Source organism: Theropithecus gelada, chromosome 9, assembly GCF_003255815.1.
Source record: "Theropithecus gelada isolate Dixy chromosome 9, Tgel_1.0, whole genome shotgun sequence".
NCBI lineage: Eukaryota > Metazoa > Chordata > Mammalia > Primates > Cercopithecidae > Theropithecus > Theropithecus gelada.
Window position 1 is genome coordinate 39,830,070 of NC_037677.1, and position 70,706 is coordinate 39,900,775.

General features: G+C 48.7%; 1 protein-coding gene and 1 pseudogene across 3 annotated transcripts; both read right to left on the reverse strand.

Moving 5' to 3' along the window:
- Positions 1-11,888: 11,888 nt before the first annotated feature.
- On the reverse strand, positions 11,889-26,832 carry CXCL12 (C-X-C motif chemokine ligand 12). 3 transcript variants are annotated; one of them, XM_025396948.1, is made up of 4 exons: positions 26,646-26,827; positions 22,446-22,563; positions 20,371-20,457; positions 11,889-15,078 (listed from the first exon to the last, which is right to left on the reverse strand). In XM_025396948.1, exons 1-4 carry the CDS (start codon positions 26,704-26,706, stop codon positions 15,063-15,065), a joined length of 282 nt encoding a protein of 93 aa, XP_025252733.1. In that variant the 5' UTR covers positions 26,707-26,827; the 3' UTR covers positions 11,889-15,062. The 3 variants fall into 3 exon arrangements, with proteins under 3 accessions (XP_025252733.1, XP_025252732.1, XP_025252731.1); XM_025396947.1 differs by lacking the exon at positions 11,889-15,078 and adding an exon at positions 17,620-17,785 and having other exon boundaries at positions 26,646-26,832; XM_025396946.1 differs by lacking the exon at positions 11,889-15,078 and adding an exon at positions 17,755-19,639 and having other exon boundaries at positions 26,646-26,825.
- Positions 26,833-56,553: 29,721 nt separating this feature from the next.
- LOC112631980 lies at positions 56,554-57,130 on the reverse strand (annotated as a pseudogene).
- Positions 57,131-70,706: the final 13,576 nt, after the last annotated feature.

Genomic DNA, 70,706 nt, shown 5'->3' on the forward strand with positions numbered 1-70,706 from the left:
CTGCCTTCCTTCTTGGGACAGTAAATCAGGCTTTAACTGAGGAGAAGGTAAACAAACTTGAACTTGGCTGCATGACGGGAAAAGACTTTCAGAGAGGCGAGATGTGGAACGGCCAGCTGCCCTGACAGGGCCTGGCAGCAGGCATGGCAGGGAGGAAAGTGTGGGCCTGGTGGAGCTCACATCCCATGGGGAGGATGAACCATGGGCACATGAGCAAGGAAATCAGATGATGCAGAGAGCTCAGGCTGGGAAGGTAGTGGTGTGGTGCCGAAAAGATGACCCAGGAGGTGTCGCACTCGTTATAGGGGAGGACCCAGCTGCAGCCTCAGTGGTGTCATGGGGCTGCCAGGCTGAAAAGAGGTACTGGGCAGGGGAGGATGCATTTGAAGACAGTGGGGAGGCAGAAGTGAGCCTGTGTGACCAAGGGGAAGGGAAGCTGGAGAGGGCTGATGCAGGGCATTCTTAAAGGGTTTCAAACTATATTCGCACTCCTTTAGAGTAGAAAAATCCATGCAGAGCATTTTTAGTTAGTTCCTGCAGTAAGCTTCTATAGTATCAGGCACGGGTGGGGAACCTAAAAACTGGATTTTTGCTCCAGAATCTAACACATTGCTGCCTTTAAAGCACTTTTCAGTTTCCTTAGAGGAAAGTAATTGGTTGGATCCACAATCCTAAATAGTTCAAGACAGTGATAAAGACTCTCCTCACCTCGTTTAAAATTAAATATTTAATACGATTTTATAAATTCTATTTTTCACTAATTTCAACTTCACTTACCTCCCCCACCCGCACCCTCAGACTTTCCCCAGTCTCTGCATATTTTTTAATACCACGGATGATCCCCGCTGCCATGCACAGTGAGTCGGGCAGCCTCCACGTTTCTGTTTCAGGACCCTGGGAAGTGCAAAGGTGCCTGGACTTTGGGGCGTGCCCAGAGCATCACCATCCGAGGCTTGAGCTGTCTCCAGAGCAGAGAGCTCCCTCTGGTTCACATGAGTTTCAGACTAGATTGTGGGCTTGGCACGGGGTCTCTCTTAGCTTCTTTAGTTCCTGCCTAGATTCCAAGCCCAAACTTGCCAAAGATACTTTTTTCCTGTCTTATTTTGTTTCACCTTAATGTTGAATGGTGTGAATATGTAAATGAAAATGATGAGGAAGGACATATCAGTGCTGGGAACCTAAAACATGTGCTCTGCTTTGATTCAATTTCTATAAAACAATCCATGGTGTGTGTTGAAAGGAGACGGAGATGAAAATCTTACCTCCAAGCTGCACTGGACATTTCGATTTATCCTTGTAAACAACCTCTAGGTGGGAGCCAGGTTGAGAGGTGAGCATGGGGGATCCTGGTGGACAGCTCTCGGCCCTGGCTATTTGTCTTATTTTACTTGGAAACCTTTTTTTTGGCGGTGGTGGGGGATGGGGGCGGGTGGGAGACCATCTGGCTATGATGAGAAGGGATCCGTCTTTGTTACACTGGCATGAGCTCGTGCTGGACCCCCTGGCAGGACAGCTGGTGGGGTGAATTTGCTGTGGAACCATTGGGAGTGAAAGACAAAGCTGGGAATCTGAACCCCCAAGAACATGGACATCCAAACATGTATGTGGAAATCTGTGGTTTGTGAACCATCAGCACAAGTAAGAGAGGGTAAAATCCAGAAGAAAGATTTTCTCTTCACAGGTGAAAAAGCAAAAATAATTTCAAACTCTGTCCTTGGCAGCTGAATTACAATTGGATATGCTCTTGTCTCTTACAGAGACAGGTGTCTTTAAGTAGCCACTGAGGCTACCCCATCCCATTTGAAGTTATAGGTCAGAGAGCTGCAGTGGGTGGCAATTCACATATCCTTAGGCTATTTGTTTAAATAGTCTGTTCGAAGTAATTAAAATGTCTTGCAATGAGATCATGACGGTTTAGGGTAGAATTTTAGGAACTGGAAATTTCCATGAAATTGGGAAGAGGTGATGACTCTGGCTGATAACTTGAGGAATGGAGCTTAAAGCCCTGGATGTGGGGGACATTCAGGAGGAGGCTAAGCTAGGAATTAGGTAGACCCTGGTGTACCCAAGACCAAGGCCAGGCCCTAGAGCACATGCATTTAGGATGGTTCCTGAACCCTGACTTCCTAGTAATGTCCCACCCTTGGGCATTTCAAAGAGCCCTGACTATCACAGCAAGAGTACACTGGGGAAAAGTCTAAGTAAGGCGACTGCAATCTTACATCCCTGCCTGACCTGCAGCTAAGGAATGTCTTTAACACAGACAGACGAAGAGATGTCACCAAGAGCACCTGTCACTAAGAGATGAGTGATGACAATGGACATAGAAGTACCCCAAGAATTAAGGGAAGAACATGCATGTTTGAAGGATTCCAGGGACAAAGCCAGAGAGGGGAATCTTACCTTAACACTGCATACCCTGGCCAGGCAGCATATGCAGCCTCAAGGCCCCAATGCTAGCTCAAGCCAACACAGGTAGAGATGCTGGGGAGGGACACAGGTCTGATAGGCAACCCCAGGTGGCCCTGTGCAAGTCATTCTCTTTCTCTTGCCTCCAGAGCAGCCAGCCCTGAGTGTGGCACAAATTTGGCACTTGGGAAGACTTAACTGGAGTAATTTTTATTGTTATTATCCCCCTTATTTTCTACCAGTCTCCTGGCTCCTGTGTTCATGCTAACTGGTCAAGGCAGAGTCTAACCATTCCTTTTTCCAATTCCAGAGTGCATTTCTAGCTCCTCTCTTCTGAGCTCAGGGCTGCTCAGGGCCCAGGCCAAGTGTTAGCCAACATTGTCACATTGCAAGGCCCTGCGTGTGCCGGACCCCTTGAGAGTTCAAGTAATGTTGCCCTCCACTCGGGGGCAGCTCACAGCCCAGCAGAAGTCAGAGAAGTGTCTGATGCCCTTTTGGTTCAAGGTGACCCCTCTCATCATCACAATCCATCCCTACCCACTGATACCTTCATTTATCCCTCCACGGCTGCGGCTCAGACACACAGGAAGGAGGAACTCAATGCAGACAGCTCAATAAAAAGTGTGGAGACTCAAACTTCAGCTACTTTTCTGCACATGGCTTAGGAAAGTGCTAACCTTGCCTGTTTTCTCATCTGCAAAACAGAAATATCATCTCCCTTGCAGGGAGCAGGGAGTATTAGTCAGAATGTGCTAAGCGCCTGGAATGTAGAAGGGTGCAATGAACGCTAGGTTGGTATTCTTACCTGCATTCAGGCTCCAGTTCTGCCCACCTCCAGGCAGTCCAAGGCTGTCCCTTCTCCCTGTTCAGGGTGAAATGGATGAGGAACCATAGACAAGGAGACCAGGGCTTGAAGAGCCTCAGAGACTTCCCTTCCCAGATCTCCACTGTGGTTTGTGATGGGTGAACACTGACCACATTGACTACATGACTGGCATTCCACTTCAAACCCTGTGGAACTCGAACTTTTCTCTTCCTGGGCTGGTCTCCCTGCTTGTACCTGGTTTACAGGGAGTATGAGGAACCCCAGGCCAGGCCAGGGATTCAGATGCTCCAGAAAGCAGCTCCAAGTTTGGGTGAAGAGAAGAAACATCCAGGGAGGAAGTGCAGCAAGAACCTGGGGCTTCTCCAGGCTTTCCTGGAGGAGGAGGGGAGGGTGACGGAAGAGGGCTGGAGGAACAGGCTTTGCATTTCCATCCATGAACGCAGCAGATCCCACAAACTCCCTCACTCTTTGACAGGCTGGCCATAGAATTTATCATTGAAACCAGGACATTCTGACAGAGAAGAGGACTCTGTCCTTCATTTTGCTAGAACAATAGGCAAATACTGGGACAGTCCAAGGCACATCAGGATGCGTGGTCACTTTGTTCCCCCAAGACTTTGAAAGGGGTCTGAATAGCATCTTGGAGGCCACTGATTGTCCAGGGCAATGACCCCCTCAAGTCCCCTCTTGGGAATCTTAGAATTTGAGTTTCCACCTTTCCAGGAAGCCATGCTGTGGCCCCTGTCCTTCTGGCTTCCTGAGAAGTCAGCAGGGGGCTCCATGAGCCTTGCCCTGCTGGACCAGGCTCCCTGAGAAGGTTCTGTGGTGGGGTTCAAGAGGCGCCGCACTCAGCATTGGGTTTGTGTACACAAGAGCAGTGCACTTTCTTGACCACAACCTATGATAAACACGGTATTTTACATCATCATCATGTGTTCACCCCCCCACCATACACACACACTCAAGACTTGTTCTTCCCCATAGTAGATGTGACATATGCCAAAATTTCTCATTTTATTCTCTTCTTTCTTTTCTATTTGAAAATACATTTTTCTTTCTTTTCTATTTTGTTTCTTTAAAATGCTGTTTCTACTAGTTTATGTTAATTTCACAGCCTGACTTTGTCCAACATTTCCATAAATGGATTCTCATTTAAACCCCAGAAATATCCTTGGGTCATCCAAGGCAAACCATGGACCTGAGCCTGGCAGCTCCTGTGCTGCCACCTCTGCCAGGGAGACCGCCTTGCAAACCACAAGAGAAGGTTGTTAAGTGCACTGGCTCCAAACAGCCCAAGGATGGGCTCCTACCTCCCATATCCCAGCTCTGAGACGTGGGGCTCATGGCTGCTCTGAAGCTCCATGTCTGTGTCCATTACATGGAGAGGGCTGGTAGCTCATGGGATTTTTGGGACAACTGGAGGACATGGTACCTGAAAGTCCTGTGTGGGCCTGGCAGGCACAGGCTGCCCTGGAAGGTGCATGACCTAGGTGTTGGTCTGTCCCTAGCAGGAGTTCTGTCCTGAACTAAGGAAACGTGCAGTGAATGCATTAAGCTCCAGTTCCCCTTGGCCTCCTGAGCAGGGAGAGGCCCACACAACCTGAAGGGCAGGTGCTCTCTCAGAGAAGGAACTGGAACAAGCTGGTCCCTGGCAGGCCTCCTTCCTCAGTGAAGGCACCAACAGGGCCCTGGAGGGTTCCCACAGTGGCCAGAAAGAGAGCCGCCTCCCCCAAGGCTCAGGAATGCCCAGAATGGTTGTTTCCTCACGGCCTATAAGTCCATGTGACCCAGGCTGAGGGTCCCACGTTCGGGGAAATGCCTGGGAAGGGGAAAGGACAAGGGTAGCCTGTGGCTGCATCTGGGGCCTTCCAGACTGACCAAGGCCGGTCGCTCCTCCTCCCCATCAGCTTGCCTGGCTGCAGCATAGACTTTGGCCACTGTCTGGGAAAGCTGAGCATAGCCACCGGTGCCAGCCACCATCCTGAGCTCTTGACCTTTCCCTCAGCTCCTCCCTGGAGGCTGGCCATCTTGCTCAGGTCTGGCTGGGAGCATCAGCCTTTAGGCCAAGCCAGCAGCAGCCAGAGTGGACTGAGGCCTCCACCTGGCAGGGCAATGGGGAAGGCATGGAGAACCCTAGAAGGGAGGCAGGGGTTCCTATGGTTACAGGATCAGGTTTGGAGCCAAACAGACTCACATCCAAATCCTCACTCTGTCACTTCCCAACTGTGTCCATTTTTGGAAAGACTCAGCCTCGGCTTCCAGTACTGATTTTGTGAAGAACTCCACTCGGTGGTGTCTCTTTCCTCTAGGGCCCTGGCTATGTCCTGAGGTCTGGCCAGCCACCCGCTGCCGCATGTCAGGCCTGTGCTGAAGCACCAACAGCAGAGATCTGTTCCAAGGCTCAGGAATGGGACCTGCGGCCGCTGTGGTCATCCCCTGGGGCCACCAGCTGCAAAGCCCAAACCAGCTGTGTCTGTCCCAGTGCTGGCCTGCGGTTTGCACAGGCAGCATGTGCAGGCCCCACTGGGAGCAGGGAAGCCTCGGAAGGGAATGCCTCTAGGTAAGGGATAGTTCTTTAATTCAGGCTCACAGGGAATAAACACTGTAGTGTTTCTCATGTGCTGGGACTCCAGGGGGAAGGGCCAGACACAGGGGAGTCTGCAGAAGGAGTAGGGCGGGTAACTACTGATGTACAAATATTGGAGTGAGATGGACTTGGGCACCAGTGTGACCTTGGGTGTGCAAATGAATGCACAATCCTGGAGGTAGTTTCTGTCTTCATTGCAGAGATGAGTGGAGAAAGCGTCCAACATAGTTTCCTACTTAGCTATTGTGCCATCATTCCAAAATTATTGTAGTACCTTCTATGTGCCAGTCACAGCAACTGATAGGCAAACACAACAGACCAAGTCCTCCCTTGCTGCACAGCACAGGGAAGCAGGCAAGAAATGAACAGATGTGCTGGGCAGTGTGATGGAGAGGAGCAGCAGCAGGAGGAGGCTGGGTGCGCAGCAGCAGGGGAGGAGGGGGCTTCTGCAAAGGCTTTTCTGACAAGGCCATGGTGAGCAGAGGCTGCAGGAAGGGAAAGGTGAACCACGTGATGATATGCAGGTCAAGAGACCACCTGCTGCAAAAGTCCTCTGCCAGGGGTGGGCCTGTCCTGTTGAAGTAAGAGAAGGAGGCCAGTGTGGCTGCAGCAGAGAGGACTGAGGTCAGAGACATGCCAGGCTGGTGGGGCAAACTTTTGTAGGCTGTTACGTCGCATGGGCTGGGAAGCCACTGGAAGGCTTGAGGAGGTGGGCTGCAGCCAGCCATCATCACAAGCCACTTCAGCTGCTTCTGAAAAAGCCTGAGGGTGGACAGTCAGGGGTTAGCACAGTGATTTAAGCAGGAGACCCCTGTGACTTGGACCAAGACAGTAACAGTGAGAAGTGATTGGATTCTGGAAATCTTTTTATGATAACTAACTGGTTTTGTTAATGGTTTAGCTTGGGGTTGTGTGAGAATAAAATCAATCAAAGATAAATATAAGGGCTTTGGCGTGAGCCACTGAAAGGATGAGTTGCCATTTGCAGAAATGGGGATAAACAGGTGGAAATTCAGAGTGTCATTCTGCATATGGTGCATTTCAGAGGAGCAGCTGGGTGTACAAGTTTGGGCTGGAGACAGCACTCTGGAATTCCTTCACATTTCCATGGTGTTCAAGACCAAAAGAACAAGTGAGTACAACTGGTGCTCAAGAAGAGCTAGGGGTCAGGTGCAGTGGCTCCCGCCTGTAATCCCAGCACTTTGGGAGGCTGAGGTGGGCGGATTACCTGAGGTCAGGAGTTCGAGACCAGCCTGGCCAACATGGTGAAACCTTGTCTCTACTAAAAATACAAAAATTAGCCAGGCATGGTGGTACACACCTGTAATCTCAGCTACTCAGGAGGCTGAGGCAGGAGAATCGCTTGAACACAGGTGGCAGACGTTGCAGTGAGCCAAGATCATGTCACTGTACTCCAGCTCAGGTGACAGAATGAGACTCTGTCTCCAAAAAAAAAAAAAGAAAAAAGAAAAAAGAAAAAGAAAAGAAAAACAAAAACAACAAAAAAATAAGATGAGCTAGAAGCACTGAGCCCTGAACGCTGTCACAGTGAGCTGTCTGGAGGAAAAAGAGGAAGCAGCGAAGGGGAATGAGAGGGTGCGAAGCAAAGAAACGGGCAAGAGTGGCCTCCTAAAGGCCAACCAGAAAATGTGCTTCAAGGAGGGCGATCAACAATGTCAGGCGATGCCAAGGGACCGAGGAAGCTTAGCATTGATAACTGGCCTTTGGATTTCCCAGCACGGGGCTGACTGGCCTCTTAGTGCCCGAGCAGCTGCAGCGCATGAGCCATAGGGTCAAAATGCTATTGGGCGTAGGCTCAATGAAGGGAGAAGTGGAGAGACAATGGGCATGGGGAACACAGACAACCCTTTTGAGGGCTTGTGTGTGATGAGAAGCTGGGATACTACAGAAGATGCAGTGGGATATAGCTCAGAGATCGTTTTCAATGGTGCTTTGCTTTGTTTTTGATAGGAGATATTATAACATGTTGGCAGGTTAATGTAAGCAGTGAAAAAATTATGATGTGGTGAAAGGGGAAGTCAGGAGAGGCATCCTTGTGCAGGTAAGGACTGCTTGTCTCTACGTCCCAGATGCTGCAGGCCCGGGAGGGGGGTGACAGCAGCTACAGTGCATATATATTGGATGAGTGGGTGGACAAGAGGTGAAGCTTGTGAAAACCCCCTTCTTCTTCTTCTTCTTCTTTTTTTTTTTTTAACTTTTAAGTTCAGGGATACATGTGCAGGCTTGTTGTATAGGTGAACTCGTGTCATGGGGGTTTGCTGTGCAGATTATTTCATCCACACGTATTAAGCCCAGTACCCATTCGTTATTTTTCCTGATCCTCTCCCTCCTCCTACTCTCCACCTTCTGACAGGCCCCAGTGTGTGTTGTTCCCCTCTGTGTCCATGTCTTCTCATCTTCTAGCTCCCACTTATGTGGAACATGTGGTGTTTGGGAAAACCCCCTCCGTAATGCTCCCTTTCATTCTGTGACAGAGGAAGCCAGATCATGAGCTGCAAGTTGACAAAGGAGAGGAGGAAGAACGCTTAAGGAAAGGCAAGAAAGTATGGAACAAGCCCCATACTGGGCTGAGTAGAATCAGGCAGCTGAGTATGAATTTTGAGAGTGGACAGCAGGGAAGAATTTTTTCTAAGCTCCGATCAGCTTTGGAGGTGCAGGTGCAGGTGCAGGGTGGACTGAGTGAGACTTAGCTGGGGAAGGTTAAACAGCAATTGACAGCTGGGTCCTTCATTCTAGGCCCGGGGCTCTTTCCACTCGGCTGCCAAGTCCACAAGCTCCACTTGCTACCCCAGGCCCCTCCATTCATAGCAAGAATAGGAGGGTTGGGGAGTTCAGAGGCTTCACCTATGGCTTCACTCAGCTTTGTTTCTGTTTGGTTTCATGGGCCAAGAGGTGGACACAATTCCTTATGCTCTTACATGTAGCAAGGCAATGGCCTTGAAATCCGAGAGCAGCTAAGATGGGAACCCCAGGGTTGGGGTCTGACTTGACCAGAGGCTGCCGCCCAAGGCCTGGTGCTGCCTTGCAGCCTGAAGAGTCAGCTTACTCATTAAGTCTGTGAAACAACCATGACTAGGCACTGGCAGGAAACCCTGAAAAGGCATTATGGAGCTTCCTCCTAGTGGGGGATGCCTAGGAGCGGACTCCACCTGAGGACAGCTGAGGATTTAGCTGTCTCCAGTTTGCTATGCTCAGCAGATACACAGACTGTGTGGTGGGCCCCAGCCTTCCCTGTACACACCTGTGGCTGTGCCAGAGCTCTCCTAGGCTGACAGATGTTCACCTGTCTCTCCACAGCTGATGCTGGGCAGGCAGGGTGGGTGCTGCCTGGGTCCTGTGTGCCTTATGTGGAGGCTTCAGGAATGCCTCTGGGTCTTTGATCAATCCTAATGGGTAGCAGGCACGGCTAGGGAATCTGTGTGGTCTAAATGAGGGGTACCCAGCTCCTAGGCTGTAGACCTGTAGGGGTCCATGGCCTGTTAGGAACTGGACTGCACAGCAGGACGTGAGCTGTGTGTGGGGGAGCACTACTGCCTGAACCCCGCCTGCTGTCAGATCAGCAACAGCATTGGATTCTCCTAGGACCGAGAACCCTATTGTTAACTGCGCATGCCAGGGATCTAGACTGTGCACTGCTTATGAGAATCTAACTCATGCCTGATCCTCTGAGGTGGAACAGTTTCATCCAGAAACCACACTCACCCCACCCTGCACTGTCCGTGGAAAAATTGTCTTCCAAGAAACCAATCCCTGGTGCCGAAAAGGTTGAGGACTGCTCGTGTAAATGGTCTTTCTTTGGAGCTTGCAAGTTGACCCTGGTGATGATTATTTGAGTGTAAATAGCAGAAATCCTCATTTTAGCTCCAAGAGGATTTACTTGGAACACACAGAACCCAAGGCAAGGAGTGCGGCCAGACCTCACCAGGGACCAACGCCCTCCGAGGTTCTCCAGGCCCTCCATGGGCAGCCACAGGTTGCTTCCCTCTAGGGCTTCCTGGTCTTGCATCCCCACTTCTCTGAATCTGTTTCAAGCAGTGGAGGCTCCTTCCGCTTCTGTCTCCCGGCGGCCCACACTCCAGAGTGCCCAGTCCTCAGCTGCAGGCACAGAGAAAGGGAGCAAAGCCTGATGCTGTTGAATCACAGCCGTGTACTCCTGTGACAGAAAATCAGATTGGCTTGCAATATGCATCTGGTGTCCACTTCATGCAATCAGCCGTGCTGAGGGAACCCCATCACTGTGGGGGTCCAGCTTTCTCAGCTGTGTTTGTACCTCCCACAAGTGATGGGAATGAAGAGGCTGCAACCCAGTGCCCTCTGCCCCCCGTGCCAGACTCCCTGTGTGAGCTACACCTCCGGCTTCTAGAATAAGTCCTCTTTCCAATTCACAGGAGGATACCACCTGGGCTCTCCATGCCAGCCCTCATGGGCTCAGTAGACCACTCCTCCAAAGAATTCACTTTTCTCAGGTTTCACCTTCACAAGCACTTTTTAAGCGAATCCTCACTGATGCCTAAATTAGGGGTCTTTTCTGTTTTATGCTTCCCTGATGCCTGAATACATCACAATCTATGAAAATACCCACTTCTCACACGGCAGTCGTCAGACTGCAGGCTTCGTGGAATTAGAGCGAGTGTGTCTTGCTCCCCACACTCCTGCGGTGCAGGAATGGCATTGCAGCTGTTGTTGGCCGAGTAAATGACGGGACAGTGCAAGCATGCCAGGGCTCAGGCTTTCTTTCTGATGCCAGGTCATTTTGAAGGGTTGCCCGTTGTTGATTCCCAGTGCTAGGATACCAGTGTGGTGTGCTGGAGACACAGGGGATACGACCCAGTGACTTCTCCCCATCCTTTATCTGAGGGGCAGGCTCAGCTTCCAGATCACTTCCTGCTCCCTTGGTCTCTGAGCTTTGTTAAGGGGCTCAGCAGAGGCAGATGTGGGTCTTATTCTAGCTCTGTGGACTCCAGGAAACAGGAGGTGAAGAGAGGGAACAAAATGGGGAACTTTTGGGGTGGAGGGGTGGGCTTTGTCCTGTCCCTCATAAGCTAGCTGCTTCCACACACTCTCCCAGTCTAATCCTCCTGACCCTTGGCAATAATAAGCTTCGGTGTTGCAGCTGGGAGACTGGAACTCACAGAGATCAAGGGATGCATCTCAAATCACAGAGGGAGCAGAGAGTAAATGGGACGCAAGCCCCAGTCTACTGATCTTCCACGAAGCCTGCACAGGTCCCCTGACACCATGCTGCCCTTCCTGGCCTGCTCTAACCCTTCTCCCTTTACCAGTCCATCTGCAACTTAGCGCCCACATGATGACCATCCCATTAAGTCACGGGAAAGTTTGGCACGGGATGATGTGATCACATCTGGACCAATGGGGAAGAGGGCTTGGAGGACCGGATAATCTGACTCAGACATTCGGAACTTTCGTGCTGACCTCTCCTTTCCAGCAAGGTTGACTGTGGATGACAGTGAATGTGCTAGAGAGTGTTAAGGGCTGACCTCTGTGAGGACCAGAGTCTGTTTGCCGGGCTCATCTCCTATGCCCCATGTCCAGGACAGTGCTGGCTAGTCATTGCTAGATGACAGAATAGTGTCTGGCTTCCAGCAGGGTCCCTGTGCAGAGCAGGAAACACACAGAGCATTGGTCCTCAGCAATTATCATCAGGGCCAGACCTCTGTTGCATTCTCCCAGGACTGAGAAGGGCAGTGTGGAAGTTTTCCTCCTCATAGCTGTCAGGAAATACCTGAGACCCTTGCACAAAACCATCCCTTGTGGAGTAGAGGAGATGCTGGCCTTTCAGAAGCAATTCTAGCGAAACCAAGGACACTCAGAGAAAAGGGAGCACCTTTCCCTGCTAAGGATCAGCTGTCCAGAAGAGGCAAGTATGCCTCCAGAGTTCTCAGCTGTGATTAGCATGATTACAATGCCCTGTTTTCCATGAACCACTGTAGCCAGGATTACACAACCCTCAGGTTTGGGTTTGAGGGGAAAAAACCATGTCCAGAAAATTCCAAGTAGTAACACTAATTTCAAACTGTTGGTGGCTACATTTGAGTACAGATCTTTATTAGGAAAATTATAAGTGCATATACATTTTTTCATTGGTATGACTTCAAAGTAGAAATTGTTGTTTCTCAAAGAGTTGTTTCTTATTGATTTATTTTTTAAAGCACACTGCATATAGGAATCGGCCTTCTCCTGGACCATTTTCACATTATCTGGGAGATGCAATTGAAACAATACAATATACAGTATTCATCACATTTAACACTGAATTCTTCACTGCTCAGAGACTGAGAGTTCAGCGAGGTTGCAAAATAACAAATTTTCTACATGGTTTTGTCAGTGGTCTGCTTAGGGGATTTGGAAGTTTCTAGGGAGTATTTCCCAGGAATGAGGCTCCTTCAGAATGGGTCAGGGAAGCTCTGTAGAGGGATCAGAGCACTCAAATTCTCATCCAGCTGGAAAAGGGTGTAGCACCTGGGAAAGGTGATCAACTCCCAGTCAGGGAGCCCACGGTGATAACATCAGTCAGAAGATCACACCATGGAAGGGTCCAATGAGATCCAATGGAAAGACTTAGAACGAACATCTAAGGTTGTGGGTCGTGGGGGAGTGGGGGGAACTTTCTGCTATTCAGCCCCTCTGCTCCAAGCTGAACCTTTTGTCTCAGGAAGTAATCTCTAATAACAAGCAGAGTGCCCTCTGGAGCCTCCTCGCTGGTGTCTCAGTGCCTGGACAGAGGGGGACACACAGTAGCACAAACACGTGGCACAGACTCAATCCCAACACACAGCCAGTCCACGAGCCTCTGGCCCCTTCCTCTGGGTCCTGATGCAGAGCTGGCAGTGAGGGCCTCCAAAGAGGTTACAATGAGCCCAAGGGAATGTCAGGTAGAGGCAGCACCAGGTCCCAGGACAAATGAGGGAGCCCTACTCAACAGCTCGCTGACACACTTGACTAGCAGTTTGAAAGCAAAAGGAGATTTGGATTACAAGAGACTTTTCCCTTGCAAAGGAAGACTGTATTTAAATGCATATTGCTTTAGCTGGGCAGTCTCCACCAAGGAGCTGATTGTTAGCAGAGGAATTGTTATGCAAATAATCTTCCCTGCAGTTTCTATTCTTATCTATTTTCTCCCATGAAGGAGAAATAGAAATGATTCCTCTCCTGACTGTAGTCAAGATTTAGGGTCATGTTTGTTTCCTCAACCAAGAATTCAATGGTCTAAGTTCATGGATTGGGGGCAGGTAAGTCCAAGTTCTACATGACGACAGATTTTAAAATATCTTGGATTACCTGGATAATGACTGCACCACTGAAAACTCAATTATACTGCTATAGTGAGAAGTTAATTTCAAAAGGTTTTGAAAGAGTTCTGTATCTTTATAACTAATAAAGATCCCTCAGGCTCTAGTTTTTCAATGTAACATAGCAGGATTGAGGATTTTAATTTTTGTTTAAGGAACAATTTTGGTTGATGGATTTGCCTTCTGCCATGAAGATCTAATTTGAAATACTTATGAAAATACTTAACACATGTTACTAATAACTCTACAGATTATTAAATTCAAAAACATTTACAATTCAAGATTACGCCACTATAATTTACTTCCTACTTCCTACATGTAACATATAGCTTCCTTGCTTTGACTTCCGTGTTTTCCACTTTCTTCATTAATTTTTTTTTAAACTGGGGTCTTTAATCAAGGGGGAAAAGTATTAGTAAGACTGAATGAAAAACAAAACAAAAACCCGCAAGTGCTTGCCTTTGTCAAAAGTGAACATTTTAAGTGGCTTAGTAGAGCTCTACTGACTGTCCTCAGTGGAAGGGGAACACTCCAAATGTCAGGCAGGTTGACTTACTCTTTGCACAGCACATCGCTCTCTTAGAGAAATGTCCTGTGGGAAGGGCCCGAAGCACAGGTGACACGCAGAGCAGAGAGGGCCCAGAGAGGAAGGCAGGAGATGATGGCAATGCCAAATGGTGAAGAAGATGAGGTAAGATGTGAATTGGGAAGAAATCTTCATGTCCAGGATTGATTATTTTACGGGCTGGGTTTTAAAAACCAAAAACAAGTTGTGAATGCTTGTTTTCCGCAAGCACTGCTGGGCTTGGCCCTAGTTTGAAGGTACTGACAACTGAGGGAGCACTGATGGGGCAGCAAGCCTCTGGGGTCAACCCTGGTGCACACCAAATTCCCTTGGGCTCTGCCCATGGACCCAGCATGGTTTTGTGATCAGTGGGGGAACCAAGGTAGTTCACCCCAAAGGAACACGGCTCTGATCAGGACTGCACTCTAAGGGGAATCTCCTCGCTCAGCGGCTCCATAGGGGGAACAGTGCATGCATCAAGACACTGGTCACAGAGGAGGATGCTGGCTTCGAACAAAAACACAAGATTGGACAATGGACAATATTTCAAACAAGACACAGATGTGCACAGTTTTCAGGTAACACAAGACATTTTCATTTCCTGCTTGGTGCACAGTTTTTATGAAAGCTTTGGTCCTGAGAGTCCTTTTGCGGGGCCATGGAGACAGTCGTGGACACACATGATGACGGATGAGACACAGAATGATGAGCAGAACGTGGAGGATGTGGAGGTGCTCGGGATGAGGGCTGGGTCTCACTCTGCCCTGACCTCACACTGCTGCCTCAGCTCAGGGTAGCCCTGCTGCCCTCCCAGAAGAGGCAGACTTGGCTCCCATGTGGATGGAGAAGTGGGTGAGCCTCCCGTGTGGCCCTCCACCATCCCATCCCAGAGAGAAGCCTTCACTAGGCTTTGTCCAGGTTGACTGGTCCTGGCACCCACAGGCATCCCTCCTGGTGGTTCTCCACCCTAGGGCTGACCATGGGGGCGAGGTTCCTTCAGCCCAGTCTCCCTAGCTGCACAGCTCAGAGAATACAAAACCCAGGAGCCCTGAGTCAGAGGAGCGGCTCCATGGAAAGACACTCTAATAAGGCAAGTACAATAATGGCCTTAGTCTAAGCTCCTATGTGTCACCAGTGACACTGAATAATCAAACTAAATGAAAAATAAATGTCATGTATTTTGCTACATAATCAAATGGTGAAAATATGGCAAAGTGTGCAAAACAAAGCCCTTGGCGATGCCTGGGACCCTGCCCTGGCAGGGGAGGCTGTGGCAGGCCCTTCCCTAACACTGGTTTCAGAGCTGGGCTCCTACTGTAAGGGTTCCTCAGGCGTCTGACCCTCTCACATCTTGAACCTCCTGTTGACAAGAACAGAGGGAAACACCATTAAGGGAGGTTCCCCCCACACCCAGCTGGCTCCTGCAGGGTGACTGCCTGCGCGGAGGCCCTGGGGCCACTCCCTACTTCCAAGTTGCCACCTTGGCCATGCATCTCCCTTCAGAGGCCCTGGGACAGCAGAGGGGAGGGGAGTGCGAGACGCAGCCAGGCTGAAGCGGAAGGACCCATGGAAGGCAGAAAGCAGAGAACAGACACGTGGCAGACGTATGAAGGCACAGAGAGGCCCATCAGAGTGGTCATACGACGGGGACAGGGCACACTGCTTACCCGGCACTGGCGTGGGACTGAGGCTCAGGATGCTGCTGCCCTGCATCCTGGCCTCGGCTCTCCCAAGAGACACTTTCATGGCTTCCAGTAACCCCTCGCCCTCGGAGCCTCTCAGCCAGGGGCCACGCCACTGCAGGTGGCCCCAGGTGGGGCTGCTGGAGGTGGCACAGGGGTGGGTGCACAGGCGGCCAGGACCTCCCAGGAGGAATGCATGCTGGACAGAGTAGTGACCATGGCGCACCCCTCATCTGGCTCCGACTGGTGTGAGCACTTCCTAGTTTCAACCCACCAGGAATCCCGGTCAGGCTCTTCGCTCTTCCATGGCGACCCTGTCTTCAGCAGTGGGTGTACCACCTGCTCCCAGGAGCTTCATAAGCCACTTGGAAGCCACAGTGAGCCCCCAGGGCATGTGCAGTCACATCAAGACATCAAGACAGGACAGACCTTGCAAGCGTTCTCAAGGTGGGACCCACTCTCAGTCCCTGCAGACCCTGCTCCCCAGGAGTGGGACGGGAGGGAGGCAGCATTGCTTGTCACTGCAGCAAGCAGTTTGTATCCTCAGGCAGCCTTAGCTGGGCCCTCTGTCCCTAGGGAGCCAACAGCTTTTCATGTTGACCTGGACAGACTGGCCACCCCTTCCCAGGCACAGAGCCCTGCTGCATGTGGAGTCCGAAGAACACAGCCAAGTAGGGGGGCACAGGTTGGCCCTCTTGGGGTGCTTTTGTCAGAGTCCCATGGACCACAACGGCTACTGGCTTCCACGGGAAAGATGGCAGCCCCAGGCAGCCCACCCAACAGCCCTGTGCCTTAAGATGTGGGGAGGGCAGAAGACTAGGGCACCCCTGTATCCAGGGCTCAGGCCTGTTACCCCCAGTGCTGGCAAGAGGAACGTAGGCCTGGAGAGTTGTCCAGATAAAAGGGATAGTGGCTGGAAACAAAGGCCTTTGGCTGAAGCATCCTAGGATGCCTCCACAAGGAGGAGAAGGCATGGCTCTGATCACAGGGAGCTCATTAAAGCTCAAGGGGAGACGGCGCTCCGGGTCGGGGTGTGTCTGACATGCAGGGGTCTTGGTGGGTTTTCTCCTGAATTCCATGTGCTCCATCCTCCAACCACTTCCTCTTTTTGCATTTATTAAAATTATGACCCAGGTTCGGGGTGCAGGGTGGGCAGGTGTTTATGTGAGGTGGAGAAGGGCTGAGAAATTCAATGCATCCTTTTTCAGAGCACTACTGAAACGGGGGCCTTGCTCTTCCATCCTCCCAGTCCAGATTAGAGAAACTTGGCAAAAAAATCTCACATATACATCTACATGGGCAGGGACGGAGGGTGCAGGAAAGTTCTAGAGCTTAAGTGGTATTTGCTTTAGGCAGATAAGGTATTTCCCATGAATGAGGACCGAGGCGGCTGCGCCGTGCAGCCGGAGCACACGCCATCACACAGGAGGCGGGAGGGGACAGGCTGGGATCCCCAGGGATTCAGGACCCTTGCAATGTTCCATAGCACATCTGTCCTCCACGTGGAGGACCTGTTTAAAGACTCTAAAGAGAATTGCCCAAAAAGGAGCTCCCTGAGAAGTGTTTCCACATCTGCTCTCTGAGAACGCAGCATTCCCTCCGGCTCACCCCACACAGTTTGCAGAAACCCACCCGGGCTTGGCGATCAAGCCACTCCCACAACCCAGGAAGGAGAGGCTGAAGAAGCCCCTTCCCAGGTGGCAGAGTGGTGGAGGGAAAGGCAATGGGTATTTGGAAAAAGCTAGGGCCCAGCCCTGAGGCTCAGTCAGTTTTCACCTTTCCTGAGGGCCACAGAGGGGTGGCACACCCCCTTCCTGGCAAGGCCACCTCTACTGGGCTAGCAGGTTGCCCTGCACACTGGCCAAGTGGTTACAGCCTGGTCTCCACAGGAATGCAGACTGTAAGTGTGTGGAGCTGGTGAGCTCCCCAGTGAGCATGGGCCTTCTAAGAGAGGAAGTGGAGGGTGGGCTGAGGGGCTCAGCAAACCTGGGCATTCCTGGAGCTCCCAGCCTATTCTGGACAGAGTCCTGAGCACACAGGCTCCACGTCACAGACCCCTGCCCCAGTCTCTGCACAACTACTTTCTTCATAACTTAGCAGACCAATAAGGGCCTTTAAAAGCACATAAATACAGAAGCCGGTGTGGCTGGCAGGGCAGCAAAGCACTGCTCCCCCACGGAAGTCTGAGACCCTGCCCGGTCTGCATGGGGGTCTGTCCTGGAGGAGGATTGAGCAAATTTACAAAGCGCCGAGAGCAAGTGCACTGTGGTCCATCTCGAGGTGGCAGATAACTAGTTTTTCCTTTTCTGGGCAGCCTTTCTCTTCTTCTGTCGCTTCTTTTTTCCTATCTTTTCTTTTTTCCCCACTTTTTCTTCTCTGCGCCCCCTTAGATAAAATTAGTAGAACCATTAATAATGTGGAAATAAACAAAACTTCGTCTCAGTCTGCATACGATTTAACACTGGCCCATGTACCAGTTAAACTGTGCTTTCAGTCTCAGACCTGGAGGCCCCTGGTCAAAGCACTGTTTATCAGTGATTTACTAAGATAAATTGGACATTTCCTTCCATTCAAACAAATGTTCCATGGGCTCCTAAAACACCTTTGTGAATGGGTTACAGTGACTGCCAATCTGCCAACCTGAATCTGGTTCCCACTGGGGACAAGGAATCCACATCTCAGGGTACACCCAGGGCCAGGCTGGCCATCGTGGTCCTTGTCACCTTGCCCTGCCCTGCTCTCATGGGACTTTTTCTCCTCAATGCAGGGCTGAACTCTTAGCTTTCTCTAAGAAATGCCTGCATTTGGACATTTGGAGGCTGCGGGCCCCAGGTTCAGACTGCCATTTGGAAGAGGAGAAAAAAGGCAGTGGTCCCACCTTCCCCTTTCTAGATGCCTGTGAACCCTCCTGGGAATGAATGCAATTGTTCTGGAGAGCAAGGGAGAGAGCTGGTTAGCAGATTTTTATTAGAGCAACTGGCTCGTGACTGTCACATTAAAATGATTCAAGCTGAATGGTATTTAATGATTTATGGGGTGAGGCCACCTGTCCCTGTGAAAGCTTGATATTAACCATGGCCTGGAGTCATGGGAGTTTTACATGGGAAAATGTGAAAGGTTGATATTACTAGGGTTGAGTCTCTGGGGATTACATGGGGATGTTAGGAGAACCGAGGAGGAGGAGGGAGGGAAGAGGAATTAGTGAGTCAAATATTATTCTTCAGAAAACCAGCACTACTATTTCAATTGGGTTAAAAAAAAAAAAAGATTCAAAAACTTGAGCTGCAGATCTAATCTGCTCGTGAGAAAAAGCCCATACACTGTCACACATGGGCTGTGAGAAGGGGTCTCAGGCACCTGACCACAGGCAGGCTTAACTGTATAAACCAGAAACGTCTATGAGCTCCATCACTAACAACTAATGAATTTTATTTCAGGTAAATAAATTCCCACATACAGTAGGAGGTTTATACCATGAAACAATTAGCATTTTATTGCTAGTGCATATAATGTCACATTTGATACAATTTTAGTACAAGTGAAAAAATACACTGTGGCTAACATTGAAAAGCTGCAATCACATTTATATATCATATATATTTCTTTACAAATTGCCAGTAGTTTGAGATAATAGAGAAGTATAAACTACTGACATTCATATGGCTCCACTTCAAATATATGAATTGTTCGACTATAAATATATTCTGAAATACATTTGTTTTCTAAAGAAACGTAAAAAAAATGTGCACAAAAATATATATAAAAATGCCTTGCAAAAAGTTACAAATAACACCAGGACCATCTGTGGATCGCATTTATGCATGGAAATGTCATCTTGCCAACAGTTCTGATTGGAACCTGAAACCCTGCTGTGGCTTCAGGGGCGGGCAGTGGCAAGATGCTGGTTTATTCATTGATTTTTTCACTTCTGATTTCAGAAACCTCAGAGTTTGTAGTGCCTCCATGGCATACATAGGCTTCAGAGGCAATCACAAAACCAAATCGCTCAAAGCGAGCTCTCAGATTTAAAATTGCGTTTGATTCTGTAAAGACTTGTCTTTTGTGGGTAAGCAGGGGGACCATCACACATCCCCAGGACAGGGCCAGCTCCATTTGGGAGGAGGCCAAAGATAGATCTCACAGAGGGCCCGAGCTGGGGGGCAGGCCCTGGGAGGAGAGGGATGCAGGGCACGAGCCCCAGCGATCACCCTCTTCCCGGCTGGTGCGGCGCTGATCAGGCTACAGAAATGAGAAGCAGAAGCAGGATTAAGCATGCTCTCGGAGTCGGGGAGAGGGTGGGAATAGCTGGGAGAGGGGTCTCTGAGCACAGTCCCAGTGACAGTGGCTTCTACATGGAGCCCACAGAGCCAATCATTGAGGTTGAAAGAGGAGGTGAAGGCGGTGGCAGTACCCAGCCCCAGTTGGTATCTGAGAGCCACAGAGGCTTTCCTCCTGGGAGGGGCGCTGCTGCAGGAGCCTCAGCGTCTGGAGGAAGGATACTTTTTGTAACTCCCTGTTGAGCCACCACCTGACTGTGCCCAGACTCCCCAGGGGAGCAGAGGAGATGCTCCAAACAAGCCAAATTCAGATCTTAAAGTAATCGCTGGTTTAAAAAATGAGAATGAGAATGATGATGATTGTGATGATCATGAAGGAACTAACTGCTTGGAAATGCTGTTGATAATACAATTTCTTTCTTAGAAAAACCCCAGTAATAAAAGCTCCAACGTGCACGGGTACAGGGCATGGATGAATACAAGCTGCAATATCATACCGTACGCTATAAATGCGGTGTCTAAATGCTGGCAAACCTCAGGCCCGATCCCAGATCAATGTGCCCACCCCACACACACACCCGGTCCTCATGATTAAGGCCCCCTCCCCCACATCTTTGCCCTTTCATCTCTCACAAAGTTTTAGTTTTCCTCAAGTGGGTCTAGCGGAAAGTCCTTTATGGCTGTTGTGCTTACTTGTTTAAAGCTTTCTCCAGGTACTCCTGAATCCACTTTAGCTTCGGGTCAATGCACACTTGTCTGTTGTTGTTCTTCAGCCGAGCTCTGTGAAAACAGAATGGCAACAGTGTGCGGCTGCACAGGAGGAAGGCGCTGCTGCCACGTGTGCATCCGCTACCCCAACACCCATCTAGGGCCCTTGCTGGCACCCCGTGCTCCACTTGGCATGCTCAGGCTCCAGAGGTGCTCGCGATGTGCTGGGGAAAGCTCAGCGCTGGCAGTGCAGGAAGTTCCATTACAGAGACATGGAAATGTGAACAGAAGTCTTTCCGTGGCAGTGCAGGGGGAATTCATTTAAGGGAGCATTTGAGCTGTCTTTGAAGGGTAAGTAGGAGCTTGGAGAGTAAATAAAGGGGAAAGGAAAATCAGAAGCAAATACGCCAGGGGGGTTACAAAGCATGCAGAGGACACTGAGGAAGGGGAGGATAGGATGCTTTAGGCGCCTGTGGAGGGGAGAATGGAGAGCAACCGATGAGAGGTTTATTTGGATGGGTCATCTTGATAGACATAGGGCTGACTTAAGGATGGGCGTGAGGAAGCCTGGAGGCAGGAGGCCTCCAGAAGTCACTGCAGTCTGACTGGGAAGGTGACTAGCCAGGGAGGGGAGGGGCAGTGCAGGTGGCTTACCAGAAAATAGTTTCTAGAAAGATTTTACAAGTTCACTGAATGTTTCTTGGTCTCATTTGTTTTTAAGTTCACACTCTCAAGAGCTTCCCTACAGGCAAACTCCTGGGGAAGGCCTGATTCATCTCTCTGGATCTCTTGCCAGAAAGCCCGAGGTGCCAGGGAATGTCACACAGCCCAAGTACTTAAGGGTCTTGAGGACAGCTAAGCCCCAGCACAGTGGCTCAGGGGCACCCAGGGAGTCTTCAAGTCCATTAGGTGAAGAGGGTTGCAGAGGTGGGTGTGGCTCGGAGCAACCCACATTGGGGTGCAAATCTAGGCCCTGCCATTTGTTAATTTAGTGTCTGTTTAGACCTGAGAATTGTATTTGGCATCTTCAACTTCAAGCAGGTCCATGCTAGCTAAATTCAGTATCTTTAAAATACTCTTCACAAGAGATAAAGTATCATGTTGTAGACAAAGTACTGAAAATATATTCATCTTCTAGGGCCCTAAAATATACTGTAAATAACAAACACATTCAAGGCAGTAAAGGGTGAACTCAAAACTAAAAACAGTTTTCTAAAATCAAAACTAAAAACTGTTGGTGTCGGGTGGAAAAGTCTTTGGGAATTTGTAGCTTTGGTTCCAACTGCTGTCCCCACTCCATTTTTTGCACTAGGACTTCTGAGCAATCAAATCCTCTCCAAGAGACTCCCCGAGCCCTTGCTTCCCCATGTTCAGACACAGGACCTCGTGAGCATGAGAGGGCCAAGCTATAGGCTTTCAAGCACATGGCGTTCTTCCTGCACTTCTTGCGGTTTTCTGCACCCAGCTGAGATTCTCCTGTCTTGTGAATGTGTGATTTTGGTCTTTGTTTCCCAAATGAATAAAATCAAATGTTAGCGGCTGCCATCCACACCAAATAACACCAAAACCTCATATGCTGTACTTGAGAAAATACAGGTAAGTGAGCTGAAAATGTTGAAGTTTCACCCAATGGTTAAAGAGGACTTAAACTGAATTTAGGTCTTGTAAGTTAATGTAGGGCATCGGATCCCCGAAACTGGCAGGCCATTTATCACTGTTATTAGCTAAGGGTTGGCTAATTTAGTAGGCTTCAGTCAAAACCTTGGCAAAGCCCATAGTTTCTCCAACAACTAGCTGTGCTGTGCTGAAGAAAGGAGGTTTGGAAAGAAGAGAGAACTACTACAAGCACAGCAGGGTGTGCAGGCCAAGAACAGCTTTTAAAATTCATGGCTGGTGGCACACTAAAGGTCCTCATGGTAAAAAAAGCTGCCACTAATTATGCCAAGTTCAAGGTTGGACACTTGGCTTATGTTACTTCTACACCTTTAACAAGACTTGGGTTAGATGTTACTATGTTCGTTAGATGCAACTTTGTTCGTTAGATGATGTTCAAGACTTACACAATCTGAAGGGCACAGTTCGGAGTGTTGAGAATTTTGAGATGCTTGACGTTGGCTCTGGCAACATGGCTTTCGAAGAATCGGCATGGGCATCTGTAGCTCAGGCTGACGGGCTTCCCTAGAAGAGGTAAGGAGAACAAGGCACTTGAGTACCCTACCAGATTTTGGTAATGTGTGCCTGGGTCTGCAGCAGTTGGTGCAGCCATTAAGGATCAAGAGATGGCATCACCGGGGTGAGTTCCAGGTTACTGGTGCATTTTGGGAAAGGCCATCTCCTCAGGCAGCACAGTGAGTTCTGGCTAAGCTCAGACTCAGCTTCTACAGGGCAAGGAGACCAACAGGCCTGGGGAGAGCTGGACCCTAGATGAGGGGGGAGATTAAATTAGAAGCCACCTGCTCAGTGTCTTAAGGTAAAGGTAGTAATTATAGGAGATAACGGTTTCAGTCCAAGGTACTGAGATTCCCAGTTACTCTTTGTAAAATAAATTCCTCAAGGGACAGCTGAGAAAGATCTCTTGACTCAGGGAAAAGGAAGGGGGACAAGAGGCTCCAGGCTCTCTGGCCTCTCTCCTCTGGCCCAGGCCTCTAGCCAGGAAGCACAGTAGTGCTTAGGAATGCTGCCCTCCCCAACCCACAGCCCCCTCCTCACATTCACCTAAAGCTCTGGAAGGCACAAAAGAATCCTGGCTGGCTTCCTACCTGTGAGTCCCCTGAGAGCAGGCCAAGGGCCCACCTTCTGCCCAGCACTTCCCCCAAGGCTTGGAGATTAGTGGAGCTGGAGTCAAATGTGGTTTTCATTGCCTAGGCAGGGATTCTGTAGCCTCAGGAATTGTATTAAGATCTTTACAAAATCACCAATTTACAAAATGCCATAATTGACACTCATTAGTGTAAATTAGCAAGGGGCTCCTGCAGAACCCACTGCTCAACCTTTAAATATAGAATTGCAAGCCCTGGAGGGCTGGGATTTGTGTGTGCTTTTTGTTTTTTTGTTTTTTTCCTTGCAGATTGTATCCAAGCCCCACTTAATACCCCAAATTATTTGAACTTGTGGATCCTTTCATCAGAGGTTAAATGTATGTCCAAGAATATTTAGTCCAGAGTTTTTTTTTTTCTTTTTTCTTTTCTTTTTTTAAGCTTGCCTGTTTACAAAGTTCTGAGAGGCCTCTGTCTGAAGTTCTGCACCTTTGGGAAAGAATGCTGGGGAAGCAGGAAGAAATCTTGAGTAAGGGGCTCATTTTATTTTATTTTTTTTCTACAGGCTGCAGTCAATTGAGGGATGATGTGGACTAAGAACAGCAGTGTGTATTTAGCCACCAAGTTGCAGGAAAAGGGGACCACTTGTCTCCCCACTTCCTTGTCCCCGGGACCAAATGCAACTCCCTGAAACCCAGGAGAAAGCCGAACATCAGGTTGCTGGTGACTCACGGCACTGGAGAGACCCAACGCAGCCTTCACTTTTGTACCTGATCTAACTCCAGAAAGGCACCTCTGGGGCTCGTTTCCAGCTGCTGCACTGGGACCCTGCAGGGGAGGTCAGCACTGCACTGTAACCAGATCGCCTGGGAAAGCCACCACCAGGGCCCCGGCCTGCAGCCTGGGTAACTGAGGAGCTAAACGCTCCTCTCTGAGTGTTGTGCCTCCAGGTTTCCCTGGATTTCTTTTGGGCCCTTCCAAGCTGAGGCAGGGGGTGGGTTGGGGGTGGACAGGAGAATAGGAGCCCAGTAGTGAGGCACAAGCCCCCCTCCACCTCGCCCCCAAGCAACAGTGAGCTTGAAGGTATGCATCCAAGGGCAAATGCCGCAGCCGCCCCCGCTGGGGTGGGTGGGGCTGTGACTCTCCAGCGCCCAGAGAAGAGAAGCTCCTCTGGCTCCCCTAATCAAGCAGCGGTGATCAGGCCAGAAATCAGAACCTATTCAGAGCTCAACACACAGGCGCTCTCTCCTCTCCCCCTACACCCCCTGGGATTATCCGTTTCCTTCAAAAGCAATTCTTGTTTCTACTCTCAGGACCTAAGGCCCGCCTGTCAAGCAGCGAATTTCAACAGGTCTTTTTAAAGTGACAGAGCCCCCAGGTGTGCTTACCAAAAGAACAGGGTTTCGTGTGCACCTCATGTGCTCTTTCCTCCAGCTTTTTGTCAGTAAGACTAACTTTCCCAACCGTTCTGGATGTAAATCCGTGTACTGGCAAGAATCCTGACTGGCTCTGATGGTACCCCGGATTTGGGACCCAGTGAGCTTGGCTCCAGGAGTTTTCAAAAAGCCTTCCAGTCTAATGCAGAGACAGGAGCCCAGCTGACCCCTCCAAGCAGGCTTGGGAAGGGGGCCCACCCTGAGTTTAACCCCGGGAAGCCCAGGAGCCCAGCTGCCTGACGGAAGTCAGCCAGTGGGGGAGGGGGCAGGACCCCTGGCCGAGCTCTCTCTGTAGTTCAGCTTTAGGACTAAGTGTGGGGCCAGGGGGAACATAGGCACAGCGAGGTGAGGTGGGTGGGTGGGGGGGAACAAGCATTCTGGCGATGTGTACAAGGAGAAGCAGACCTGCCTGGAGCCTGGCCCCTGCCCTGGTTACTTGGCTGCCAGTGGGGCAACTCTGAGGGCCATGTCACCCTTCCCAGGCCAAGAGGAGTCTGGGACGGACCCCACGTCTCTGTGCTTCCCCCAGGTCAGCTGCACCCATAACTCAAGGACTGGGGTGCCTCATTCCAATCCTCTCTCTAGCCCTCTAGGGGAGGGGGCAGCACCGTTTCCCAGAGCGGTGCACTGTGACACCTCCACCCTCATCCCACCTCTCAGTCAATAACCGCCCAAACCAGAGCCCTTATAGGAACAGAAGAATATCCAGCAATAAAATCTAGAAACATGCCCCATGACTTGGGGGGGTCAGTGTGGAGACACTGCCTCAGGGACTTTTCAACAACGACAAACATTCCCAATTGCCTTCAGTCTGTGTCCTGAACACTTCTCAGGCAGTCCGCCACGACCCCGGGCGGCCCAACCTCTCCTGCGCGGCTAAGCTGCGCTGGCCCTGCTCACATCAGCGCTTAGTCCACGGCCAGCGAGGACGCCGGGGCCGCGTCTGCACGAACCCAGTCGAGGGCCTGAGGCGCGCTGGGCCCGCACAGCCCGCGGCTGCAAGAGCACTCAGGGTGTCCTTCAACTCTTTGCAGGAAACTTCGCAGCCAAGGAAGCGCAGCGGCCTGAGCCACAGGGTTTCGTCTCGTGTGTTCAGAGGCAATAGTTTATTTTGGTTTGCAGCGGTGTCCTATGACAGGGCAGCGAGTTTCTCTTCAGCGAAAGAAAAGAAAAGAGCCCTCTCCCAGTGAAACGGGACACCAAGGTTCCCAGTGGCTTAGGGCCTTGGAGATTGAACTTTGCTGCAGCTCTCATTCCGGGGCAAAGCGCTTGGCCGGCTGGTGACAAAAGCGCCTGTCTGCAGGTGTGTTTGGGGATCTGGGGAGGGGGCGTGGGAGGCCCGGAGGGTCCCTAGGCTTCTCTCGGGTGAACCCGAGAAGAGGCAGGGAGGTAGAGGCTGGACGCGCGCCCAGATCCGCGTCGCTGCGGACCGCGGAGCTGTGCAGAAGCGCGGCCTGGCGGGTGGCACAAGCCCGACAGCTGCGCCGCGCAGCCCGCCTGCGCCTGGCCCAGAGCCCCGCGAGGGTGTGGGGAGAGGATAGGCTACGCAGGGAGCCGAGGCTGCGCGGCTGCATCGGACCTCACAGCCTCGAGTCGCAGCATGAGGCGAACTTTGCAAAGCGCGCTCTCACCATGCACCGCCCGACCTCCAGCACTGTGCTCAGCTGGACCTCGGAGCGCATTCGCCGCTGGAAACCGAGCCCCGCGCGGGAATGCAATGGCTGGGGGTGTGGGCGGGCAGAGGTCTGGGATCCGCGACTCCCCACCTCCGCGCCTTCCCGCGCCAGCCCCGAACGCTCCCTCGGGGCATTCCTGCCCAGTGGTCCCGCCTGACCTCGCTCTGCAGCCAGTCTGAGGTCGGGCGGTCGCTCTCTGCAGGTCACAAAGCCTCGGCGCAAAAGTAGCTTTGGACTCGACACCGCCGGAGCTCCCAGCGAAGCGAGTTGCCTCCACCCCCACTGTGCCGGGCGGCTCAAACTGCGGGCGCAAGCAGAGGAGTTGCGGCTCTGCGCCGGACTGGAGCCGGAGCCCAGAGCCTTGCCAGGGCCTCCCCGCTGAGGGCACTCACCGTCGCTGAGGCACAGCGTGGTCAGCACGAGGGCCAGCACGACCACGACCTTGGCGTTCATGGCGCTGGCTGGCGGGCTGACTAGCGCGGGTCGCGGGCCGGACGCAGAGCGGGCACTTCGGCTAACAGAGAGTGAAAGTGCGGCGGTGGGAGGCGCGCGCCGGACGCTTTACATGCGAGAGCCAGGCGGGGCGGGGCCGGGCGCACGGCGAGGGGCGGGCCCGGAGCCGAGTGCTGGCCGTGGCCGGGGTCTCTGACGCTCTACTCCCTCGGCGGCGCCCCCCACCCCTCCCCCTCGCCCCTCCTCCGCGCCCGCTGTGCTCCGGGGCCGCAGTGCGCTTCGGCCTTTGACCTCAGGCTCCGCTGGGCCACGCACCGCAGGCCCGGTCTGCAGTGAGGTCCGCAGCCTGGGTGACGCCGGCTTGTTGTCCCTGTGACAGGGCCCCGCTGGAGAGACTGAGGACCTTAGGAGGAAAGTGGGGCGCGCGTGGAAAGCTGCAGGATGGGGCCTTTCAATGGCAGGAACTGAATGAGAACCAATGAAAAGCAAACGAGTTGCTCCCGGGGCTGAGGGACTGCTGGCGGCGGCGGTCCAAGGCAGCCGAGGGGGTCCTGCTTTCTGTGCGTGGGGGCTCAAGCTTGCAACCTGCCCGGCTAGCGGTGCTTGGTCCGCGGGAATGAGACCGGTCTTTGCAGTCAGCGTGGCTCGGACTCCAAGCCCATGGCGCCACCAGCCGAGCCTCAGTTTCCTCACTTGTACAAAGCAGAAGGCGCCGGCGGCCGTCAGTAAACGGGAATATAGCTTTTGTAGCTCCGACCTCTCAACTGTGAAATGAGCTAATCACAGGCCCACCCCGCGTTGTGGGACTGGGGAGATTCAATGAGACCCGCCCCACGCCGCGAAGTCCTCTGCATCGTGTCTGACAGGCAGACAGTACTCAATAAATGGAAGCTGTAAGTCCTTTAAACCTAAGTATTTCCTGCCTTACCCAAGAAAAGCTCCACGCGACCCAAATTGCTGAGACAAGAACTCCTCCACCCGGACCTCCACCTCCTAGGACAATACTACTGGCATCTGCCATTTGGGTCCAGAAAACTCTTCCCATGGAGCCGTCCCTCGGCGTTGCTTAGCTCTCCGGATACCACCGGGACACCTCAGATGGCCCCAGCCCGGCGGCGAAGGGAGGGTGCGGGCCGGCACCCAGGAGGCGCGGGGGTGAGGAGAGCGCCCCTTTGGGCCTCTCTTTGTGGCCGCGGGCTGCCCCGGCCACCTCTCTGTGTCCTTCCCCGCACAGCGTCCAGCGGAGTGGGGTCAGTCGCCGCGTGCATCCAGGGGCCTGCCCTGGGCACACGTCCCTGTCCCTGGGGAGTCCTGGCCATCGGGGAGTGGGCTGGCCCGCCAGGCCTGCGGTCAGAGGCTCCATTAGGCGGGGGAGGTCAAACAGGAGGCCGCGAGGGCTCCGGAGCTCCGCTGGTGGGAATGGGTGTTTTCTGCGTGTTTTTTTTCCAAAACCACTTTGGTCGTTAGATGGCTGTGTGCCGGCACTCCATCCATCCATCCATCCATCCAACCATCCATCCACCCACCCACCCACCCACCCACTCTGGGCACTGGGCTTGGAGTTGGGAACCCCACTGACTTGGCCCTTGCCCTTAAAGAACTGAAGGCAGTGAGGTCCAGTGAAGAAGGCAGCTGTCGGGCGTCCGCAGGTCTTTTCTGGGCTGGACGGGTGATCCTGGCCGCGTACTAGCAGCAGCGCTGGGGCTCTGGCGCCCCCTGGTGGCAGCGCCTCCCTCCCGGCTCCCAGAGCTCTGGCGAGCTCCATTCCTGCGCAGCTGGTGAAACCCGGGAGGGCGAAGGGGTCCACGGGAAATCTACACCCCGGCGGAGGGCCGCCCTGGAGTTCGGAGACCCGACCCCGCGGGAGCCGGGCGGCTTCGCTTGCCCTTAAATCTAGCCAAAGCAAAAGCCACCGCCTCTCGCTGCGTCGTCTTCTTTTTTTTTTTTATTTGCCACAAAATCAGGTGGGCAGCTGGACCTAGGATCTGTTCCAGAAGCCTGAAAGGCCCGCGTGGGCTGAGTCGAGAGCGTACCAGTGCTTCAGGCCTGGCCGCCGCCCCTCCTGCAGGCGCCCTGCGGCCCCAGAGCAGCAGCTAGTGTGGCACCCATCGGGGCCATCCCTTCCGCTAGTCGTTCGTTGAATACTTACTGAGCGGCACCCATCGGGGCCATCCTTTCCCCTAGTCGTTCGTTAAATACTTACTGAGCACCCACTATGTGCTAGACCTGGGCTACATGTTTGAAGTACTTTAAAAAAGGCACTAAACGTTTAGAAGCACATGGCACTAAGCCTAAGTACGCACAAAATACTTAGAAGGTCATTAAATGCTAGAGAAAGATGCAGCACAGGAAAGTGGGGTGGGAGTTAGGATTTTAAATAGGATAGCCAAGGATCCATATTTTAGGTACAAGCCTAACAATTTTATAATTTGGCGATTGAAATTTAAAACCCTGTACATTCTGGGGGCCTCTGCACCGCCTGCACAGCAGGCGGCCATCAGACCAGGCCATTTTAACATGGCTCCAGCTCACTGGGCCACAGGGGCACCTCTCAAATTTGGGTCAGCGAAGCTCCCCACCCTTTTCTCTGTGTCCTGTGCTTATGCTTATGCTCAAAAGGTTCTACCTTTCTTTCTCTGCCTGGGGACTCTTATTTCCCATAGAGCCCTACAGCAACCCACCTTCTCCCTGAGGTCTTCAGACTCTGTGCCGCTCTGCCAGGTAATGCAGGGCACTGTGGCTCCTCAGGGATGCCTTGTTAAGCACAGTAACTTTGGTACTTTCAAAGACCAAGCTTGCAGAATAAGTCCCACTGTCTCAGCTTTGAAGACATGGAGCCTTCAAGTTGGGAGGCGGGATCTGGCTGCTGAGTTAAAGGCAGGACATCTCCTGGGCTGGCATGTGTGTTATGTCTCTAGACCCTTGGGCAGCATCTGCCCACGCCCCTCTGCCTGGCCTGGGCCGTTCACTCCTCCAGAGCCCAATGACTGGGCCTGCAAGAGGGTCCCCAGTAGGGATTGAAGGTTTACACTAAATCCGTGTTGTACAGTGTGTAATTGACAAGGTGACTTCAGGTAGTACTCTGAAATTTGTAAAATATAGATTTATGTATTTATTTTTTAAAGTAATAAGAAAAAATATAACTAACAGTAAAGGCAGATATTTCAGATATTGCTCATTTTTTTTTAAATATATGGTTCAAGTTTTAAAAAGTAAGTCATAGCAAAAATTTTGACAGCAATACAAATAGATCTGAAATTTGAAAACCTTTTCTACATGAAGAATATTTTTTGTATTTTTTGATACCCTCCCACCCCAATCCCCCTTTTGAAATAAATATTTGGCCCCAAAGTGCTGAAACATAAAACCATACAAGGGAAGCACAATGTCTTCCTCACTTGCCTGCCAGGTGAGGCTGGAGAACGCTGGTCCAGGAGCGCTCAGGTTGTAGGAAGACTGTGAGGCCCTATGGGATCCCTGGACACCCTCGGCCCTGCCACCCCTCCAGGAGTGCTGCTCTCCCAGCTCCCATGCAGTCCTGGAGGGACCCACGGGAGAAGGTTGCAGGTGCTCACCCCTCCCAGCCACCCACATCTGCCCTCACCCCTTTGACACCTGGCCCTGGGGTTCAAGAGCAGGTGGCCTATTCCAGGAACCAGGAAGCCTGGTGTGGAAGACAAATCCTCACCGCCTTGCTGATGTCATCTGTGCAGCAGGTACACTAGCTGGCATGGTGGGTTTAGTCAGTGTGAAACCACTTGGCCCAGAGAAGGCCCTTAGGAAGATACTGAACAGTGTACTTACATAGGACTTTAGTTTGCCTTCTTTGAATTTGTCACATTTGGTACTTTCAAAGACCAAGCTTGCAGAATAAGTCCCACTGTCTCAGCTTTGAAGACATGGAGTCCAAGTCTCCATGGGCTCTGAGCCCAAGGCTCAGAGCTGAGGGCCTTGGCCAACGTAACAGAGCCAGGCAGGAGCAAGGGTGCATCTCTCTGGGGCCAACATCTCTGGATCCTGGAAAATCAGCCAGGCCCTGGAAGCACGCTTGGGGACATAAGTCACTCCCATGGCAGTCGTCCAGGAAGCCTTTTGGAATCCCGTACCCAGGGCCAGGACTTGGCATTTGACCAGCTGGCCATATTTTTCCCATCTAGATCCCCACTGGCCTCAAGAGCCAGTTGCAAACAGCCCCAGGTTGCCCTAGAGGGAAGGACCCCTGGGAGACAGAGCTGGTCCCCACTGGCTCTGGGCACATGTGTAGGCAAGCAAGGCACACGGTCAGGGTATGTGCATGTACAGCAGGCCAGGACTTCTGTCTGAGCAGGTCCTGCCCAAAGACTCCCTTGCTTGGCAGTGCTGAGGCAGGGGGATCTGAGAATGTAAGAATGACAAACTCAGTTTCTCCTTACTCTCATAACACAAAATACTTCTGTTACTTCAGATGTGTGTGTGTGGTGGGGTGGGGTTTCCCCACATACAAAGCCAGTAGTCCTTCAGCTGCAGACACCAGCTGGCTGTCCTCTAATTCAATTCAACTCTGAAACTCTACCTGGAGGTAGGCTCAGGCCCCACAGGTTGAGGCCCCAGTGCCACAAGGCTGCCGCTACTTCAGATACCAGTTGCAAGCCCTGGGTTGTTTACCCCGTGCTTCTGACCAAATGACCATAAATTAGGGTTTCTATGACCCCATCCTTGGGTTTCATTAATTTGCTACCACAGCTCACGGAGCTCAGGGAAGCACTTATGTTTACTGGTTTATTAAAAAGAGTATTATGGGCTGGGCGCGGTGGCTCACAGCTGCAATCCCAGCACTTTGGGAGGCTGATGTGGGTGGATCACTCGAGGTCAGGAGTTCGAGACCAGCCTGGCCAACATGGTGAAACCTCGTCTCTACTAAAAATACAAAAATCAACTGGGCTTGGTGGCAGGCACCTGTAATCCCAGCTACTCGGGAGGCTGAGGCAGGAGAATCGCTTGAACCCAGGAGGCGGAGGTTGCAGTGAGCCAAGATCACACCACTGCACTCCAGCCTGGGTGAAAAAAGCGAAACTCTGTCTCAAAAGAAAAAAATAAGGGGGGTGTTACGAAGGCTACAGAGGAAGAGATGCACAGGGTGAGGTTTGGGGGAAGGGGACATGTAGCCTCCATGCCCTCTCCGGGCACCATCCTCCAGGAACCTCCACTGTCCTGAAGCCCTCGGAACCAAGATTTGCTGTGTTTGTATAGAAGCTTCATTACATAAACATGATTGATTACATCACTGGCCATCAGTAACAGCCTTCAGCACTGTTTTCTTCCTCAGAGGCTGATGGGGTGGGGCTATAAGTTCCCACCCTCTAATCCTGCTTGGTCTTTCTGGTGACTAGTCCCCACCCCGAAGCTACCCAGGGTTGCCAGCCATCAGTCAAGTAAACCAAAGATCTTAGGAGTTGCATGTCAGGAAGCTGGGACAAAGACCAAATATATATTTCACAATAGCGCAATTTGTATTTCCTGGGACATTCCCAGGGACCGTCGGACTACCAGGGCTCATGTTCTAGGGCAAATCAGACCCAAGGCCCCAAGGGTTCAGATCTGTGCCCTCAGTCTCCACACCAGTTCCCAGGAACCAAGTAGTGAACCCCTCCTGTGCTCAGTCACCACAATCAGGCCTGGATGCCTTCTGCCTCCCTCTCCTAGCTCCACCGCTCTCTCCTATTCCCCTTGCCTCTGGGCAGACTGGACTCAGCAGCCAGGGCTCCACTGAAGGTTCTAATACTGGAGTATACATCAACCCCTACCTATCAGAAACCCTAGAGTGTGCACACTGAGAGTGTGAACAGCATTGACACTAGAGTCACCCTGTGCTGGGCGCCTTCTGTTGCCTCCTTGCATCTAGCTGATGAGGTGGGTTCAATGGCAAGGCCATTTCCTGAACTAAGAAACAGGGATCACAAAACTATTATTTGTCAGGGCTGGAGTTTAAATCCACTCTGAAGTAGGGCTGTTCCTGGTGAAGAAGAAAGAACTGGCTTGCCACATAAAACACAGCACGCCCAGTTATGTTTGAATTTCACAGAAAAGCGAGGGGTTTTTTTGTTTGTTTTTGTTTGTTTGTTTTTGTTTTTAAGTATCAATGTATCCCAAACATTGCATGGGGCATGGGGCATACTTATTAAAATAATCATCATGTTTGTCTGAAATTCAGGTTTAAGGGAGCATCCTGTATTTTCATTTGCTGAGTCTATGCTCGTCACATTGCCATAGCCCCCTGCCTTGTGGTCTTCTGCCTGGCCCTTCAGAACATGTGGTTGAGGTTGAGAAGGGAGGTTATGGAGTCACTCATTTTTTTCACTGAGAGGATTTCTCGAGTTTTATTAACACAGAGATGCTAGAAAGCGGTGCATGAAAGCAATATAGGAATGATCTTTTCTTGTTCTCTTTTCTGGGATGAGCAGTGTAACACAGCACCTGCCCCAATCCTGCCCTTCCAGAAATAGTCCTGGCCATGCCTGAAGCAGGGGTAGGCAGGTCTCTTATCCCCAGTATCACCAGCCCTGCTCTTCCTCTGGTCCCAGCAGATGTGTGTGATGCCCAGCTACTGATACTTTTTCCATCCCTTTCAGATGGGTGAGCTGTGTGTAGAGAAGGAGGGGAGAAATATCCCAGTAAAGAGGGCCACATGAGCAATATCCTGGGCTGGTGGGATTCTGCACGCGAGGAAAGAGCTCAAGAGCTGCTGTGGGTTGTGAAGGGGGAGCTGGGTCTGCTGCCTGCACAGATGGTCCCTTCCAATTAGAGAAGCCAGGATTCCAGCTCCACTGGCCCTCCTTGTTTGGAAGAGGAATTTGTACTTCTTTCTTCACCCTACATCCCTGTGGCTGGGTGTCTGTAGTCTTACTGCATGGATGATCTGGACTGGGCTGTACACAGAGGCTGCTGAGAGAGGCTTTCAAGGGTGAGTGCAAATGTAGGCTTCACCAGCAGCCTGGCCTAGGGCATGTAAGTGGGAGATGGACTCAGGTGGGGATACCTCTGAGGTATCCATCCATTCATCTACTCACCTACCCATATATTAATCCATTCATCTATTTACCCACTGAAACATTGAGTCACCCATCCATACATCCAACACCATGTACCCATCCATCCATCCATCCATTCATCCATTCATCCATTCATCCACTCACCTACCCCTACCCACACATTAATCCATTCATCATTCACTCGCCGAAACACCCAATCATCCATCTATATATCCATCCAACACCATCTACCCATCTATCCATCCATCCATCCATTCATTCATCCATGCATCCATTCATCCATGCACCCCTCCATCTATCCAACCAATTATCCATCTGCTCATCCATCCACTCATCCGTCACTCCATCCATCCTACACCATCCATCCAGCCAGCCAGCCAGCCATCTCTCCATCCATCTGTCCAGCCAATTATCCATCCACCCATCCATCTGGCTCTCCCCTTCACCCCCTCCACACCAGTCCTCTCCAACTGCTTTAGTCCTGAGCGATATTTTCCATAAGGAACGGAAAGACATACCTCCTGCTTCCTGGACCACAGGAAAAAAGAAGCAAGCACCAAAAGCTCAAAACCTGGAGATTACTCAGGAAACTTTAGCCTTGAAATACATCAAAACCTTCACCTTTCTCTGCTGAAGGAATGGCCCTCTCTTATAGGCAGGGAGGGTTTCTTAGGGAAAGCCCACCCAGGGAGGAGATGAGGAGAGCAGCATCTGAGCACATTTCACCCCACAGTGCCCATCCCATGAGTATCCTCCATAAATTACAAAGAAAGAAAAAAAATCGGGAAAAAACAAACCTTTATTTCTCTGTTTACTCCTCTGCATTTAATGAGCAGTTGTTAACATGACTGAAACCATCTGATGATTTTTACCAAATGGAAAAATCTCCCTATAGGGGCAATAAAACAAATATTCAGGATAGAGAGAGGCAGTCATAAAAGACATTACCCGGTTGTAAACGGAGGCGGGTGGTGGTGATCTATTACCCCTGCCTCGGCAGCTTTCAACAGAGTTCTGGGATTCCAGGAGGGGCCCTGACCCAAGGCAATATTTACTTCTGCGGCTTCTTCAGCAGGTCAGCATGGGTATAATTCTGTCTACCAGTTGACTAGAGCTGAGGTTTTGAGCAGGAAGTGCAAACCCTAAGCACTTATAACTCAGGAGGAGTGAGGCACCCCTTCCCAGAGTATGCCAAGAAAAGCACATTGTACTGTCCTGGCTGCAGGGGTGAGGCTCCTGCACACCCAGGCATTATCAGCTTTGTGCCCTGGCCAACAGTGCCTCTGGTTGGTGCATTTGTCAGCCGTATTTTACCCCAGAGCTCTGGGAGGCTCATCCTTTTTTGGTATACCACCACGTGGAGAGAGCAGAGTTTTAGTAGTGCGGCTGCTTCATGCACCTTGGTAGAGATAATTAGACCCAGAAAAGATCTTGCAGTCTGAACGGAAATTTAAAATCAAAGCTTAAACTTGCAAAGACAGGCATTCCTTCCCCAGGGACCAAACACAAAACTGCCTCTGGAGGTGGCCACAGTTGTGCCAGCCCCTATAACAACCTCAGCGTGCCCAGATGTAAGATAGACCCAAAGGATCACATAGGCAGGCCACACCAGCAGCTCACGTGAACTTAGCAGCGGCATTACAGAGCAAGCATGCTTTTCCCATTTTCAGATCAGAGAGGGAGGTAACTTCCCAACACCACAGGAACCAGCAGTGCAGCTGAGGCTCTGACCAGGGCTCATGCTATGGCCCTGCATGTTCCCCTCATGCTTCCTGGTCTGGCTGTAGAAGTGTTTAGTTTTTGGTTGCTTTGGATGCAGAAGTGCAGACTCCCCCCGACCCTCTTGCCTACTTCAGGGTGCATTCACGGGTATGCAGTAGGGATCTGTTGCATCACAGCTAGGCCCTGCCTGAGAGCTTGGAAGAGTTTGATAAACTTGCAGAACAGCTGACCACAAAGACCAGAATAAGGCTTGGATCCGTTTGGTGTGTGCCCAGAGCCAGTCATGGGGTCTGCACAGCCTCAGAGACCCAGGCTGGCTGAAGGCTGCAGCATGGGATGGGCTGGTCACCCAGGTGTGCCACAGCACTTGCTCCCACTTTTACATGCCAGCCAGCACCTTCCTGGGGGGGCACCAGGCATGGCTCTCAGTGCTCCTGAAGAGGGGCTCTTTCAGCCTTACTCTTGACGACCTGAAATGCTCATGGATTCTTAGAATACCAGTTCTTAGAATGGAATGATTCAAACAGTCTTTGGGTGGTTAGAGGACCTGGAGGAGGGGGTGAGGGTCTGCTCTTTTTTTTTTTTTTTTTTTTGTGGAGGCACCAGAATCTCTGAGGATGACATTTTTCTGTCCTGCAGAAGTGCAGGGAATTACAGCATTTTTAAATTATTCATCTTTACTTCTTCTTCATGGAGCGCTCTAGTTGGTTTGTGAAGGAACTGTCCTGTGCATTTTTCTTTCCCATGGAGCTACCAGGTTCCCATCCTCATTTCGCCAGTGAGGACTCTGGAACTACAGACCTGAAGGAGGTTACTCAGGTGGTGGTGGGGCACCAGGGCACCTGGAGGGGTCACACCCTGGGTTCTGTGGTCTCTAAAGGTGGGTGCAGAACTGAGAGGGCTGGGAGCTCTGTCAGGTTTTACAAAGAGTAGCTTGTTGGATGCTTCTGCAGGATCCCTGTTAGATGCGACCTTAGCAAGACACAAGACAAACAATCTCCTCCCAACAGTCACTGCCTCACTCCTACAGGTTCCCTGGGTTTCTGAAGACAACTTAGTCTTAACACAAGGGGGGTTTCAGGCAGGTGTCTGCACACAGCCAGGCCTGGGGCACTCCTGAGTGTCAAGGAAAACAGGTTTGAAGCCCCCATGCCGTTGCTGCTTTCAGCTTGGCCCCCTGAACAGGTCCTTAAATGGGAGTTTGTTTTCTGTAATCACCATCTCCTGGAATCTGGGCAATCACGGTTTCTGTGGGAACCAGTCTGTCTGCAGGCCCAGGAACCATGGAAGATGAGAAGCAAAGATAAATTGGTCTCTTTACCCAGGGGCCAGCCCCCTGTGAGTGTTGAAGAAGGGAATGGAGCGGGGCTTAGGGAAGGAAGAGGAGAGGACTACACAGAGGTCCAGAGAGAGAATACATTTTCCAGGAGCAGCCCTGTGGTAGGAGGCAGAGGGTGCATGTGTGTGTCTGTGTCCATCCTCACTGTTGGACAAGCCTCTGCCTCAAGAGCGCAGCAGGAGCAGCTGAGGGCGGAGTCAGGCCAGGATGTGCTCGCCACCTTTTTCTCCCTCCCTCCCAGGTCATAGAAATGAGGCCCTCCTCTTCCCTTCCCCCTGTCCCCAGAGCCCAGGTGTGTGCTGGTGCCTGCCCCAGAGGACATCTGGGGCCAGGAGGTACTTAGGTGGTGAACAGCTGGACTGATTCCGGGAATGACAGAGGACAAAGAAACAAAAAAAAAGGAACTTGTTTATTCAGGTGGAAATGCTTCACGTGTGCAAAATTTGACCTCCATCTCCCTAGGTTGCCAGATGGTGGATATATTTAGTTTATATGTAAGAAAGAGGAAGAAACTGGATGGAGAGCCAGTAGTCAGGGCTTACAATGGCCCACTCCCCACTTTGGGCTCAGAGGGACACTGTCCATGCCAAGAGAAGTGGGGTGCCACTGGGTGCCCCTGGGAAGAGCCTTTGCCTCCCAGCCTGGCCTGGCCTCCCAGTGTCCTCTGCAGGATTGAGGGAGCTGCTTGGCAGATGCCAAGTTTAGTTCAGATCCTAACCACGGAGGGGAGAGGTGCACTGGGCGTCTCCACCCCACACCCAGGCCTCTAGGGCAGAACTCATTTGACCTTTATGGTTGTGGATTTGGGGGCCTTCAGAGGCCACATTTCCACCTCCAGCACATCAGCCTGGGGAGAGAGGGTCAGTGGTGAGCCAGGCCAGTAGGCAGCCACAGCTCAGGGCTGCACTCCTGTCCAGTAAGCCCTTGCTTCCCGGGATCAGTTTGTGGAAAGAACCTAAAAAGTCAGGACACTGCTGTCCTGGAACACTCAACAGCTTCTCTGCCCCTCCCCATACTCACTTTTCCTGAGTTTGCTTTTCCCGAGTGACCTGATTGGCACCCCAGTGCCTACATGTTGTTGGAGACAAGGAAAGCGAGTCTCAGGGAGTTTGTCACCAGTGAGTGGGAAAGACGGGATCTGAACTCACAGTCAGCAACAAATCCCAGCTTTCCTGGTCATGCTGCACAAGCCGTCTCAGAGCAGGAGGGAGGAGGCCTCTCACCATGACTGGCTGCTTCTCAGCTGGGCCTGGAGTCTTAGGCTAGAACTAGAATTTGCAAGAGTCCCAGGACAAGAGCTGGGGAGAGGGTGGCAGAGCTGAAAGGGTTACCTCTGGGGCAATTTGAAAGGTTTCATGAAGGAGAGTACCTGAGCTAAATGTTGAAGGAGGCAAAGATTAAAAAGTAGAGATGTGGTAGATAGAGCAAGAGGGTTTGGGGAACAAAGAATGAGGGTGAGGCCACAGGGCTCATGCTGGGAGCAGCAAGGAGAATAGTTTGGTGAGTAGCAGGTGCCTGAGGGGTCATCATCAGACTCCACGGGGAAGGCATGTGGTGACAGGTCACTGAGGCCCTACATGTCAGTCAGACCAAGGAGCGGAGAGTTGCCCTTCAAGCCTCCGTGTCCACTTGTCCTCATCTGCGGGACATTGTAACTACCTTCCTTTTCGCTGGAGCCCCCACTTCCCAGTGCCCTGCTCTGGAGGGTGTCTGTGGAGTGCCTGGGGTGTCTGGCTCATGACTGCTCTTTCATATCTGGCACGCACTGCCATTTGAGAACATGATAGTGGTCACACTGCTGGGGCCAAAGCCACTGTCAGACCCTGACTGAGCCCAGGCCCCTCAAGCTGCCTGCTCTCTAGCTGCCGGATCAGGAGCCATGCCCCTTTCTGTGCAGTGTGAAGAGGGCCCCTCCTTCTCACCCATGCCTTGCTCATGCCCTGAAGAGCTTCCATCTGCCTGCAGCTTCCCTTTGGCCATCTCAGGTTCATGAAAAAGGGGCTGGCCAGGAACTAGCATGCCTCCCACAGTCATCCCATCCTCCTAACTGCAGCTTAATGCCACCATACCCTTCTCTCCAGACATCCTATCTGCCACTCCATATCACCAGTTAAGCCTGGCAGGACATGTCCAGGATGACCTGAAAACCCCCAGGCAGCCAAGGTAGCCCACAGCTAGGATACTGCCGAGTTTGGGGAGCAAGCGGCAGGCCCTAGCAAGCCTTGAGCACAAGACAGCCATGGTCACAGACTATTTGTCTGTATATTTACTTTTTTAACAAGCAGCAAATTTATTTGGGGAGGGAGGGAAGTGAGCAGGATGGTCAGGGGTGTCATCAGGTTGAGATGTCGCCTGAGAAAGGCCCCAGTCCACCCCAGGGGAGCTCCAGCCCTGCAGAAGTGGCTCTCATGCACTGCCCTGATGGGGTGTTGGATGTCACTGTCCCGGGAAGAGGCAGGACTGTAGGCAAGGCTGCTTCCTTCAGTGGAGGGCAGCTTCCGATGGGTGGCCAGCAGAAGGGCTGGCTGGTGGCTGTCAGCCAGGAGCTCTCCCAGCACTGGGGGAAGCTCGTCCTTCAGGCCTGGTGGTCCCTGGTGGGGAATCCCAGCATCCACAGTCTACCCCTTGCTCTGCCAAACCCTGGCTTGGGAGGGTTTTGTGTTAGAAGGGGAGCCCAGTCAGGGAAGGCACAGGATGTGGACTTTGAGGAGTCCCTGCACGCAGGAGGCCCCTGTGTGTGGGCAGCCAGCTTGGACAGGCAGGTTGATGAGATCTCTGTGAAGTCTCTGGGAATTCGGTGGAGTTTCATGGTCCAGGTTTAAGATGAAATGTATTTTAAAGAACTTTTTATGATGGAAATAGCAGGAATATAAAAATTCCACTGGCTTGTTGGAACAGAGTGTCTACAAACCTTTTGCGAGGGCTTTTGTATTAGTCAAACAGTTTTACAGTCACAAGTGACTAAAATCCAACAGAATTAACTTAGGCCAAGGTGGAGGAATGGGCCAGGATGGGATGGTACAGGAAGGGAAGGGAAAGAGGGGAAGGGAGGAGAGGGGAGACAAAATTAAATCTGCCTCTCTCCCCTGTCTCTGCCTACTCTCACATACTTGAAATGGAGGAGAGCCCTGCAGCCTGGCCCCAGACTCTGAGGAGGGATTGTGCACTGAGCTCAGCCAGGGGGTCAGTAGAGCTGGGTCATGTGGCCGCTGCTGCCTGGTCCTGGTGGAGGGTCCCGGCACTTAGCTTCCCCCACTCTCCTTCTCCCATCCAGCTGCTAAGATGAATGCAGATGAGGCCTGGGGCAGGGAATGGGGAAGGGCAGTAGCTGGGGGTTAGCAAAGTTTGAAGTCTGACCTAGGCTCTCACAGCTGGCCAGGGGCTGCCACAGGGCTCCAGAACAAGCACTGGTCCCCAGTCCTTACTACCAGCTTTTTTCAAAACCTAGTAGGATACTTGGGACATCGGGGCATAGGCAATCATGCCCTTCTTCTGAGTCATCAGCCTGGCAAGGCCCAGCATGGGTAAAGAGGGGTGTCAGGGGTTCACATGGCTACCTTGTAAGTTCCAGAACTCTAGGTCCACAGGAGCCCCTCAGTCCTGAGCCCACAGCAGGCAGCTCCAGACACAGGTGGCACAGGTGACATCAGTCACCTAGTCCGAGCACCACAGGCTTGCAGGCAGATGTGCTACGAAGCCCATGGTTGACCATTCTGTTTCTCAGCACCGTCTTTTTATTTATTTATTTATTTATTTATTTATTTATTTATTTATTTATTTTCCTTTTTTGAGACGGAGTCTCACTCTGTCCCCCAGGCTGGAGTACAGTGGCGCGATCTCAGCTCACTGCAAGCTCCGCCTCCTGGGTTCACACCATTCTCCTGCCTCAGCCTCCCAAGTAGCTGGGACTACAGGCGCCCGCGACCACGCCCGGCTAATTTTTTATATTTTTAGTAGAGACGGGGTTTCACCGTGTTAGCCAGGATGGTCTCGATCTCCTGACCTGGTGATCTGCCCACCTCGGCCTCCCAAAGTGTCTCAGCACTGTCTTTAAAGGTCAGCGCAATACTTTCAGCACGCAAACACTACGCAGGAAAGAAGCTGGCATTGAACTTAGGCTTCCGGAGCATCTCTTATGGTCTGCACCCTCCTGGGAAACAGGCATATGTTATCTATGGTAATTGACACAAAGATACTACGAAACAGGTGATTTTATAACCATTTGTTAAATTAAGAAAGAAATCGGCTTAAGCAACATCAGTAACTCACCCAGTTCACCCAGTGAGTGGCCGGGATGAATCTGGGCTGTCTGGTTGGAGCCTGTGAGAGCTACACCACCTGCCTCTGTCAGGTGGCAGCTCCTCCTGCTGTGTTCTGGGGAAAGTGCTGGGGAAAGTCAATTAACAGCACTAGACCTGGCCTGCAAGCCAGCATCCTCACTTGCAAATAGGGCTGAGTGGAGTCTTTTCATGCAAAGATTAAGTATATGTGAAGGTGCCTTGTAAACTGTGAAGTGGCATGCACATGGCACACAGAGGTGTCAGGATACTTACCCTCTCAGCTGATCACTACACAGGACTATGAAGATGACAAGGGTAAGCCCCGCTTGCTTTACATTTATTTTAAAAGCCCCTCTAGCATGAGAGAATAAGGTGAACCGACGGCTCCTCATCCCACTCTCTGAATGCGGCTCATTTTTCATCTGCAGGCAGGCAGTTTTGCAAACAAGGTTCTGAACCTGAAGCTCAGAGGGTGAGCGAGACCTCATGCCCCCTGGGGCCTCTGCTTGCTCCATGTTGGTGCCCCAACATCCAGGGATGCAAAGTATAGAGGACCTTTAGAGGCCACACCTTGAAGTGCTCATTCAATGGACCGAGGGATGAAAGTGAGGAGAGAGTTAGGGGAGCTGCGCGAAGTAAGTGCAGGCTGAAAATGGGATGTGACCCAGGACATCCAGGATGGTCAGATTTGGCCAGGAGAACTGTGAAAATGAGGAAGCTGATCCCCAAACCCCACGCCCTTTTGAAAAATCAACCCTGGTGGGCGCAGTGGCAGAAGGACCTGAGTTTCTTACAAAGACCTCAGCAATCCTCTCACTCTCCTCACCTGTAAACACCAAGAGCGGGAGACAATGCAAGTGTCAGACGCTTCTCCACCCCCAATGAGGCCTGGGAAGCCCAAGTTGATTGGCTTTCTTTCCAGGAAGGCAGAGCCCAGACACACTTCAAGGTGGATATTTCTGTTTGTTTCCTCCTCAAGGAAAGCACAGCTGAAGAGCTCACATATTCCACACCCCCTTTTCAAGGCTCATTAATAGGGAGCCCAGGGCAAAATCATAAACATGGCAAACTCCACAACCCACCAAGGCCGGCAGAGCAGTGAGAGCTGCATTAATGGGGAATTTCAGTGAAATGCCGCCCAGCTCCTAAATTCATACCAGATGAGTTCCAGAAGATTAAAGTTATTACAATAAAGCCCTGGGGAATCAATCACGCTCTGCTTTGTAACCTTCTTGGTTTTCCGCATCATTCACACAGACCACTTTCTACAGGGCACTGGGGTTTTCCGTAGCTGGGCTGGACCCACAGGCCCCAAGAAAGCACTTCAGGTTAGAAAACCCAGCGAGAGGACAGGCTTGGTTCAGGCCAGTGGCTGGGGTCTGGCAAGTGGCTTGTTTAGTGACCAGTAACAATGGGGTGTGAGAGTCTGGGGTGAGGGGTGGGCTCCCTAATCCCAGAGCTGCCTGAGGCATGCCCCTGGGGGTGGTCACTGTTGGAATCTTGATAAAAAGCAGCCTGAAAGCTGAAAAGTGGCTTGGTAAAGAGTGGAACCGGCACAGTTCTCTTTGATACTGTTTTGATGTTTTCATTTTTTATCCTTTTTTTTTTTCTCAAAGCGCCTCCCAGCCATTGAGGATCAATCTCAAGTCCTGTGTGCTCAACCAGGCTCCTGGTGAGCCAGTGATCCTGTGCCGTTCTCCCCCTGAGACCCCAGTGGCCACTCGCACTGTCCCTGAACTCCTGTCCCCAAGTGTGAACACGGTCCTCATTCTGCATTGCACTCCTGGGAGCAGACATCAACTCTCTCCGCCTCCACTTTCTATGAGAGTTCCAGATGACAGAGGTGCAGAATAATCCACTAAAGAGTCTGCAACCTCTAAGGCCCAGACCTGCCCTGAGGTCTCTGCCCCGGCCTTCTGCTATGTCCCTCCAAACTCCAAGCTCTACAAAAGTCCCAAGTTTGTCCACATTTTGGTGTTCAAGCCCCAAAACCCTCTGCCCCATCCTGAATGCTCCTTCCTGCTTCGCGATATTGAGTGGGACGACCATCCATTCCCTTCAGAGAAGTCCCACGCTTAGCTTCAGAAATGTAGCTTGGTCCAGGGACCAAGCAAGATATTCACAAAGCTGACCAACACAGGTGCATTTCACACTTCTTACTTGTTTATTCTTACTTTTGATAATATTTAACTTAGGATCAATTCTCAGCATTTGTGAGAGCTATCTGGAGTTTCTTTTTCTGTGCAACTTATTTTTGGGTTTTGATGGCAGAATTCTATTAGCTTTCCAAAGAATTATCTACAGACTCTCCCCTCCCCCAACATTCTTGCTCTTGGTCAGTTTAAACAGAATTCAGCATTTGAAAAACCCTATCCAGAAAACACCGGAGCCAGTGCCTTTGAGGGCTGTAGTTCTTTTACAACTGTTTGATTTGCCATTTAGGCATTGCTATCTCTTCTTGAGTCCATTTCGATCATTTGCATGTTCCTAGAAAATGGCATTTTATTCAGGTTTTCAGAGTTATTAATGTGTTTAAGTAATTCTGTTTTCTTCTTTTTCGGACTCTGGTCATTTGTGCTTTCTCATACTCTGTTTCTTTGCCCCCTGCCTCCTTTCCTCCCTCCCTTTCTCTCTCCTTGCTTTCTTTTTCTTTTACTAGTTTTTGTTTTCCTTGACTGGGCTAATTAATATTTTGTTGTACTCCATTCTGTTTCATTCTGTTCCATTCTCTTCCCTCACCAAAAACATACCTTTCACATCATGGTCAATTGTACGAGGCTTTTCTGTTGTTACTGTGATTCTATTTTTAACATTCTTTTTAGTGACCTTAATCAAAAGAATTATCATGTAAAATTAGTTCATTTGTTTTTTATTGATTAATATTTTTCCTGAAAATATTAATGGCTATATATTTTTCTATGAGCACAGCTTTAATAGCATTCCAAATTATCTGAAAAGGAATATTGATTTTAAGGAAATTCCATGAGGGACTTTTAGTTTTTCTTTCACTAAAGTATTGTTTAGGGAAGAGCTTTTAAAATTTCAGAATTGTTCTGTGTTATTATTGCCGTGAGTAAACTTTTATTATGTATTCTTACTTTTCCTTTATTGATGATAAGAAGGTGGTTTTTGTTGTTTTTCTTTCTTCTTTTGAGTTTGAGGTTTTCTTTGTGAACAATAGAAAAGGATACACATTTTCTGTTCACAAGGCATGGGGGACATATGTAAAATGTCATACATATTTATATGACTATATATGTGTGTGTGATATATATGATCAATCTATTAATGGACTCATTTGGATTCTCTATGTTTCACTCTTCCTTAATTTCTTGACATACAGGATTGAGTTAGAGAGCTACACTAAAGTCTTCCAATGATTTTGTGCTTTGTCAAATTTATCCTTTTATTTATTCCAGGTTTTGCTACACTTATTAATGCTATAATGCTATGTAGTAAATAAAGGTTCTTGACAGCTGTATCTTTAAATCAGTTGAGCAATAAACATTACAAAATATTTTATATTTTATGTTGAACACTTATATCAAATACAATATTTTTTATATTGAACACAATTTCAATATTTTTTTGGTCATGAATGTACCTGTGTATAATATTGACACCCAGCTTTCTATTTGTTTACATTTAATTGGAATATTTTTGCTCTTCATTCTGCTTTCAGTCTTTCTAAGTTCCTTTATTTTAATTTCATATTTTGTAGAATACAAGTAACCTGGAATTAGGTTATTTTGTTTGGGTCCTGACTGATGACCCTTCTCCTTTGGGTTAGGCTTATACACTCATATTTATTGCATAAAATATACACTGTAAGACCTAACTTTGGCGTTTCCATTTGAAAGCTTCCTTGGTTTTTAATTTTTTTCTATCTGTTGAACTAGAGTCTGTGTTCTGCCTCCTAAAAAAATCACCAGTAATTTAGAAGCAAGAAACCACAATGTTGATTATATTTGCTTATACAATGTTGCATAACATTTGGCACCTTGGTGAGAATTCAGATTGGAAAATTGCCCATGGCTCTGAACTTCCTGTGATTTGACTTCAGTGTATTTTTTCCAATAGAGTCGCCTGTTGCCTATTACAATGAAGTTAGATGTCTCCTGACCTCAGCCCGTCTGTCAAGTTAAAAACCCTGTTGGATAAAAAGTTTCTGCTTCAGTCTTGCTGCCCATGTCCGTGGGAGAAGCTACAACAGGGGATTTACTCTCCTGGCCCAAATCAGGTCCAGCTTCTGGACCTCCCTGCTCCATGCTGCGGGATACTGGACATTCAGGGTGCCTATCTGTCAGCCCCACAACACAGCCCCACTGGGGTGGCTGACTTTGTGCTGACCTTGTGTCTCTGAGCTCAGTTTCAACTGGGGTGTATCTGAGGGTTAGTCTTCAGAGACCTTGGAATGAGGTAAGGCTTTCCTAGTTTCATGTAGGTGATTATTTTTCCTTTTGTCTATACTGAGTTATTTTGGTTCATTTGAGAAGTAACTGGGCAGGAGGCTTGTTGACATTTACTTGAAATGCCATCCTTTGTCACCTCTAAATCAATCTGTTCTCTTCTCCAGGATGGGATCTCTTTGAAACAAGAGTAGTTTCATTTTCAAGGTGGGGGCTCTAGCACCTAGCCCAGTGTGCGGCAGGCAGGGAGTGCTCAGGGCATGTTTGTGGGCACTTTTCTCAACAGTGTGCTGGGCTAAATGAGGGAGTGGAAGCCTCCGCTCTGCAGTGAAGACAAGACAATTACCATCAGCCTCTGAATTCCCATCACCATTGCCACCAGCTGGGCCATAGGCGCTTGTGCAGCCACATGGAATACCTCCTTTGTTAGAAGTACCCAGTTTGGACACTGTGACCCTTTGGCTAGCTTTCATTTTCATTGTATCTCTTCACGAATTTTTAGATTAAAAAAAGCTTTATTTAATAAAAATAAAAATGTATTTCTTTAAAGCAAGCATTTAAAACATTTAGTGTGTATTTCTTCTGATATTGATTTTATTATTAAAAAAGACCAGAAATTCCTTGGAAAACATAATTAATGGCCAATGTTGAGGATGGAAAGTTTAACTTTCACTGAAGAAGAACCATTTTCAAGTTCATATAGACAGTAAATTAGCCTCTGGAGCAATGACTCAAGAGCCCCAGCCATCTGGAGAAGTGGTTTCCATGTGAAAATTTACAGTTGCATGGTTGTATTTTAGTGCTTTCAGTTTGGTTTCTCTTGAGAAATTTCCTTCTTTTGGTGAAGTTATTTAAATTTGGACATGGCTTACATGGCCACCAGAATTCCAAATTCTCATTATAAGGGAGTCAATGCCTTGGCCATATGTTCATGATTCCTCCTGTTGATAAAGTCTCCTGAGGAATAAATATTCATTTTTTTTCTAAAGGAAATTGCTATTCCAAATTTGGTAAGAGTACTTAGAGTTTCTATTTCAATAATTCTGACAACCCTGATGGACGAATCACTTTATTTTCTCCCTCCCTCTTTTTCTTCATTGTCATGAGTGATCAATGAATGAATGAGTTTAAAGAAGTGAATGTTGCATCAGTAAGAAGATAATTATGTACATGTCTGTTTCTCTATTTGGTAATTTTTTATTGTTTAGAAGCAGAAGATGGATTAAAAAGATAAAAGCCATCAGTGTAATAGACAATATAAGGTATATTGTAGCTTGTCATTAATAAACATCCCACATCATGTAGGTTTTGCTTTGGTCAACAAACTTTTACCAAATATGCCTAGTGTTTTTGATGAAACTGCTTGACCACTATTGACTTGGAGGATTAGTGATGAAACTGAAAGATCAAGGAAATTATTTGGAGAATTCATTCTATGAGTGGACTTTTCTAGTAACAAAAGGAAGAACTGATTTTTGCACACGCTATGGACAAATTAGGTAGTTGTGGACACTGATTCCACACAATACACTGGAATTTAACCCAGTGGTTCTGCCCACTCTTTGCAGTGCTCATCCTTACCTAGCCTGCTTAGATTAAGTTGAAATAAATCTTTGCCTAGTCTGTTTCATCTGTTCTATTGACTTGTTACAGACACACACAAACACACAGACACATACATATGTGTGTGGATGTGTGTATATATATGTATATATATTTAGTGATTGCCCTAGGGTTTGAAATATACATTTTCAAATAATCTGAGTTTACCTTCAAATACTATTAAATCACTTCACGTCTAGTGCAAACAGCTTTCTTCCCAATTGTTGCTCCTATCTTTTGTGCCACTGTTGTCAATTATTTTACTTCTACATAAGTTATGAATATACAATCTATTGTTACCACTACTGTTTTAAATTTTTGGCTATCTTTTAGAGCAATTTAAAATAAGAAAAAAAGAGAATTTTACCTTCATTTTTTCAATTTCCAACACTCTTCATTTCTTTGTGTAGATACAATTTTCTAGCCAATACCATATTCCTTCTTCCTGAATAAGTCCCTTTAAAGATTTCTGTGGAGGGAATCAGCTAGGATGAATTATGTCTGTTTTCGTTTGCCTGTGAAAGTCTTTTTTTTTTTTTTTTGAGGATATTTTCACTGGCTATAGAATTCTGGACCAAGGGTTTTTTTCTTTCAACATTTTAAATTGTTATTTTTTTCTGGCAAGAAAGTCTCTTGTAATTCTTACCCTTGTTTCTCCTTAGGTAATGTGTCATTTTTCTCTGCCTTCAAAATTTTTCTCTTGGCTTTTAGTTTTCAGAGATTTGAATGTATGTCAAAGTGTATTTTGTTTGTTTCTTTTATGTTGTTTCCATATTTATCCTACTTTTGTCTTGTGAGTTTCTTGGATTTGTGGTCTGGTGTCTGTCATTAATTTTGGAAAATTTTTAGATGCTATTTCTTCAACTATTTCTTCTACTCCACTATCTTTCTCTTCTCCTAGGATTTTAACTACACGTGTCTTAGAATATTTGATATTATCCACAGCTCTTGGATGTACTTTTAAAATTATTATTATTACACTTTAAGTTCTGGGTTACAGGTGCAGAACGTGCAATTTTGCTACATAGGTATACATGTGCCATGGTGGTTTGCTGCACCCATCAACCCATCACCTACGTTAGGTTTGTCTCCTAATGTTATCCCTACCCTATTGTCCCACACCCTAACAGGCTCTAGTGTGTGATGTTCCCCTCCCTGTGTCTATGTGTTCTCATTGTTCAACTCCCACTTATGAGTGAGAACATGCGGTGTTTGGTTTTCTGATCTTGTGATAGTTTGCTGAGAATGATGGTTTCCAGCTTCATCCATGTCCCTGCAAAGGACATAAACTCATCCTTTCTTATGGCTGCATACTATTCCATGGTGTATATGTGCCACATTTTCTTAATCCAGTCTATCATTGATGGACATTTGGGTAGTTTCCAAGTCTTTGCTATTGTGAATAGTGCCACAATAAACATACATGGTACGTGTGTCTTTATCAGGGAATGATTTATAATCTTTTGTGTATATGCCCATTAATGGGATTGCTGGGTCAAATGGTATTCCTGGTTCTAGATCCTTGAGGAATCGCCACACTGTCTTCCACAATGGTTGAACTAGTTTACACTCCCACCAACAGTGTAAAAGCGTTCTTATTTTTCCACAACCTCTCCAGCATCTGTTGTTTCCTTTTTAATGATTACCATTCTAACTGGCATGAGATGGTATCTCATTGTGGTTTTGATTTGAATATCTCTAATGATCAGTGATGATGAGCATTTTTTCATATGTATGTTGGCTACATAAATATCTTCTTTTGAGAAGTGTCTGTTCGTATCCTTTACTCATTTTTTTTGATGGGGTTGTTTGCTTTTTTCTTATAAGTTCTTTGTAGATTCTGGATATTAGCCTTTTGTCAGATGGATAGATTGCAACAATTTTCTCCCATTCTGTAGGTTGCCTGTTCACTCGGATGATAGTTTCTTTTGCTGCGCAGACATTCTTTAGTTGAATTAGATCCCATTTGTCAATTTTGGCTTTTGTTGCCATTGCTTTTGGTATTTGAGACATGAAGTCCTTGCCCAAGCCTATGTCCTGAATGGTATTGCTGAGGTTTTCTTCCAGGATTTTTATGATTTTAGGTCTTATTAAGGCTTTGATCCATCTTGAGTTAATTTTTGTATAAGGTGTAAGAAAGGGGTCCAGTTTCAGTTTTTTGCGTATGGCTAGCCAGTTTTCCCAACGCCATTTATTGAATAGGGGATCTTTTCCCCATTGCTTGTGTGTGTCATATTTGTAAAAGATCAGATGGTGGTAGATGTGTGGTGTTATTTCTGAGGCCTCCATTCTGTTCCATTGGTCTATATATCTGTTTTGGTACCAGTACCATGCTGTTTTCATTATTGTAGCCTTGTAGTATAGATTGAAGTCAGGTAGGGTGATGCCTTCAGCTTTGTTCTTCTTGCCCAGGATTGTCTTGGCTCTGCAGACTGTTTTTTGGTTCTATATGAAGTTTAAAGTACTTTTTTTCAATTCTGTGAAGAAAGTCAGTAGTATTTTGATGGGGATAGCATTGAATCTATGAATTACTTCAGACAGTAAGGCCATTTTCACAATATTGATTCTGCCTATCCATGAGCATGGAATGCTTTTCCATTTGTTTGTGTCCTCTCTTATTTCCTTGAGCAGTGGTTTGTAGTTCTCCTTGAAGCGGTCCTTCACATCTTTTGTAAGTTGTATTCCTAGGTATTTTATTCTTCTTATAGCAATTGTGAATGGGAATTCACTCATGATTTGGCTCTCTGTTTTTGTGTATAGCAATGCTTGTGATTTTTGCACATCAATTTTGTATCCTGAGACTTTGCTGAAGTTGCTTATCAGCTTAAGGAGATTTTGGGCTGAGATGATGGCATTTTGTAAATATACAATCATGTCATCTGCAAACAGAGACAACTTGACTTCCTCTCTTCCTATCTGAGTACCCTTTATTGCTTTCTCTTGCCTGATTGCCCTGGCCAGAACTTCCAATATTATATTGAATAGAAGTGGTGAGAGAGGGCATCCTTGTCTTGTGCTGGTTTTCAAAAAGAATGCTTCCAATTTGTGCCCATTCAGTATAATATTGGCTGTGGGTTTGTCATAAATAACTCTTATTATTTTGAGATACATTCCATCAATACCTAGTTTGTTGTGAGTTTTTAGCATGAAAGGTTGTTTAATTTTGTCAAAGGCCTTTTCTGCATCTATTGAGATAATCATGTGGTTTTTGTCATTGGATCTGTTTATGTGATGGATTACATTTATTGATTTGTGTATGTTGAACCAGCCTTGCATCCCAGGGATGAAGCCAACTTGATCATGATGGATAAGTTTTTGATGTGCTGATGGATTCAGTTTGCCAGTATTTAATTGAGGATCAGGGACATTGGCCTAAAATTGTCTTTTTCTGTTATGTCTTTGCCAGGTTTTGGTATCAGGATGATGCTGGCCTCATAAAACGAGTTAGGGAGGATTCCCTCTTTTTCTATTGATTGGAATAGTTTCAGAAGGAATGGTACCAGCTCCTTTTTGTACATCTGGTAGAATTCTGCTGTGAATCAATCTGGCCCTGGACTTTTTTTGGTTTGTAGGTACTAATTATTGCCTCAATTTCGGAGGCTGTTATTGGCCTATTCAGAGATTCAACTTCTTCCTGGTTTAGTTTTGGGAGGGTGTATGTGTCCAGGAATTTATCCATTCCTTCTAGATTTTCTAGTTTATTTGCATAGAGGTGTTTATAGTATTCTCTGATGGTAGTTTATATTTCTGTGGGATCAGCAGTGATATCCCATTTATCATTTTTTATTGCATCAATTTGATTCTTCCCTCTTTTCTTCTTTATTAGTCTTGCAAGTGGTCTATCAATTTTGTTGATCTTTTCAAAAAACCAACTCCTGGATTCACCGATTTTTTGAAGGGTTTTCTTGTGTCTCTATCTCCTTCAGTTCTGCTCTGATCTTAGTTATTTCTTGTCTTCTGCTAGCTTTTGAATTTGTTTGCTCTTGCTTCTCTAGTTGTTTTAATTGTGATGTTAAGGTGTCAATTTTAGATCTTTCCTGCTTTCTCTTGTGGGTATTTAGTGCTATAAATTTCCCTCTACACACTGCTTTAATTGTGTCCCAGAGATTCTGGTACATTGTGTCTTTGTTCTCACTGGTTTCAAAGAACAACTTTATTTCTACCTTCATTTTGTTATTTACCCAGTAGTCATTCAGGAGCATGTTGTTCAGTTTCCATGTAGTTGTGCAGTTTTGATTTTCTTAATCCTGAGTTCTAATTTGATTGCACTGTGGTATGAGAGACAGTTTGTTGTGATTTCTGTTCTTTTACATTTGCTGAAGAGTGTTTTACTTCCAACTATGTGGTGAATTTTGGAATAAGTGCGATGTGGTGTTGAGAAGAATGCATATTCTGTTGATCTGGGGTGTAGAGTTCTGTAAATGTCAATTAGGTCTACTTGGTCCAGAGCTGAGTTCAAGTCCTGGATATCCTTGTTAAGTTTCTGTCTCTTTGATCTGTCTAATATTGACAGTGGGGCGTTAAAATCTCCCATTAGTATTGTGTGGGAGTCTAAGTCTCTTTTTAGGTCTCTAAGGACTTGCTTTATGAATCTAGGTGCTCCTGTTTTGGTGCATATATATTTAGGATGGTTAGCTCTTCTTGCTGCATTGATCCCTTTACCATGATGTAATAGCCTTTTTGTCTCTTTTGATCTCTGTTGGTTTAAAGTCTGTTTTATCAGAGACCAGGATTGCAACCCCTGCTTTTTGTTTTGCTTTATATTTGCTTGGTAGATCTTCCTCCATCCCTTTATTTTGAGTCTATGTGTGTCTTTACACGTGAGATGGGTCTCCTGAATACAGCACACTGATGGGTCTTGACTCTTTATCCAATTTGCCAGTCTGCTTCTTTTAATTAGAACATTTAGCCCATTTACATTTAAGGTTAATATTGTTATGTGTGAACTTGATCCTGTCATTATGATGTTAGCTGGTTATTTTGCTCGTTAGTTGATGCAGTTGCTTCCTAGCATCGATGTTCTTTACATTTTGGCATGCTTTTGTAGTGGTTGGTACTGGTTGTTCCTTTCCATGTTTAGGACTTCCTTCAGGAGCTTTTGTGGGGAAGGCCTGGTGGTGACAAAATTTCTCAACATTTGCTTCTCTGTAAAGGATTTTATTTCTCCTTCACTTATGAAACTTTGTTTGGCTGGATATGAAATTCTGGGTTGAAAATTCTTTTCTTTAAGATTGTTGAATATTGGCCCCCACTCTCTTCTGGCTTGTAGAGTTTCTACCTAGAGATCCTCTGTTAGTCTGATGGGCTTCCCTTTGTGAGTAATCTGACCTTTTTCTCTGGGTACCCTTGACATTTTTTCCTTCATTTCAACTTTGGTGAATCTGACAATTATGTGTCTTGGAGTTGCTCTTCCTGAGGAGTATCTTTGTGGCATTCTCTGTATTTCCTGAATTTGAATGTTGGCCTGCCTTGCTAGGTTGGGGAAGTTTTCTAGTATAATATCCTGCAGAGTGTTTTCCAACTTGGTTCCATTCTCCCCATCACTTTCAGGTACACAAATCAGACATAGATTTGGTCTTTTCACATAGTCCCATATTTCTTGGAGGCTTTGTTCATTTCTTTTTACTCTTTTTTCTCTAAACTTCTCTTCTCACTTCATTTCATTCATTTGATCTTCGATCACTGATAAGCTTTCTTCCAGTTGATTGAGTCGGAGATGTTTGATTGTCTGAAGTCTTCTTCTCTCAACTTGTCAAAGCCATTCTCCGTCCAACTTTGTTCCATTGCTGGCGAGGAGCTGTGTTCCTTTGGATGGGGAGAGGCGCTCTGATTTTTAGAATTTCCAGCTTTTCTGTACTGCTTTTTCCCCATCTTTGTGGTTTTATCTACCTTTGGTCTTTGATGATGTTGACATACAGATGGGGTTTTGGTGTGGATGTCCTTTCTGTTTGTTATTTTTTCCTTCTAACAGTCAGGACTCTCAGCTGCAGGTCTGTTAGAGTTTGCTCAAGGTCCACTCCAGACCCTGTTTGCCTGGGTATCAGCAGTGGAGGCTGCAGAAGAGTGAATATTGCTAAACAGCAAATGTCGCTGTCTGATCGTTCCTCTGGAAGCTTTGGCTCAGAGGTGCACCTGGCTGTATGAGGTGTAAGGTGTCAGTCTGCCCCTAGTGGTGGATGTCTCCCAGGTAGGCTACTCGGGGGTCAGGGACCCACTTGAGCAGACAGTCTGTCCATTCTCAGATCTCAAACTCCGGGCTGGGAAAACCACTACTCTCTTCAAAGCTGTCAAACAGGGACATTTACATCTGCAGAGGTTTCTGCTGCCTTTTGTTTGGCTATGCCCTGTCCCCAGAGGTGGAGTCTACAGAGGCAGGCAGGCCTCCGTGAGCTATGGTGGGCTCCACCCAGTTCAAGCTTCCTGTCTGCTTTGTTTACCTACTGCAGCCTCAGCAATGGTGGGCGCCCCTCCCCCAGCCTCGCTGCTGCCCTGCGGTTAGATCTGACTGCTGTACTAGCAATGAGGGAGGCTTCGTGGGTGTGGAACCCTCTGAGCCAGGCATGGGATATAATCTCCTGGTGTGCCATTTGCTAAGACCCTTGGTAAAGCGCAGTATTAGGGTGGGAGTGACCCAATTTTCCAGGTGTTGTGTGTCACGGTTTCCCTTGGCTGGGAAAGGGAATTCCCTTCCCCCTTGCACTTCCTGGGTGAGATAATGCCTCACCCTGCTTTGGCTCTTACTTGTTGGGCTGCATCCACTGTCCTGCACCCACTGTCTGACACACCCCAGTGAGATGAACCTGGTACCTCAGTTGGAAATGCAGAATTCACCCATTTTCTGTGTCACTCATGTTGGGAGCTGGAGGCTTGAGCTGTTCCTATTCGGCCATCTTGGCATGGATCTCTTAGCTAATTTCTGTTGCTGTATTTTCAGATTCACTGATTCTTTTCTCAGCTGTGTCATATCCACTGAAGAGCATGTTGAGACATTCTTCATCTATGTTGCTGTATTTTTTGTCTTTTCTGTTTCTATTTGATTGTAGGATGTCTGCCTCTCTTCAGAAATTACCCATCTGCTTCTGCATGTTGAACCTTTCACAGGAGAACCTCTAAGGTATTGATCACAATCATTTCCCATCTCCTGTCTGACAGTTCCAACCTTGGTGCCATGTCAGATTCTGGTTAGGATGCCTGCCTTGTCTCCTGGACTGAGCTGTGAGTTCTTCTTGTGTTTCACATGCCTCCTGTTTTTGTTATTGTAGCGTTGTTGGAAGTTGAACATCTTATGGGGGTGGTGGGTATGGAAGTAATTTTTTTTTACACTGAACATGAGCATGCCTTTCCTTCAGCATGAAGGGTTGTGTTAATGCTGTCACCACTTTGGTTGAATTTGAAATTTGTTGTGCTCTGGTTACCCTCAGAGCCAGAGAGTTCCAATTCCTCTGGTTATACCTTGTGTTTAGGGTGTGAACTACTTTTCCAGAGGGTTTTCCCCACTTCCTGTATTCTGCCTGGCTTAGGAGTCTGGCTGGGTGGTTTTGGGTTTTCTCTTTGTGTTGCTGCCTATGAAGAATCAGTTGTTGCAGTTCTTCCAGCTAGGCGCCACTGCCACATGTGCCTGATGTCTGTTAGCATGGTATTGGGGGAAGGGAGAAGGGTACCTCAGACGTTCTGAGTAGGCCTGGACTCAGGCAGGCTCAGTGCAGCAGATACTTTCCTAAGTGCCCTGTACCTGTTCCAGCTCTGGTGAGGGGTCTCACATGTTTCCCTGCCTTCCCCAGGCATGCACACTTCCTTTAATATTCCCTTGCCCCAGCTGCGGTGGGTTTCCACCCATGCCCCCAGGAAGCAGGGTGCATTGCTCTTCCTCTGAAGATTAAGGCTGCTGTTCCCTTCTCTAAGCAGGATGGGGAGGGAGCTGTCTCAACATTCTCAGTGATCTTCCCTGGAAGTGGATTTTGGGCTTCATGGAGGAAAATCTTGCAAGAGGTGCTAATGCCCCCGAATCTCCATCCCCTTCAGGTGTCCTCCTTCTCATGTTAGTCATGCAAAAGTTGTGAGATTCAAAATAGAGTCACTTGTGTCAAATCCTGACCTAAACTGTGGGTGCAGTGAAGAGGATGAGGGGAGATAGCCTGAAGTGAGGTTGGAGAAAGGGCCAGAAGCTGGGTCGTGCAAGGCCATGGGGGCCAAAGGAAGGAACTGGTGCCATGCTAAGGGAGCCAGTGGAGGAACTGGAATTTGGCACTTCCTTGCTCTTATTTACTTTTAAAGGAGGCTAGTCTGAAAGTTTGGGAGAGGGTGAGTGGGCAACATGGTTTATAAGGTCCCTACTCAACCCCAAATCCCATGACCCTGTCCCATGTCTATATCTAGTGCAGGGTAATGAGTTTCTGCTTCCATCTCTCTCAGAATACTACTTATCCTTTACAACAGAGCTGGGGAAGGCCATGAAGGGAGGACTCTCGCCTGTAATTTAACTGATAACAGTAGCTATCACAAAAAGTTATTGCAAACCACAGCTTACTATGTGAGTCACACAGGGACAGAGAGCTGCAGATACAAAACTCCTGCCTGACACACTGTCTTATAAGCCCAACCCCAAACTGCAAGGGCTTAAACCGAACTCCAAGAGCACAAATCCTATCTAACAACCACTGACAACAATCAGAACTCTCCGGCTCTTGTAAAAAGCCAATAAACTTTCTTCTTTTTGGCATCCACAAGAAACCATTTTGTTTTTCCTTCCAACTTTTAGGTTCAAGGGATTCACGTGCAGGCTTATTACATGGGTAAATTGCGTGATGCTGGGGTTTGGTGTACAAATTATTTCATTGCCCAGGTAGTGAGAATAGTACCTGACTAGTAGTTTTAGATCCTCATTCTTTTCCCATCTTCCACGATCCAGTAGGCCCCAGTGTGTACTGTTCTCTTCTTTATGTCCACGTGTACTCAATATTTAACTCCTACATGAGAACATGTGGTGTTTGATTTTCTTTTCCTGCATTAATTCTCTCAGGATATTGATCTTTAGTTGCATCTATGTTGCTGCAATAAACATGATCTCATTCTTTTTTTTAAGGCTATGTAGTATTTCATGGCGTATATGTACCACATTTTCTTTATCCAGTTCACCACTGATGGACACCTAAGTTGATTCCATGTCTTTGTTATTGTGAGTAGTGCTGTGACGAACATATGCTTATGTGTCTTTATGGTACAATGACTTATATTCTTTTGGGTATATACTCAGTAATATACCCAGAGGATTCCTTATATTCCAAGGACTATAAGTTGTTCTACCATAAAGACACACATGCATATATTAAAATGGGTCAAATGGTAGTTCTGTTGTTGTTGTTTTTTTCCCCAAATCAATAGGTCCTTTATTGCACCATTTGAATATCACAAGTAGGTCTTAGGAGTCATCCGGCATCTTGTTTCTGTAGCTGGACAACTCTTAGGTCTTATTCATCAGCATGCTGAACAGTTCCTTTTTCAGAGACATAGATACCATCCAAAAATGTCCTGATATGCTTGTATTTCACTGTTGTGGCTTGCTGAATCAAAGCCGCTGAATTTGAAATAAGCTCAATGTCATTTCCTTCAAGGATTAATTCATCTTTCTGAGTTTGACATACTGAACAAGCAACACCTGGTCTCATCCGAACCCTGTGGATGTATTTTTCACCCAAGAAATTTCGGATTTCAACAAAAGACCCATTCTCCTGGATAACGACATTGATGGGGAAGTGAGCATACACAGACCTCATCTTGTAATGGAAGCCCAGTATAACACCTTTGATCATATTCTGTACATGACTACAAATAGTCCCAACCATAGCCAGTTCCTTTCTGTTACCTCACCGTTTGTCAACCTAGAGCCTCTTTTTTTTCCTTTCCAAGAAGACTGAGTTCTACATTGATGTGATTGAAGTCCCTCTGCAGGGTTCCTCTGGGGCCCTTCACAATAACTGTTCGTCACTTCAGAGTAATTACATTTTCTGGAATGTCGACAGTCTGATTGCTGAGAATGGTCTTCATTCTTGCAGTAGACATGGCAACTAAAGAGGTAGTTCTGTTTTAAGTTCTTAGAGAAATCTCCAAACTGATTTCCACAGTGACTGAACTAATTTACATTCCCACCAGCAGTGTGTAAGCATTCCCTTTTCTCTGTAACCTTGCCAGCATTTGTTATTTTTTGGCTCTTTAATAACAACCACTCTGACTGGCATGAGATGGTATTTTATTGTGGTTTTGACTGCATTTCTCTAATGATTAGTGATGTTGAGCATTTTTTTCATATGCTTATTGGCCACGTGTATATCTAATCTTCTTTTGAAAAGTGCCTGTTCATGTCTTTTGCCCACTGTTTAATGAGGTTGTTTTTGCTTGTTGATTTGTTTAAGTTCCTTTTAGATTTTGGCTATTAGACCTTTGTCAGATGCTTAGTTTGCAAATATTTTCTCCCATTCTGTAGGCTGTCTGTTTACTCTGTTGATAGTTTAGTTTGCTGTGCAGTTTCTCTTTAGTTTAATTAGGTTCCACTTGTCAATTTTTGTTTTTGTTGCAATTGCTTTTGGAGTCTTCATGAAATCTTTGCCAGGGTCTATGTCCAGAATGGTATTTCCTAGGTTTTCTTCCAGGGTTTTTATAGTCTTAGATTTCACGTTTAATTTTTTAAGCCATCTTGAACTTTTTTTTTCAAAACAACTTGTATAATCACCTCTTTCCCTAGTAACACCCTAACATTTTCCTTTGTTCTTCAGACATACCAGAGGCCACCCTGGTCTGTGTGTATGTCCTGAATTGCAATCCCACTTCTTGTTTATTATTCCCAAATAAAACCTTTCAACTTAGAGATTTATCTCTTTATATTTTTTATGTTGACAATTAATTCATTTAAAAATTTTAGCTGAATCTTCTTACCAGTTTATACGGCACCTGGTGGTGTCTGCCTAGGTAAACAAACACTCAAATCCTGTTTCTTTTGGCATGACGCTGTGTCTGCCTGGATTTGGGGTTAGTTGGTTGACCTGTGACCTCAGTACTCTGATGGGTTCAAGAAAAGTCATGATTGTGCAATTTGTCTAGCTTTTTTTTCTGGTTGTAAGAGGGATACATTGTTCTAACCCTTTACATTTTCTGAGCTGACACAGGAAGCCCTTTCCTCAGGTCTAAACACATAGAAAGCAAGATTTTCTCAGATATTTGTGCCAGAACTACTGCTTCCCTCTTTTTCCTGGAGAGAAGACATATGCAAACAGGTTTGCAAGGCTCTGCTCTTGTTTTGAAAAACACATCTGCACATGTCCGTGCTTGCCAGAAACCTCAAATTATTCAGCCAGTCTCCTGAGCACTGTAGCTTTCCCATTTTGGAAAAGCCTTTGGAAAATAGGAGTGAAGATTGAGTTGTGTTTCAACCAGGGTTTCTGTACTCCAACCAGAGGCGTGCCGACTGGAAGAATCATTATGGAAAGGATGGGGCTGAGGCAGAAACTGAGCCGGCCATTGGGATGTCAGGGCTGGCCATGGAGGATTGTGTGAGGCCTGGGGCTGCGGCCGGGCTCCCGGCTCGCCAGCAAGGTTCTGGTAATAGTGGCTTGAGAAAGGAAGTGAAAGCTTCCTTTTTTAAGCTACGTTGTAAACTCCCTTAGCAAAGTTGTTTATAGGAAGTGGTAGAACAAATATTATTTAAGGAACAGTGTAGGGAGATTAGGACTCTGTCTAGCCAAGGCATTTAATCTCACCTGAGGGAAGTGAATATGTCCAGCTGCTGAAGAATGTTAAATAGGCCAGCTCAGAAAGGGCCCCCAGGCTGTTTGCCTAATGCTGTCCTCAAGAGAAGGGTGGAAAATGCCCTCCTTCTAGGACCAGGGAGAGCAGAAAGTGGGGAGCACAGGAGGGTAGTTTGGGGATCATCTCACACACTCCTCCTGTGAGTTTGCTAAAGCTTTGTTAATAAACCACCACAAATGGGATGGCTTAAACAACAGAAAATTATCATTGCCCAGTGCTGGAGGCGGGAAGTTTGAAAATGAGGTGTTGGCAGGGTTGGTTCCTTCTGAGAGCTATGAGCAGGGATCCGCTCCAGGTCTCCTCCCTTGGCTTGTAGACGGCTATTTCCTCTCTGTGTCTTTTCACAGGGTCTTCTCTCTGTGAGTGTTTTTCTCTGTACCCCAATTTCCCCTTTTCAAAAGGACTCTAGCCATATTGGCATACTGGCTTTGTGGCCCACCCTACTCCAGTAAGGCTTCATGTTAACTCATTAATTTACAAAGATCCTTCTTCCAAATAAGGCCAAATGCTGAGGGCTGGGGGTTAAGACTTCAATACGTGGATTTGGGAGGGACAGAGTTCATCCCACATGATTCCTTATTTTAAAGAAGGCATGTTGAGACTCAGGAGGAAAGAGAAGTGGAATGGAGCATTTAACAGCAGATATTTATGAAGGGTAACCATGTGACACTGTCTGGTGCTAAGGCCATCATCAAGTCTAAGCTGCCTCCTGCTTTCCCAGAGTCACATCTTAGTGAGGAGATGAAGACCATCCATGGAAAGGGAAGGCAACTCCAGGGAGAGACAGGTATTTTGAAAATCATAAAAGAGGCCAACGACCTCAAGCTTGAGGTCACCTGCACGTGTGTTGCAGAGGAGGTCCTTGAACCAGGCTTGCTGGGATTCAGTAAATCCTCGATTGTGGGAAGGAGATAGCCACAGAGCCACCTGGCAGGAAAGTGCTCCAGAGACGGGGGCATCTTGTGCGAAGGCCCTGAGGTAGGAACATGCTTGGTGAGTATGAGAAAAGGAAGAAGGCCAGTGTGGCTGCAGTGATGTGATCAAGGGAACATGGATTGAGGTGAGGTTGGAGAAAGGGCCCAGAACCAGGTCACACAGGCCTGTAGGGCCTGAGGGAAGGGGACAGTGGAGGGACTGGAATTTGGTACTCACTTACCTTTGTTTACTTTTAAAGAAGGCCACTCTGAAGGTTGGGGGAAGGATGGGTGGACAGAGTGTTCCATAAGGTCCCTTCTAGACCCCAAACCACCTGACTTTATCCCATCTCTATATCCAATGCAGTGTAATGGGCATTTAGCCTCTTCTGCTTCCATTTCTCAACATACTACCTCTCCTTAGGTCTCCTTTAGGCCCAGGATAAATGCCACAGTGCTGCTGAGCTGACTCGGAGACCCAGTTGGAGACTGGGTCCTTTCTCCACTGTCTCTGAGCACTCAGCTGGTTTCGGGGTTCTGTGCAGGCTCCTCTTCCCCAGAAGCAGACACCTTAGGGCAGAGCTCAGTCTACCACCAGACCTTGCTGGGCGCTTCACTGGTAAAGGGCGGGGACAGTGTTTGAGGAGAAGAGGAAAGGAGAAAGGAGGGATGGAAGCAAAAAGAAGAAAGGAAGGAAGGAAGGTAATAAGGAAGGAAGTAGAGTACTTATTAATCCAATACTTTGGTCATATTGCAAGCTTAAGTTAGCACAGCAAGCATCTGTGAATGTGTGTGTGTGTGTGTGTATGCATGCACACACACACACAAAGTTTGTGGTGGTGTCCTGCCTTGCCAGGCAGTACACTTGGTGTTTCAGTGACTCTCAGGTGGGATACAGAGACAGGGCAGGACAGAGATGAAGAACCAGCCTGGATCCCAGCTCCACCAAGCACCAACTACACGATCCTGGACAGGTGACAGGGTGCTTACATCCACCATGGGGACGATACCCTTGCTTGCCTTCTTGGGTTGCTGTGGCAATAGATACAGGTGCTCAGGAAGGATCAGCTCCTATTGGCTGCGTCCCATCAAACAACTTGCATGCTAGGGTGAGTATCATCTTGAGCCTCTTTTCTTGATTCTACTTTAAAGAGCAGACATTACCATGTTTTCCCATGATGTCCCAGAGGCCTAAAGGCTGAGTATGAACACAAGCCCTTGAAGATCTTTCTTCTTTCCCAGCAAACCTCGTGTGGACTGCTTTCTCTTGGTTGGATGAATGCAACAAGTCAATTCTCTCCATTGTCCTTTTTTCCCACAGCCTGGAAGGGAGGAGCTCAGAGCTGCATCTTTGTGCTGTAGCTTAAGAATGGTGTTGCACAGAGCTGGCACTCTGGAACCAGCCTGCTCTGAGGGGGAATCCTGGCTCTGTTGCTTGCTGGAAAGCTATTGAACCTCTCAGAGCCCTGGTCTCCTCTCCATGATGCCTCCCTCATGGGAGTATTAAGTGAGATAATGAAAGGGGTTCAAAGAGGAGCACTTCAGCCTTTTGTCCTCCTCCCATCCCACTTGCAAATTATCCCCACAGTGAGCCATGTGATGCTGGGGGTGTCAGAGCCCTCGGGAATTCTGGGAGGAGAAACAAGTTGGGACTCACTGAGGTATTGCTGGCATACAGAGTCATTCTTTTTTTTTTTTTTTTTTTTTTTTTCGAGACGGAGTCTCGCTGTCGCCCAGGCTGGAGTGCAGTGGCCGGATCTCAGCTCACTGCAAGCTCCGCCTCCCGGGTTTCTGCCATTCTCCTGCCTCAGCCTCCCGAGTAGCTGGGACTACAGGCAGAGTCATTCTTGGTAGCACCGCGGGCGGGTATCAGTTCCTTGCCCCACTGAAGGGCGTGGCACATAGCACAGAAGGGAGAGAGGTGTGTTCTCTTCTTGTCTAAATTCTGTGTTCCTCCCCGGGGAATTCTCAGGAGATGGTCTCCTGCCAGCCTCCTGTTTTTGACGCTGGTGCAATTCTGCCCTCCAATGGTGAGCCTGGGATCACTGATTGTGATACTGGACCTCCAGCCTGGACTTCTAGCTGGCTTCCCCAAGGATGTGCCTCTGGGAACTGTTCCAGCCACGATGAACTGTATTTGGGCTGCTGGTCTCATGGAAGTCGTGTCCTCATGGAGAGATGCGAAGGATCGTCTGTTTATATCTCTAAGCCTGGGCTGCAGACTGTTGGGTTGCTGTGGTAGGAATTCTCCATGGGTGTGGAGAAGGCCATTTTTTCCATAGCTGGGAAAAATGCATCTGGGCAAATTTGTTCTGGAGTTCCAGGCATGGGCAGGTGTGCCAAGGCAGTAAGCCAGGGCAGCATGTTCTCTGCAGAGGAGGAGAGGAAGGCTAAGAGGGGGGCACCTGTGGGAAACATGCACGGGAGAGGCCCCTGCCACTCCCAGCCTTGACATGTGGTGAAGGGAGGCAATAGATTGGGCCTGGCTGGAGGCTTCCTGAAAGCTGGCAGGGAGGAGCTTACAAGCCTATATGTCTACACTTAATCTTAGCAAAAGGCAAAGAAGCAACACAAGCTCATGTGCCTGAAGAGCCGGAAGAATTAGGCTTCACCAAGACAGCAGAGCAGGAAGTCCTGCCTGTGTCTAACTTGCCTGTGCAACGGAGCAGAGTGGGCTGCAGTGGGGGTTGCAGGAACAACCCCAGGGGTTTACACAGAAGCTCATGCATGACAGACTTTAACACTCGGCTTATTCAAGGAAGTGAATAAACTTTGCAGATTGAAGTTGAGGTCAAGTCTACACACTTAACACTTGCTGTTGTATTATACAGCAGTTTCCGCTGAGGAAACTTCTTCATGTAGCTTTGCAGGAAATGTCTTTATCCCGGCAGATATTCTGAGAACTACTGGAGAGGTGGTGATTATATTCCATTTTGGAATATTGTCTAAAGTAGTTATCACAGAGGAAGTTAATAAAACTTACATTGGCTTCTGTGTTACACACAGTGCCCTGCATGTGGAAGGCAGGCCCATGATACACAACACTTCCTTTCAGTATGATAGTTTCCATTGCTTTTATTCATCAAAACTCTTTTGGAAACCCAGTTTCTCCCGCAGGTCTTCTCAGACTTATTAAAGCAATCATTTCCCATCAGCATGTGCACCATGAGGGACTTTGTGACAATTCATATGACTACCAGCTCCTGAGAACCACTGCATGGTCAACACTCAGCTATGGGGTTCACCTTTGGCATGCCTTCTTGTTTAATTCTTATAACTCCTACCTCTCATACCTTACCTGATCCTCAGGGCAATTTTGAATTTAGGCAGTGCTATTACCCATGTATTACAGATGAGGAATCTGAGGCCCAGAGAGGCCAAGGTTCCTGAGACCACACAGCTACTAATTAAGGACCAGGGCTTGTACTCAAGCATGGTCTGGTCTGCCCTAGCTCCCAGAAAACCATGGAACTATAGCTCAGCACTGCAGAGGGATGCTGACTGGGCTGGGGTAAACACACACTGACAAACATCCTGGGCATCTCAACTTTAAAGGAAGGGATTATTAATCACGGACTCCAAGGGAGGTGGCTGAGAGTACAAAGTGCTACCATATGACAAAACCAGATAACATCAGTGGCCAGGCATTCTGCATGGCAGGTAGGTAGAGGTTCAGGGATCCAGTGACCTAAATGCACAGATCAGTGTTCAAAAGATGCCCCTCCAGGCGGTGGGGAGAGATGCATGGGGAGGGGACAGGCGTATTTCCGAGCTCTGTGTTTTTGATACCACGTTTTTCTTCCCTCTATTCTGGTCCTCCGGGGATCTGTAGCCATGCACACCTGCCTGTCACCTCCTTCCATGGGCAAAACCAGCAGCATGTTCTTCTTGGAGTCATGTCTGGCTCCCCATCCTGGCCAGGGTCCACTCCTCTCTGAATGTTTACCGTGTCTAGGTTACAGGTGGAAAACTGTAAAAGCAAAAGCAAAACATGATTGTTGTTTTTGCACATAAAACTGAATTTGACATTGTAATTGTACAGGTCAGGCAACTGGAAGAGAAACACAGGGCTCAAGGCCACTGTCAGAGGCAGCTGACTTGGGCTGTTACGGCCTGGGTGTCAGCACTGTTGAGTTTCTCTTGCTCAGTTCATGAGCATCCCATCAGTCCCAGTCATGGGAGAGGGGGACCAGAACAGGGAGGGACTGAGGGCCTCTCTTCCACCCCCGTGCCACATGTAAACAGTGCCTACATTTTAGGGGCCTCAGTCATTAGACTTTCCAGAGTGAGAGGCATGTGAACTCTACATTGACTTTGCATGGATTGGTTTACCTGAGTGCTTGCTCTGGTAGGAACATTGTTGTCTATAGCAAAACTATTTTTTAAGAAAATCATTAATGTGTTTTATGTGTACACATCTTGTCTGTGTGATTAAATTGGTTTGGTATGAGAGATAAAGCAACATAGATGTGTGATTATTAGTGAGAAGTTCTTCATTGATTTTGGACAGAGGAAAGGACCAGTGTCTGGAATAGCTGACCCAGCAGGATAGTCAGGAAAGGAAGGGTTCTGCCTCAGCCAAGCTGGCTTTAGTTAGAAGAAGAGACTCAAATGTTTTCAGATGCGGTGATCAGGGCCTGTGTCTGAGCTGCTGTGTCCACCAGCTGCTACCCACCCATGGGCAAGCTCAGGGCCCTACAGGTCCAGCTAGGCTGGCCTCAGGTCTAGGGCCAGGGTGTCTTCCCAGAGCCCAGTCTTGTCTCCCTACCCAGGTGACCTCTGTGCCTCAGGCCTGTCTCCTCTCTTTGCATGTCATTTGTTCATGCATCTCTCTCTCTCTGAACCTTCTCCACTGGGGCTGAGTTATGCAGCTTTTTCTCACTGAACACATGGAGTGCCTTCATCTTCCAGCTTTGACAGAGATTTGGACAGCTCCCTGGGATCTTCTGCTTCAGGATTTCCCTGCCAGCTCTCTGCACTCATGGGTAAATGGGCCCTTCCCTTCCAAACCAAATCACCCAATCCCTGAGGCTCCTGGCCCCTCTTCTTCCTGTTGAGAATTCCCTGGACAGAGTAGCGGGATGATCCTGCCCCACTCATTGTTCCTTGCTCACAGGCACACAAGTATCTGCATCTGTGCAAGTCACCACAGACTCAGCCCAGCCAAGAAAGGTGAGACCCAGTGAACAAAATCAACCTGCAAACACGGGAGGTGGCCAAAGGCAGTGAGAGATGGATACAGTTTAGCGGCAGCTATTGGATGTTTCCCGGGTATATAAGGCATAAAAGCACTTAGCTTTCAGAGTCCCAGTTTTTAGGGCCTTCCCACCCTCTGATTCTGCAAAATCTCATGTGTGTATGGGATGGGAGTGGTTGGGGGATATCTGGGCCCTGGGCCAAGACTTCAGTCAAGAGCATCTGTGCCGTTAACCCCCACAGCAAATCCCAATCGTGTGTCTCCAAACAGTCGTTGAAATTTCATGTTCTCGAGTTAAGTAGTTCTTGTCCCAGTTTCAAAACCAAAGTCACTATCAAGTTTAAGTAAAGGAATGTTTTCCCTTCCTAATGAGCAACCTTCCAGCCTCTCCTGTATCTTCATATCTGTGAGTCACAGTGAGAATTCCTACGGAAGGATTTGTGTTAGAAAACTAGCATCAAACTAGGGTTAGGGTCAGGGTACCCTAACTGGTAACAGGGGGAATGAAGAGAGCCCTTTAGTTAGGACAAAGCCAGCCTGTGAGTCAGATCCAAGGGCACACTGGATGCCTACTGTGTGTGCCCCACTGACTTCTCTACACTTTCTGCAGGAGACACTGAGCCTGCTCTCAAGTCCTAGGTGTTTATTCAACCAGTTAAAAAAGGAGTTCAGGCTGGACACGGTAGCTCACACCTGTGATCCCAGCACTTTGGGAGACCGAGGTGGGCAGATCATTTGAGGTCACGAGTTCTAGACCAGCCTGGACAACATGGTGAAACCCTGTCTCTACTAAAACTACAAAAAATTAGCTGGGCATGGTAGCACACACTTATAATCTCAGCTACTTGGGAGGCTGAGGCACGAGAATCACTTGAACCCAGGAGGCGGAGGTTGCAGTGAGCCGAGATCACGCCACTACACTCCAGCATAAGTGACACAGTGAGACCCTGTCTCAATAAATAAATAAATAAATAAATAAACAAATAAATAAAAATAAAAGAAGGAGTTTACACCCGGCCTGGAAGTCCATTTTCATTTTCACTTGTAAGTTCTTGTAAGTTTATAATCACACTTTGGAGATGTGGCACAGGCATTCAGGGAAGCAAGTTATGTAAGTCAAAGCCCAGTCTCCTTCCCCCTCAGGGCTGGGGCCAGCTCTCCAGCCACTGCTCCTTCCTCATTCATTCATTCATTCATTCATTCTGTGAGCATGAATGGGTGAAGCTCAGTCTAACACCAGACCTTGCTGGACCCTTCACTGGTTAAGGGCTGGAACAGTGAGGAGAAGAGTCACATCTTAGTGAGGAGATGGAGACCTCACTGCAGGTCCAATGTGTCAATTAACATAAGCTGATGCCTACCCATGAGGAGCCACCAGCAGAAGGGGCAGAAGCCTAGGAGACAGACAACTCATACAGCAGAGAAGTGCAAAGGTCAGGGTGCCCGTGCAGGGGGCCGAGCTTGCTTCTGAAGCTCTGAGAGGGAGGGTGAGATGCCTGGGATTTGTTTAACAAAGGATGGGGGAAGGGCGTTCAGGGCTAAGGGGCAGTGAACAAAGGCCTGGAAAAGCAGCACAGCCTGGCACTGATGCATGGAGGGAGGCCACGGGAGGGCTCACCACGCAGGCTTCCTGGTGGGATTGAGCAGCTGGCCCACTCCACAAAGCTCCCACCCACCCCCTAACGGGTGCCCAGGAATGGGCAGTGGGTCTGCTCCCTGTGTCCCCATTCACCTGGCTGCCTTAGCTCCCTGAGCCTTCTTACATCCCAGCACTTTGCTGCTGGACTTTCCTCTCATTCCTAGGTGCTCTTTACCTCTGCTTTTTGAGCCTTGGCTTTGGCTTCGGCTTCTGCTTCCTGATGAGGAGCTGGGGTGACAAGTGAACCTCCCCATATCTCTAAATTTTTCTCCCACCCCTGACCCTGTCCTGCTCTCTCCCATACGTGCCCCATAAAGACCAGGATGCAACAATCCTCAACATGCATATTGCATATAGGACAGTGAGAAAGATTCTGTTTTGGGAACTCAGTTAGACCTCAAAGTCCTCTATGCCATCAAAGTTACCATGAAATAGAGCCCAGCTTCCGTAGTGCTAAAGAAAAGGTCCATATGTTGGTTGTACTCCCCAGTTTTCCTTTCATATTTTAACAATAATGACCCCTAGGACATCTGACCCCAATGTTTACCTGAGACTTATTATTGCGACCTCACTGCTTATTAAGAAAACAAGGCTAGGCGTCAGCCCCGCATGGCGTGTCCCTATCGGGTGAGCGCCTGTCCGGCTCTGGTGCTGATGGATGGGTCCAAGGAGGAACTCCTCACTGCACCCATCACTGCCCTGGTGGCCCACGGTGGCTCCCCTCCGTCAGGGTCAATCTTAAAAAAATGATTATTACTTTGGCCATAAGCCCAGTGACAAATGTGGCTTTTGTCCAACAACAACCCACAGGCAGAAGTCTGTCATTTCTCCCCCACCCCAGATGCTGGGACTTCACACAAAGGATGCTGTGGACACCACTAAATCAGAACCTGATTTCGGATCCACACTCTCCTTTCGTGGCTTGCAAGTGACACCCAGGGCAGCGGCTGAGCTCCCCATGGCTTTTGGGGACTCCTGAAACAGTGTCCACCGGGTGGGCCCTTACAGAGCTGAAGGAATGAGAAACAGAGATAGACTGGGTTTAAGTCATCACCCGGCCCCTACACCGGATCCCCCCCAGGAGTGCAAGCTGGGGAGGGAAGAGCGTGGCTTTGTGGTTGAGGGTCCCTAGGGGAGAGCCATGGCTCAGCCCTCACCAGATGCATGACCCTGGTGGGCGTTCGAGCTTCCTGTGTCAATTTTCTCCTCTGTGAATGTGGTGGGGGCAATGCCCACCTTGCAGCTGTCACAGTGGCTATAGGACATGGCACCTGTGGCTCACCCCGGCCCAGTCTCTAGCACCTGGGCAGTGTAGATGGACGTGGGCTTCCCTTCTTGGATATCCGCTCCATCCTGCCCCTGTTGGCTCCTCATAACAACCATTCTCCTCCATATCTCATTTGGATGTCCTACTACAAGGTGCAGAATCCCCCTGTCAACTTCTTTTAGAGCCCCTTGCCCCCAAGTTGGCCTTGTCCACCTCACAGAGAAACCCACCTGTGGGGATGGGACAGGAGTTCAGTGTCAGCTCTGGGGTTGGGAGGGCTGACAGTAGAGTGGCTCCTGCTGTGGCTGGTCTGGTGGTGTGGTGTCTGTGGGGAGCATACAGGCAGGACCACACTGGGAGCCTATGGGGAAGCCATCCTGCCCTGGCTCCTGGGGAGGAGAAGCAGAACTGGGATCACACCTCATTTCATCTCAAGTTTTCTTCAGTAAAGATGAGAGGATCCCAGGGAGAGCCTGTGGTTGCCAAGTGTCTGCTTATGTAGGTTCTTGCAGTGAAGAAGGCCCAGGAGACCCGGGTACCTGTGAGATGCCATCTGCCTCTCTCCAGGCCCTTCTGCAATGCCCAAAGCAGGACATATTAGCTCCACTGTGCCACCTAGTCAGGTATCTTGGGTGGGACTGTGGACACGGGAATACCTGAGCAGACAGAAAAGGGCACAGGCTGTTGGAAGCAGGAGTGTGGCACCTGACCGGCCTTTGTAGCAGGTTGTGGGAACACTGGGGCTACCTGGACTTCAGGGACCAAAACGAGAGAATGCCTCTTTGCTGACTTTGTGTATTTGGCCCTTTCCCACAAGTGCCTTCTGGTCTCTGGTCTGTCAGCTGTAAGTTTCTGATCTTGGTGGATTCTAGGCTCATATCTCCCTCCCTCCCTCCTTTCACAACCCACTGGAACATGGGCCACAGTGGGCTTTGGCACTCAGGGAAGGCTGTGTGGGGATGTGGTCCAAGGAGCTCCAAAGAGCCCAGAGGCCCCATTCCTGTCTTCAACTTGGTCACTCACATCTTAGGTTGTGACCAAAGTTTGGAAATGGGTCACAGGACTGTGAGCAGATAGGAGGCCTGCTGCGCTGAGTTGGGTTTGAGGAGGGCTGGGGAACTCAGGCCACCCAGCTCCTCATGTGGAGTGTGGGAGGGGCTGAGCAAACATCAGTTCTGCTAGTGGGAAAAGGCCACTGTGTTCTCAGATCAGCCCTGAGCACACAGTGGGTGAGCACCCCTTGTCTTATACATGCTGTGCACTTTACTGGATGCAGCATGGACATCCATGATGACTGCCGGTGGAGGCTGACCTGGCATCCCGCAGTGTCCTGGGGACGTGTCGGGGGAGTACCTTGGAGAGATATCAGTTTTCCTGGCCCTGTCCTACCTGGCTGTCCTGACCCTCAGCGCTATGTCTGGCCCTCAGGACCTGGCTTTGGCTCTACATGCTGGCAGAGAGGCTTGTCCTGCTCTGAGGAAGCCAACCCTTGCTGGGAGCTGCCGTCTAAGCCAAGATGCAGGAGGCTTTCTCCATGCAGGCCTCACATTCAAGGTGTGGCACTTGGAGCTTGGGGGTCTTTGAAGGTAGCTTCAGTCTGGGATGTGACTGGGGCCATTTCCTGCAGGGCAGTTTTGGAGCTGCACATGCTTTGAGAAATCTCAGTCCTGGAAGCCCCTGAAGGGATAAGGGTCCAAGGAGAGATGACTGATGGAAATGGTTTCTCACCTGGCCTGGTGTTGCCCATCTCTGGGAATAAGGATGAATGTCCCACCTCAGACTCCAGGTCCTGGACCTCCTGCTGCTCCCTGCAAGACTGTGCCAGGTGAGGAGGCCCAGAGATCCCTGAAGCGGTTGGTGGTCAAGCCTGGGTCCCCTCACAGGCCTGTTCCAGGGAAGTCCCAGGGAAGCTTGGGATGAGACAAGAGTGGGAGGAAAGACACACAGGGCTGAAGGACCAGTTGCCACTCTCAGGGGACCTGGGGCCACATGTGGGGCCTGGGTGCCTCCTCAGTCACCCTCTTTGTTGAGCTCCTGGACCTTCTTCCCTCCCCTTTTCTGGGGTTGCAGGACTCGGGTTCACGGCTGGCTTTGCAGCTGTACCCTCATCCCTCTGTGAGGGCCGTCAGAGGCTCCTCCTGGTCTCCCTCAGTGCCAGCAGCCTCCTGTCTTTTCCTTAAGCATTTGCTGTGAGATTGCTGGTGAAAGATGGAGCAGGTACTGGAGGGCAGGAGTGGCCCCAGCCCACAGGGCTCCCAGTGAGTCTCTCAGCCTCTTGGAAGATAGGAGAATCACATCTCACTGGGGCCCTGAATGTGTCTAGCTGAATCTTTACAGCCTGGAGACCAGCTGCATATTGTCACCCCTTCCTTAAAATACGGAGAAACTGAGGTTCCAGGCAAGGAAATTGCCAGGGTGACGTCATCCACCAGGAAGCAAGCAGACAGAGGTGTGACCACGTCCACTTGACCACAGCTCGTTACTGTTCTGTGCCCCTCTTGGGTTGGAAAGGGTCCCCCATTCGAAGCTGAACCTGTGCTAGGAGAGGTCCCCCAGCTCTTATTGGCATCCACATCCTCTAGGAGGAAGGCAAGGGTGGGAGAGCCACATTTGTCACTGGGCTTATGGCCAAAGTAATAATCATTTTTTTAAAATTGACTCTGATGGAGGGGAGCCACCGTCGGTCACCAGGCCAGGTGAGAAACTATTTCCATCAATAGGGTTTTGGGGCACGGGTGGTGTTTGGTTATGTAGAAAAGTTCTTTAGTGGTGATTTCAGAGATTTTTGTGCACCCATCACCCAA

Excerpts from the sequence above, each read along its gene's own strand:
- CXCL12 (XM_025396946.1), bottom strand. The coding sequence starts at position 26,706 with ATGAACGCCAAGGTCGTGGTCGTGCTGGCCCTCGTGCTGACCACGCTG. Across the intron at positions 22,564-26,645 it reads CACGCTGTGCCTCAGCGACG|GGAAGCCCGTCAGCCTGAGC; the intron begins GTGAGTGCCCTC and ends TACCTCTTCTAG. Across the intron at positions 20,458-22,445 it reads AACTGTGCCCTTCAGATTGT|AGCTCGGCTGAAGAACAACA; the intron begins GTAAGTCTTGAA and ends CTGTTTTCACAG.